General features: G+C 43.1%; 1 protein-coding gene across 1 annotated transcript; it reads left to right on the forward strand.

The window, feature by feature from the left end:
- The first annotated feature begins 11,923 nt into the window (after nucleotides 1-11,923).
- BUB1B (BUB1 mitotic checkpoint serine/threonine kinase B) lies at nucleotides 11,924-52,365 on the forward strand. The gene is given in 24 exon segments (XM_065403723.1): nucleotides 11,924-12,063; nucleotides 13,135-13,194; nucleotides 13,464-13,608; nucleotides 15,731-15,927; nucleotides 16,030-16,202; nucleotides 16,356-16,555; nucleotides 19,553-19,647; nucleotides 22,029-22,255; nucleotides 24,475-24,587; nucleotides 25,760-25,905; nucleotides 26,268-26,320; nucleotides 26,773-26,832; nucleotides 26,835-26,873; nucleotides 27,153-27,237; nucleotides 27,698-27,800; nucleotides 31,141-31,427; nucleotides 31,976-32,163; nucleotides 35,766-35,909; nucleotides 38,273-38,385; nucleotides 38,661-38,822; nucleotides 40,140-40,282; nucleotides 46,314-46,485; nucleotides 47,060-47,166; nucleotides 52,176-52,365. Coding segments are annotated over 24 exon segments (3,342 nt in total).
- Nucleotides 52,366-72,089: the final 19,724 nt, after the last annotated feature.

The following is a 72,089-nucleotide window of genomic DNA, read 5'->3' on the forward strand; positions in this document are numbered from 1 at the left end:
AAGCACATCATGCTAAATAGCAGGATTTGTTTGGCATGAAGATACTGCCGCTGAGGTACAGAGTTCAGGTCACCAATACAACTGCCGTCAAGTCAGCCAAAAACTGACCAGTGATCTATGTAGTAGAACCCAAAACAGTATCCCCAGCTGCTTACTGATGTAAGTGAGGTCAAAATCAGGCCCTCCTATGTTTGAGACATAACTCTATTGGTCTCTTCTCAACTCATTAGAATCTCTTTTCTTTTTTACTCTTTCCTTTCCTCTTCCAGCCTTCTCTAGTCAGATGACGTGGCTCTGGGAAACTTTCCCACTGTGTAGATAGTTACTCCATTACCTCTGTTACCGTACATTTGTTTAATTAATTGCTCATTTTGTTCCTGAGCTGTCGTGATGGCCCAGTGCGTCTAAGGTATGCATGAGTGCCTAAAAGGTGACGAGCCTCCGAAGGATGACTCTGTCCCTTTCATTTATTTATAGGACTTGGGCACATGATCCCCTATTAATTGCAGGCACTGTTAGTTTAGCCTGACTTGAGATATTGTAGTGCTGGCTCCAGGCACCTTTGGCTGATGCTGCAACAAGTTATGAAGTAAGTAATACCACAGAAATATTGATCAACCCATTTCAGAAAGAGAAATATTAAAGTTTATGTGATATGAAGTCTGGACATGAAGCTGTACAGAAGCTTCTGCCAATGAGACCCCCTCTTCAAATCCTTTGACCACTCTTCAAGGGAATACTAAGGGTATACGCCAAGGGTTTTATTATTTCTTATGAGGCTTAAATACATTGGGGTCTGCCACTGCACTAGCATGGAAGAGCTTAAAATGAATCTGAACCATGAAAATGGTGGGACCCTGTCTGGCAAGTGACCCCTTCCTTGTCCAACAAGAAGACCAGGTTAAGGAAGCTGCAATAGGAGATGAAACAAACAGGCATCCCAATGCACATCAGTATCTGGAAGCCCTGGAACAAGATCCTCAGCCCACTGACAGCTCCTTTGCGCCCATCCAGTGACACAAAGCAGTCTTGGAGTTAGCTTAAGCAGGCAGTTGGAGATTTCCCTGGCTCTAGGCCGCCACCACCCTCACAGTTGCTGGTCTAGAGGATGCATGGGGAGTGCTCTCCTCTCTGGTGATTCACAGCTGCCACAACAACCCCTTGGGGGCTGTTACACATGGCCATCAGAGTAACATTGAGGCATCTCTAACTTACGTGGGGGGCCAAACTGGTCCCTGTGGCAACCTTGGGGATTGAGGAAGTGCCAAGATAGCATAAAACCACCTTGCCTTCTCCCCTCAGGGCCTGTACTGACAACAGCTCATCCAAGCCCAAGGACTGGGGTCCTGGCTCTGCTACTGACTAGTTAAGGACTTTGGGAAGTCATTTCACCCGTAGTTCAGTTACTCCATCTGTTCAATAGGGATGATATTTACCTACCTGCCTGTAGGGGGTGCACAGCCACAGACAGTGCTGCCTAGTGATCATGCAGGGGTTGGTAGGTCATCTCCCTATGGAAACACAGTCCTGTCCTTCAGTGCCTCACCTAAAGGGTTTCCAGTCCTCCCCTTTAGCACAGGTATTTGGGGGACTGGGCTCTCGAACAGTTAGTCTTTTCTGGCTGGCCTCTCACCCTAGGTAAAGGCTCTTTGTCACCGTAACGTCCTCTTGGCGTGGGTAGGGGAGCCTGGACTACCCTCTCCACTGGCCTACAGTCCAGGGCCCAATGGGTGGGTGGCTCCAATCAGCACACTGGAGTGCTAAGCAGCCGCTCCCCTGGACCACTTCCTCTTTTAGCTTCCCAGAGTAAATCACTTCAGTCTAGTCTCTGATCTGCATACTCAGTCCCCGGCCTCTCCTTTGTAAGTTGGTACAGGTCTGTGGTGTCAAGTCTCAGGCAATCAGCTCCTGGGAGCACTTTCCCCTTAGAGAAGCTGTCTGCTCCATTCCACCCCCCACCCCCTTTGAGCTTTTCTCCCCCTTTTAAAGCCCTGCCTCCAGCTTGTGCAGGCTTGACAGATGTGTCTGAGAGGGGCTGCCCGAGCCCAGAGCTGTTTCTTAACCCCTTGCTCTCCAATGTGGGATTTGTATACCCCATCACATACCCACCCCCTCAAAACAGGACATGGCATCTTGTTCTCCGGCCCTGCATCCCCACCCTTGTGGGAAAATAAATCTGTATTTTGGTGGGTCCTCCCAGCATGGTGAAGTACCTGAAAACTATACAGTTGTAATGAAAGGTACTATTGCATAATCCAGAGGTTGATGTCCTTCATGTTGTTCAGCCAACACTAATGAGAAGCGGTTTCCCACTAAATAATATCTATAGCCCATTTCACAGCCAAAGCTTCTTTTTCCATGACCGAATAGGCCATCTCCCAGGGGAACAGTTTCCTGCATATATAGAGGACAAGTTGCTCCTCTCCCTCAACTTCCTGGGAAGGGATTGCTCCAAGTCCTCCTGCAGAGGCATCAGTTTGCAACAAACTTTTTTTCAAAGTCTGGGTGAAAAAGTACCAGGTCCTGACACACATGGTTCTTTAGAGTCCTGAATGCCCTGTTGCATTCTTCCAACCAAATGATCTTTTTGGGACTAGTACCTTCACAAGATCTGTGTGGGGCACTGCGATAGTGTCAGAATCTGCTATGAATCATCTATAATAGCGCACTAGACCCAAAAAACTCCATACCTGTTTTCTGGTTGTCAGGATGGGGAAAGTTATAAGGCCTGAACTTTGCCAATTAGTGCTCGTAATCTGCCCCACCTCACGGTGTAGCCAAGGTATGTGACTTCCCAGTTCGCCATTCTACACTTGATCAAGTTCACCATGAGTCCTGCACTCTCAAGGGCTTGTAGGGTGGACATGACATGTCACACATGGTCATCCCAATTACGACTGTAAATCACTATGTCATCTATGTATGTTGCCACATATTGGCCATGTGGCTGCAGCACTTGGTCCATGACTTTCGGGAAAGTGGCTGCTGCCCATAGAGGCTGAATGGCATAGTTCAGAATTGGCACCGACCTAATGGGGTGGAGAAGACAGTCTTCTCCTGAGACTCTGACATCAGAGGATCTGCCAATATCCCTTTGTGAGGTCTAGGGTGGAGATATACTTGGCTGCTCCCAGTCTTTCTGGCAACTTGTCAACCCCAAGGGTTTCCAGTCCCCCGCATAGCGCAGGAATTTGGGGGACTGGGCCCTTGAACAGTCAGTCTTTTCCAGCTGGCCTCTCAGCCTAGGTGAAGGCTCTTTGTTGTTGTAATGTCTTGGAATGGGTAGGGGAGCCCAGGCTACCCTCTCCACTAGGTTCTGGTCCAGGGCCCAATGTGTGGGTGTCTCCAATTGGCACACTGGGGTGCTAATCAGCCACCCCCCAGACCACTTCCTGTCCCAGCCTCCTTTAGCTTCCAGAGTAAATCACTTCAGTCTAGTCTCTGACCTGCACACTCAGTCCTGGGCCTCTCATATGTAGGTTGGTACAGGTCTGTGGTGTCAAGTCTCAGGCGATGAGCTCTGGGCAGCACTTTCACTTCAGAGCAGCCATCTGCTCCCTTCCACCCACATACCCCAACTTTGAGCTTTTCTCCCCTTTTTAAAGCCCTGCCTTCTGCTTATGCAGGTTTGGCAGGTGCGTCTGGGCGGGGCTTCCCAAGCCCAGAGCTGTTCCTTAACCCCTTGCTCGCCAGTGTGGAATTTGTATACCTCATCACACTGTCCCACAAGGGTTCTGTAAAGATTAATTAGTATTTGCACAGAGCTTTGAACATGCTGAGCCCTATATAAATGCTATTATTGTTATTAATGAATTATTATTATATTAGCATTAGAACTCTTGCACATAAAACAGTGTTCCTTTTCTGCATACAGGATATGCCCTCCACCATCTGGCCAGCTGCAGGGGTGGGTCTAGGTGAATCACAAAGTACCCATTTGGATTTCCTTTTTCTTTAAACCCTAACTTTTATTTCAACACAGAAAGAAGATTCCAAGGAAGGTTGTTGACTTTGTGTAATTTCTGTGAGGCGCTCAGATACCATGCTGCTGTGCATGCTATTGATAGATGAGATTAGATAAAGGAGAAGGAGTGAGATCAAATAGCAGTTTTCTGTTACTAGCTCCCAGACAGCTGAGATGGAGCTCAGATACTACTGGGATGGGCATCCTAGAAACACCTAAGATAGACATGTCACTGAGAAGCAATTAAATAAACCATCCTCTCCCCCCACAACTATGAACTTTATAGATGCTACCTCCAGCCCCATTAGATTCTTCTCCATTCCAAAGAGGCAACAGCTTTGGTCTTTTAGTTGCAACATTTCCAGCTGCTTTGATCTCTGCCTGTGAGGGTTCTTGAGGTTACCTCACACCAGTCTAACCCTTTCTTTGATATATATTTGGGTAAATTAATGGGTCCATCCTACTGAGTAGAGACAACTGATACAGTAAAAAATACCTGAGCTAAAAAAACCCTAGAAGAGCTCTCCCACATTTGAGGTGAGACTTTTCTTCCCACTGATTACAGGTCCTGCTGCCTGTGTAATTAACAGTACATTATTCAGTAGTTTGAAAAATATTACAAGCTGTTGGCTACACTCATATGGGGTTTATCATGGGAACTGTTCTCTGAGAGGTGCTTGACAGAATATTAATGGGGATGGTCAAATCTACTCCATCCACAGAAAACCACAATAAGTAGGTTCTCCCATGGGGGAACATAGGGCAGCTGGGGAGAAGAATTTTACCATCCTAATTCAGATCCAGTGAGTGGGTCCTTGTTACCCTGCCCCACCTCCCTCAGCTATACTGGAGTAGCATCCATAACAATCCTTCTACACCAATCCCATGGAGTGTTGGGGCCAATGGATCCATGTAAACATAGATCACACTGGCCCTCCCATGGCCTGCTTGTGCCTCCTCCCCTTCCAGCCTTCTACCCCAGAGGATGTGGAGGCTTTTTCTATTGCATATAAGGGTCTGGAGAGCTTTGTGCTGGGTCCCTATATCATGGGGGAGGGGGGTAAATTTCAGCAAAGGTGTATAAAGGGGTCATGCAGAGGGTGTAAGAAGCAAGCAGCCTGGTGCCCCAGTGTCTGTGCGAAGCATAGCTTGGCCAGACCTGAGGATCTGGGCTAATACTACTACTCACACAAGTAAGCATTTGCAGAATAGGGCCCAATGTTTGGGTATGGCGTACAGTATTATGTGACCTCGCAGTTTACTTCTTGGTGGATTAGCACAGCCAGGGCTAGATTTAGGGGCAGGCGACTTAGGCAACCGCTTGGGGTGCCAGGCTTGGGGAGTGCTGGACTTGGGGTGCTATTTATGTTGTTAGCGACAAAAGGGAAAATAGAATGTTTGAAGTAACATGGTTCAGGCATTCTGTATTTGTTTAGAGGGATAGCTCAGTGGTTTGATCATTAGTCTACTAAACCCAGGGTTGTAAGCTCAATCCTTAAGGGGGGCCACTTAGGGATCTGGGGCAAAATCAGTACCTGGTCCTGCTAGTGAAGGCAGGGGGCTAGACTCAACCTTTCAGGGTCCCTTCCAGTTCTATGAGATAGGTATATCTCCATATTATATATGGCATGAATAAATACAGATTTACAAATCCTAGCATGCTAATTTATCGTCTTATATGATAGGGATAAATCATGCATCAAAGTTGTGAAATAGGTTACAAATGCAATAAAAAATAAGGTATTCAAAAGTTTTAACAAATGGGGGTTGGGGCGCCATTTGGACTAGGGCTGGCCCTCAGCACAGCCAGACTGGTAGAAGAAAGTACAGTCAAATTTTAAGCAGAAGAGAAAACATGGGACAGGAAGTAAAAGGAGAACATACCGAAAAAGTCAAGAGGGAATGGAGGAAAAAATAAATGACATACAGCAACTTCATCAGAGCAGAGCATGTGGGATTGGTGGGATATGGGTAGGTCTGGCTGGGGCTTGGGTGCCAACCTGTCACAAAGGGGAGGATCCAATCAGACAAGGTTGGAGACCACTGTGTTAGTCTGAGCTGCCTGTTATGCTAAGAATAGAGACTAAGGTCAGCGAACCAAATCAAGGGAACCATCTTTGTGTTGTAAACTTCTCCAGAATTAAATTTAATGGCCTTCCTAATAATCCTAATGTATTCACATCACAAGCAAACTGTCTTGCCATTGCTCCTTTGTCTCATGAATATAAAGGGAACATGTGACTTTGATTTTCATTCCCCCCCAACAATTACTGTCCAGAGGAATGGCAATGGAGATACTTAGTTCAGGATAACGTAAGGAAGCCCAATGTACATGTTTTTAATTGCACCCCATGATGTACAGTATGGATGGTGGGGACAGGAGGTTAGATAGAATGATTGCCAAGCGTGCTTTGCTGGGTCTGATGGGCAAAACAGTAAAATGGCAGTAAAATTTGGGAAATAATGAAAAGTAGAGATACTGGGCTATGTGAATGCAAAAGCAGGAGAAACTGGGACAGATTCCTAGCTGGTGGAAACACATGTACCTCCATTGAAAGCACCAGTGTGAAGTGCTCTGTGTGTGGCATAATGCTTAATTAGCAGGCAGCCCCACTATACACTAGCCCCATATAGAGTGCATTAAAATAAATTAAATTTGGGTGACAAAGGTCTGGATAATTGTAGCAAGGTTCCACCTCTGTCAAAAGAAGCTGCACTCTTTATGCCAGCTGGAGCAAAGGGCCCTTGGCACCAACTGCTAGTTAGGAACCCAGAAGAACCCAATATCTAATAAGGCATACAAAGGTCAAATTAATTATCCAAATGGACGTCACATTCGCAGCATAAGAGGTGCTGATACAGGGCCTGATTCTCCACTATATTACTCCAGTTTTATGTTGGGTTACACCAGTGCAAAAATGGATTAACATAGTGATGAATCAGGCCCATAATTGCAAGCTCTTCAGTTTGCTTCTCTCAATTCCCAACGTTATCTGATTTAATATGACCGCTTATTTTTATAGGCAGCGCAGGTAGCGATACCTCTAGTTTAGATTGCCCAACTGTTTCCACGATAAGAACTTGCTTTCAGCTGCTTACAACTTTGCCAAACTTAAAATGTTTGGGCTGACATTCTACATGCCAGGTGTCTGCCTAAGCCTGAATTTTTTTGGAAAGTTTCAGCTACAAATGATACAGCCATTGCCAAGAATGAGGTTAGAGAAAAATACAGTGTTTGCCCATGTTAAAATATTCTTACTACTGCTTTGGTGAGAAGCTTTAGTGACTCCAGGATTTGGATCAGGGACTTGAAATTTGGCAGGGCAGTTGATGTCAGGTACATGCCTTTTGCTACCCCAGTGAAAATTCACCTATATTTGGCCAAGTCATAAGCCTCAAAAACAAACAAACAAACAAACAAACAAACAAAAAAAAACCCCTCAATTTGCATGTATGAAGTAGAGACTTCTTAGAGTTTGGCAGCTACATTCTCCACAGATTCCATCTGCACTGAGAGTGCTCCATCCCCTTACAGTGCCCTGTGCTGATCAGCCTATGCATGTGCCTACCTCCCCACAGTGTGACTGCGCATACTCCACCACAAGGCTGCAGGTACTGATGAGAACTTTCCTTTTGTTCCTCCCAGCTACTGTGGACTCGAACTTAGAGCAGGGTGACTCTCTCTCTGGTGCTCAGTGCTCCTCCTGCTGGCGCACAGGCAGTATGGAGAAGGATGAAGCTGACTGTCTTGAATGTTAGAAGCATGGGACTGCAAGGGGCCTTGAGAGGTCTTCTAGTCCAGTCCCCTGCACTCATGGCGGGACTCAAGTATTATCTAGACCATCCCTGACAGGTGTTTGTCTAACTGGCTCTTAAAAACCTCCAATGATGGATATTCCACAACCTCCCTAGGCAATTTATTCTAGTGCTTAACCACCCTGACAGTTAGGAAGTTTTTCCTAATGTCCAGCCTAAACCGCCCTTGCTGCAGTTAAGACCATTGCTTCTTGTCCTATCTTCAGAGGCTAACGAGAACAAATTTTCTGCCTCCTCCTTGTAACGTTTTTATATACTTGAAAACTATTATCCTGTCCCCTCTCAGTCTTCTCTTCTCCAGACTAAACAAACCCAATTCTTTCAATTTTCCCTCATAGGTCATGTTATCTACACCTTTAATCATTTTTGTTGTCTCCTCTGGACTTTCTCCAATTTGTCCACATCTTTCCTGAAATGTGGCACCCAGAACTGGACACAATACTCCAGTTGAGGCCTAATCAGCGCGGAGTAGAGTGGAAGAATTACTTCTTGTGTCTTGCTTACAACATTTCTAATATATCTCAGAATGATGTTTGTTTTTTTGCAACAGTGTTACACTGTTGACTCATATTTAGCTTGTGATTCACTATGACCCCCAGATCCCGTTCTGCAGTACTTCCTAGACAGTCATTTCCCATTTTGTATGTGTGCAACTGATTGTTCCTTCCTAAGTGGAGTACTTTGCATTTGTCCTTGTTGAATTTCATCCTATTTACTTCACACCATTTCTCCAGTTTGTCCAGATCATTTTGAATTTTAATCCTATCCTCCAAAGCACTTGAAACCTGTGTTCCCTCTAAGCTGCGTGCCTGCGCAGCCACACAAGAAGTCATCAAGGGCCGTGCAGCTGATTAGTACAGCCGTGCAGGCGTGCACATAGGGGTGTAGCCACAGGTGGGCCTGGAGAATGTCTAGGTAGGTAGATCAGTGGGGTGAGGCGGGGGTAATAAGTGGTAGGTGGGGGCAGTGGGGTGACGTGGGGGGTAGCAATGGGGAAGCTTGGGGCGTGCAGGGCTGTGGCATGGAGAGACACCTCTACCCCAGCCCCGGGGCTGCGGTGGGGAGAGACGCCTCTCCTCAGCCCCGGGGCTGTGGCAGCGAGAGAGGGCTGTCCCCCAACTTGGGTTGTGGCAGGGAGAGAGGACTCCCCTCAGCCCGGGGCTGTGATGGGGACAGATGCCTCTCTCCCAGTTCTGGGGCTGCGGTGGGGAGAGAGGACTCCCCCCAGCCCTGGGCCAGTGGTGTCTCACTCCCCAGCTGAGGGACCCGGTTCTCTTGGGCTTAGCCAAGCAGTTTGTTTCCCCTGCAGTCCAATCAGTACTCATCAACTGGTGATGACTGGCCTGCTCTGATGCAGCAGCACCCCAGGTGGCTTTTTTTGATCTGATACTTTTTAATGCAACAAGGTGAAAATCTCAACCACGTGAGATCCCTCTAAATTTCCCTTTCACCCTTATTTAAAAAAATCCGACAATATTCTACTCAGTAGTTACCCCGCACACTGTAGTGGCACTGTTGCGAGATGCAGCACTGTTGGAGGAATAGCCTGGCACTTTTGCATAAGGATAGCTTAATGGTTCTAACTAGGGTGACCAGACAGCAAGTGTGAAAAATCAGGACGGGGTTGGGGGGTAATAGGAGCCTATATAAGAAAAAGACCCAAAAATCGGGACTGTCCCTATAAAATTGGGACATCTGGTCACCCTAGTTCTAACTGTCATGGTGGGAGGGATTTGAACGCAACTCTCAGAAGTTAACTGTGAGCATGAATGAAGGGAACTGGTTACTCAGTCAGACTCTGAGGATCAACCGAACACTAGGTGGTATGGTTGTCCCCTAGACCTACCCCTTCCTCTTTTCCTCCAAGATTTGCCACTGCAGGTAAGAAGAGCAAAGGTATGGTTGGAGGATGTAGGTCCATCTTGAGACATCCTTTGGATGGGGTAACCTTAGCCAAGCTTTTCTGAATGTCCAAATATTGTTTTTGTGTTGAAGGCTGGATAAACGTTCCTGTGCATGTGGATTATTTGGCATCCCTTGTAACTGAATGCTTAATTATTTGCTCCATTATCTTTCTGAGTACTGAAATTAAGCTGATTGGTCTGTAATTCCCTGGGTTGTCCTTATTTCCCTTTTTATAGCTGGGCACTATATTTGTCCCTTTTCCAGTCCTCTGGAATTTCTCCCATTTGCCCTTCTGGGAGCCGCTCAAGGTAACCACCCCCCCAGCCACCTCACCCCCTCTCGCAGCCCAACCCCCTGCCCCAGCCCCCTCCCAGAGCCCATACCCCCTGCTGAACCCCAACCCCCTGCCCCAGCCTGGTGAAAGTGAGTGAGGGTGGAAGAGAGCATACAGGGGCAGAAGTGGACTAGAGTGAGCGGGGGCGGGGCCTCAGAGAAGGGGCGGGGCAAGGGGTGTCTGTGTGATTAGCAACACTAATGCTGACCCTGCGGGCTGAGGGCCAGCGCGCGACCAGCGATTTTGTGGGGCTTGAGCTAAATTAAGGGCCGAGGTCAGCCTGAGCCCTGTGATGCTGGGGCCAGCAGCACCTATCACGAACCCATACTCGGATTCCCACTGCACAGGACCGGGACCCCGACCCCACGCTCTGCCGTAGGAAATGGGCGCAGCGGAAACTACCCTTCTGCACACGGAGCTTCCGGCGGGCCGCGCGACCAATCACATGTGTCCGTGGTACTAGGAACCGGCCAATGGGGCCGAGGCTGGTGGCGGTTGAAGTTTAAACTCTCGAACGGAGCGAGCGAGCTGGCTGGCTGCTGTTGGGACTTAGCTACGGAGGCGCTGAGCCGGCGTCCGTGGCCCGCGGACCTGTGGTTGCCGCGCCGGGTAGGTGAGCGCGGCTCGAGGGGAGGAGGCCCTGGGTGGGCTCTGCGGGGCGCTGGGGGCGGCCCGGGGAGCGCTGAAGGCAGGACGGCTCCGGGGTGGCTCAGCCATTGCTGGGTCGGCGGGGTGTCCCGGGAGGGGCTGGGCCTTCGGACGTGCCCCAGCGATCTCAGAACCTCGGTCTTCTCCTTCACTGGGGGGTGTCTACAAACCCCCTTGTGGCAGATGCACCAGCGCAGACACGGCCCCGCCCGCTGCGGAGCGCCCCCCCCCCCGCCCCCCCGCTTGGCAGGATGAGATTGTTATTGGTAAATGTCAGCAAGTCTGGATTTCACCCTGCACCGCCAAACCCACCGAAACATATTTCTCTCGATCGTTACTGCCCCTTACGGATAGGCAAAGGACGAAAAAACACAGCCCGAGAGCTTCTGATTTAAGGATGTTTAGTTTGTATAGTTTTGTTCTGTGATGTTGAGAGATTGTGTTTTAATGGTTATAAAGCTTTACCTTTTTGAACCTCCACCTCTGCTGTCATTCAGTACTTATTGCCTGACCTCCCCTCCCCCCCCCATCATTTCCTGTAGGGTGACCAGATGTCCCAATTTTATAGGGACAGTCCTGATTTGGGGGTCTTTTTCTTATATAGGCTCCTATTACCCCCCACCCCCTGTCCTGATTTTTCACACTTGCTGTCTGGTCACCCTAATTTCCGGAACTGTGAAAATGTAAATTGATAAAAATGAAACGAAATGCTTAAAACCCATAATTTAATGCAACTGTGAACATGTAAATAGGAAAAATGCTTAAAATAAGCATCTATTTATCTGTCAAAATTATAAAACATAGAATTCTGTCAAGTCTATGGAAGAGCCACAGTGGCTGTGTTGTTTCAGCCAACACTTAAAGTTGGTGGTTCATTTAGTTAATACCCCATCAAGGGCCTCTCTCTCATCCTCACTCTTCTCAAGTTGTAGCTTTAATAGGAGTATAACAGGAGTCCATGGTATTCTATCTGTCTGGCCCACCCCCTTTTACTGTAGCATCTAATTGCCTCACAATCTTTAATGCAGTTATCCTCATGACACCTCTGCAACACAGGAAAGTGCTGTTATCCCCGTTTTACACATGGGGAACTGAGGCAGAGAGAGAGAACTAAGTGACTTGCCTGAGGTTGTGAGAAGTCTGTGGCAGAGCAGAGAATTGGGTGTGTCAAGTAAGTCCCAGGCTAGCACCTGAAGCCCTGGACCACCCTTTCTCTATTGTTTACTTTCTTGTGCAGTGTTTCAGGGGAGGTCACCATGTCACAGGAGTGGAATGAGTGGGAGCTGAGTAAAGAGAATGTGCAACCCCTGAGACAGGGGCGAATCATGTCTACCCTGCAGGAGGTCTTGTCTCAGCAGGAGACTTCCAGCCACACAGCTATTCAGCAGCAAAAACAGTGAGTAAAATATTGACCTATTTTCATCAGTGTTTCTGTACCTTCTGTTGAGTTTCCACCATTAGTCTCCTGGCTATAAGAAGAGTGTAGGGAGCAGAAGTACAGTCTGAAATTTTACTAATGCTGCTGTGTATGGTTGTAGCACACTAAAGCTGTCAAAGGAATTTGCCTTTTATGCAATATATAGATGAAGGGCTGGTGCCAAAGGGAATTCCTTTTATGGTTCAATAGTGGAACATTTAAACTGCAAGCACTAAGGCAGGGGTTCTCAAACTCTGGGGGTTGGGACCCCTCAGGGGTTGCGAGGTTATTACGTGGGGGGTTGTGAGCTGTTCACGTCTACCACAACACTGCTTTGCTTCCAGCATTTATAATGGTGTTTAAATATATAAAAAAGTGTTGTTGTTTTTTTTAAAATTTATAAGGGAGGGTCGCACTCAGAGGCTTGCTACGTGAAAGGGGTCACCAATAAAAAAGTTTGAGAACACTGCATTAAGGAGAAACTCTTGTGTCTGAATAGTCTTCTAAAGAGGAATATACAAATATTACAGGAGGATGTCCCTCCTTTTCCCCCCTCTGCTTTATAGTAATCTTCCAAATGAAAGTACTGAACAGGGAAGGCACAACTCCTACCATAATAATCTAGTGAGGACGGCTACTTGTCAGGGAAAAATACCTCTCCGCGATAATAATCCTTCAAAATGGGCTACCTGTCAGTTGATTATCTTTCCCTCCCAGGGTACAAGAATTCTCTTGGATGGGACCATATGACTCTCAGGATAGTAACTTTTGGAAATGCGCATTGAAAGGCTATTCCAATGCCTCCTTGTTGTAAAATGTCAGAGTACTAGAAAACTTTTTGTGTCCAAGGATGGTTTAAGAGCCTAATTTGGTTCCTTTGACACCAGTGGGAGCAGGATTTGGTCCTGCTGCAGGAGAAATAAACAAGTTTGTCTCCGAAGAAATATTCACCGTGATATGAATAGGAGTGAAGATCTTGTTTTCTGCCATGTTAACTATATCTTTGTAGTACTGAGTTACTGTTTACGTATCATGTTGTATCTTTTCTAGGGAATTTGAATCTGAAATCCGCTTTTACTCTGGAGATGATCCATTGGATGTTTGGGACAGGTAGGCATCTTTATTTTGCTAGAATGGGACAGTAAAATCTCTAATAGTTGGAAATTCTAGAGAGTTTCATGTAGGACTATTACAAGAAGTGAATAAAGTGCTTTCATTTTTTAACAGAAACCCCCGCATCAATAGGTTAAGGTGTACAAAGAGAAATGTCTTTTGTTGTAATAATCTATGGTCTATCTTTTCTCAGTACTATAAACCTAATTTTTCTTTTCTCATAATATATAAAAATTAAGATGCCTCTATTTTTATACCATCTACAGGTACATCAAATGGACAGAGCAAACATTCCCTCAAGGTGGAAAAGAGAGCAACCTCTCAGCAGTGCTGGAGAGAGCTGTAAAAGCACTGAATGAGCAGCAGAGATACTACAAAGACCCTCGCTATCTCAGTCTCTGGCTCAAGTTTGTAAGTATCCTTTTGATGTTCTCTTAGGTACTTTCTTAAGCATTTTCTGAAGCTTTCGGATGTCACTCAACTGCTTTTCTTTGTACAGTGCATTCTGTGACTGCTAGCAGTGTAAATTTAGGATTAGTTCTCTACACTTCTGTCCGGCACGTGACAGCTGTTCACAATATAGGATTCATATACCAATCTATCATTTAAAGACTGCTCTTCCAATGGAATCTTCAGTAGTCTTCTGGTGTCATTCAGCCTGGACAGAAATTGTACCTGGCTTTCTTCAGAAGTATTCATTTGAAAAACTACATATTTCTTTAGACTGATGCAGCTTGATTCTCTGCTCAGTTAAACAGAGCAGAAGAAGCTTAAAGGAATGCAGCTGACTTGAAATCTAGTCAGTTAGAAGAAGAAAAAAAAACCAGTGAGGGGTAAATGAAATGTCAGCTACTATATTTGCCCCTAAGCCTCAGAACAGCTCATGGTTTTTTATCCTTTGATGTTTTTCTTCTCTTCCCTGTTGCTGCATGGAAGGCACACACAAACAGAGGAAACTGACAGTGAAACTGAATACACAGAATAAATGGAAAGAAGAAAAATTTTTCCTTTAATCTTTTTCTAGTTGTCTTAAATGTCATAACAATAGCAGGCAAAAACATTTCAAAAATATTGTCTTTTTTTTTTTTTTTTAAAGGCACAGGTGCATCATATGCAATAGCAGTTCACAGGTTTCTCTAGGTGGCTCATTTTCCATTGCATATGCCCTGTGTGTTGCTAAGAAGCAGCACATCCTTTTGAAGTGCTTGTTGCTTCCCAGAACTGGGTTCCTTCTGCCTAGTACCCTCTCTCCTGCATCACCCCGGTAGGGGGAGAGTAAGTCTTCTGTTAGGCAAGATCCTTACTCCTGGAAGACACATAATGTCCTCTAGCTACTATCACACATGGACACTTCATAAAGTTCATATCCTTTTCCTTGTCCCTCGGAGTGATTTAATTGGTCCCTTCAAGTAGGAAAATGAGTGATCCTGAACTGTCCAACATCTATAGTTAAGCTGAAGTGAGAATACTGCTGCTACTCACCTGCCTTACAATGAAAAGTAGCTAATTTCAAAACTAATGTAACAGTCAAAAGAATAAAGTAAAATTGGAAGATCTTTATGGCAGGGACTGTTGTTGTTGTTCTGTAACTACAGTGCACAACACGGTGGGGGCTTGGTCCATAACTAGGTCTTCTAGGTATTACAGTAATACTAACATCTCTGCTTTCCTTCCAGTGAAGATCAGACTAGTGTAAAGCTTTGCTTGTTTGAGGCAGAAAGAAGGGTTCTAGTTCTAGTGTAACTTCTCTAACCCAAGTTACAAAATATGAGACCTGAAATAATTTAACAAAATAAATGTTGATTAGCACTGTTCTGCTGGTTTCACAAGGTGCATTTGTTGGAGGGACTGGATCTGGACAGCTTGAGGTTAGTAATGGTGGCTTGTAGGTCACCGTTCTAAATCTAGCCTGATTCGGGAGTGATTTTAAAGTTAATGCTATAGGATGCCCATTCAATTCCACATCAAAACTACCATTCACTTGCATCTTAGTTGGTACCAAATGAATTCCCTAAATCCTAAGTTCCCTTTTGGATGCTAGAGGTAGTCTTTCTTCTTGCTTCTCTTCCCATTCCCCAAATGTCAGGTTGTTGACAGGGTAGTGTGTCCCTGTTCTGAGGATTAACATGACTTTTGCCTCCAGGGCCATTAGTCTGGCACCTTACACAATTCTTAATTACTATTATAAAGAAAAATTAAAGAGAGAAAATGCCCATATGTAAGTTTATGGGCTGGAATTAAGTGAACAGTTCTACCACCCATTAAGTATATGCATAGAGTCATAGGTAACAATAGCAGTCTTGCTTAGTAGCACTATATTTGAATCTTCTAGCAATTGCTTTCCTCATCTTGTGAACTTTTGATATTTCTCTTAAATGCAAAGAGTTATGTCTAACCTTGGGTCTGCTTCTGTGGAACTTGAATTGAAAACAATGGAAGCCTTGCAGGTGCATCAAAGGGCAGCAATTGACCCAGTCTTTATTTTTTTATTTTATTGGTGCAGTAAATCACTGAAACTTCTGGGCTATTGCAGGGAAACTACTGTAGTGAACCGTTGGACCTCTACAGTTATCTACACAGCCAGGAAATTGGCACATCGCTGGCGTTATTCTACATCACATGGGCAGAGGCGCTTGAGGCGAGAGGTAGTTATAAGAAAGCAGATTTAATATTCCAGGAAGGGCTTCAGCGCAGGGCTGAGCCTCAAGACAAACTACAGTCTCATCACAGGTAAAACTTGCCCGTGGAATGAGTAAAAATGGATTTGTTTTGTATGGCTCTGAATAGGCAACCTGCATAGTGAAATTCACACTGACTTTTGCATTTTTTCAGGCAGTTTCAAGCCCGTGTCTCTCGACAGACCCTGCTGGGACTTGAGCAAGATGAGGAGGAGTTGGATCTTTCTGTTATAACTGAAACCCAAAGGAGCTCACTGGCAGAACTGAAAGGCAAGGGGAAGAAAAATGTGAGAGCCCCAATCAGTCGAGTAGGCGATGCTCTTAAAGGTAAGTTTGGCTGGTCAATCCTTATGCTTATTGAAAAACAGTAATCTTGTGATGTCAAAAATACACTTGAGTATAGTATGCAAATAGCTGACATTGGTAGTTGAGTGTTCCTAACATTATTCATATACAACTTGTCTCCTTTTCTACATCTAGCTGCAAACCGAGGCCAAAGCTTCCAGAATTCAACATCTCAACAGGTGTCAAATGGCCCAAATTTTGCTGTATTTGATGAAAACACAGCCTCAATCTCCAGAGCTGAGCTTCCTATACTTACACCACAGCCATGGGCAGCACCCCCAACAGGAAGGGCCAAAGAGAACGAACTGAAGGCAGGACCTTGGAACTCAGGCAGGGTAAGGAATGGCAAGGCTGGTTGCCTAAAAAAGGAGGGAGGTTATAAGAGTAGGTGACTTTTCCCAGTCTCTTTCAAATTAAGTCTACGCATGCTATATATGAAGTCAAACTTATCTCCCTCCTTTAGGATTTAGCTTTATTGTAACTCGCATAACAATAACAAAAGCCTCAACCTAAGATTTCTTCCTAAGCCAGGCTATTTCTATAACTTCCTACAAAATCTCTACATCTCTGCTTCCAGCCCCTTAGCTCCACTGATTTATAAGAAAGCTCCCCTTGCACTGTGAAATCAACAGATACGTCTGCTGAGTCTAATTCTTGCTAACGAGAAGGTGCAACAGAAGAGACCTCGTACCCTTTTATGGAGCTAGGGTGGGGTGGAAAGGAGAGAAGCTGGCCAAGGGTGGAGTAGGAAAAGGGACAGGAGGGAAGGTGTGTACACACACCCACACACACATTTTGGTTAGTCCAGTGAGATGAGATGAGAGCAAAGCAGAAGATTAATTAGCTGCAGCTAAATTGGCTTAGTGCAGCACAACCTGTGGAACAGCTTGAGGATGTGGTTATGCAGCCTTATATGCATGGGAAGGGGGTCAGTAACATTCCACAGGTCTGGTGGCCAGAGAACTGAGACTTAGAGTGGGACAGTTAAGGTGATACATCAAAAGCATCAAGAAGGTGCTGAGGAGAAGTTGCATCGAGGCAGTACTCTAGCAATGTAGAGTGGCTTGCAGACAGACAGGGAAAGGCTGGGGGAGAAGGGATTGTGCTTCAGGCTGCTCCTCTTTGAAAAGAAGCAGTTTAGTCTCAAATGTTAGCTGAGAGCAGCTGAAATTAAGTCAACAGTTTGTTTAAATAGGTACTTCTTGCCTCCATCACTCCAATACCTGAGTGACTTAGTCAGAGCAGATGGAGAGAATAGATGTGGAAGAGTCAAAGGGCAGTAGAAAATATGACCACCTGAGTATCATGAGAGTGAAAATGGTAGAAATCAAACAACTGAGAAGGAAGAGTAGGAAAGAGCAAAGGACTCAAATTATGAAAACCCTGAGAAAAGAATTGCCGCTAGTTAAAGGGCAATTTTGATTGAGAATGAAACGTGCTTGCATAGCTAGCATGTTGGTCCAAGTGAATGGAGTGTGGTTCACAGTATCTGAAGTTTTTAATTAGGGCTGTTGATTAATCGCAGTTAACTCATGCGATTAACTAAAAAAAAATGTATCACGATTAACCACACTGTTTAATAAATTTCAATTGGTCTTCTATTGTTTAATATTTTTGGATGTTTTTCTACATTTTTCAAATAGAAATAAATATATTACAACACAGAATACAAAGTGTACAGTGCTCACTTTATATTATTTTTTATTACAAATATTTGCATTGTAAAAATGATAAACAAAAGATAGTATTTTTCAATTCACCTCATACAAATACTGTAGTGCAATCTCTTTATCCTGAAAGTGTAACTTACAAATGTAGATTTTTGTTGTTGTTGTTACATAACTGCACTCAAAACAAAAACAATGTAAAACTTTAGAGCCTACAAGTCCACTCAGTCCTACTTCTTGTTCAGCCAATCACTAAGACAAGCAAGTTTGTTTACATTTATGGGAGATACTGCTGCCTGCTTCTTTTTTACAATGTTACCTGAAAGTGAGAACAGGCTTTCGCATGTCACTTTTGCAGACAGCGTTGCAAGATATTTACATGCCAGATATGCTAAACTTTCATATGTCCCTTCATGCTTTAGCCACCATTCCAATGTAAGATTTCTAAAGATAGCTACCGCACTCGACCCAAGGTTTAAGAATCTGAAGTGCCTTCCAAAATCTGAGAGGGATGAGGTGTGGAGCATGCTTTCAGAAGTCTTAAAAGAGCAACACTCCGATGCGGAAACAGCAGAAATCGAACCACCAAAAAAGAAAATCGACCTTCTGCTGGTGGCATCGGACTCCGGTGATGAAATGAACATGCGTCCATCCGCTCTGCTTTGGATCGTTATTGAGCAGAACCCATCATCAGCGTGGACTCATGTCCTCTGGAATGGTGGTTGACGCATGAAGGGACACATGAATCTTTAGCGCACTTGGCACATAAATATCTTGCGACGCCGGCTATAACAGTGCCATGTGAACGCCTGTTCTCACTTTCAGGTGACATTGTAAACAAGAAGCGGGACTGAGTGGACTTATAGGTGCTAAAGTTTTATGTTTTACTTTTGAATGCAGTTATTTTTTTGTACATTTGTAAGTTCAACTTTCATGATAAAGAGCTTGCACTACAGTACTTGTATGAGGTGAATTGAAAAATACTATTTCTTTTGTTTTTTACAGTGCAAATATTTGTAATAAAAAGTGGGTACTGTACACTGTATTGTAATAGAAATTAATATATTTGAAAATGTAGAAAACCTCCGAAAGTATTTAAATAAATGGTATTCTATTGTTTAACAGCACGACTAATAGCGATTAATATTTTTAATCGCTTGACAGCCCTATTTTTAATTAAGTCAAGGGGAATGAGAAGGAACAAGGGTTGCCAACTTGATGTTTCCTTTGACTTCCTGGTCATAATCTGCAAGGGAGGAAAATGGGGAAGTCAGGAAGCACTCAGCTGAGAGTAGAGATTATGCTGCTGAAGTATTGGGGCAATCTTAAGCGAAAAGTGGGTGGAAGAGGAAAAAATAAGATATTGACTGGGTAGTGAGGATTATCAACATCTCTGGAAATGAGATAGGAGTCTAAAAGAAAGGTATGTGTCACTGTTTTTCGGGGTGTTGGCCATTTCGAAATTTTGTAACTTGACTGCATAGCAGAAGGAAACTGAAGTGCTGGAGAAATATGGGTTTTTATGGAGGCAGGATTTTTAAGGACTTAATGAGTTGTCATTGCGGACATCAAAAAGTCTGGGCAGAGAAGGAGAACAAATCAGCCTATTGGGTGTGTTTAAGAATGAATCTTTAAGCTGCTAACATTGGGTTTCTGCTCCCTCAGCGTCCTCGCGGTAACATGAACTCTGGTGTAGAGGTGCCCTGTGTGCTGCCCAGCTTTACCCCATATGTGGAAGAGTCTGCACAGCAACAAGTCATGTGAGTTTCCATCTCCTCAGAAGGCTTGTCGTGGGAACTGGCAGGGTTGGGGAGGACACAGCTGCCCTGAATTCTCAAAAGTCTACTTCATAAGTCTATGGCCTTGTCTGTGTGGTGGTAGGGAGCAGCCAAGTCTGATCCAGGTTTGTAGCTATGTTTCGTAGTGTCTTTTGGAACTTTAGAGTTAGTTTAAAAAGGGGTTTTCTTTTGAGAAAGCTTTCAAAAAGTTTCCATGACAAGTATGGAGGAGTATGTTACTTGGCTTGAACCTAGCTTCCTGCTTGTGCATTGCTCACTAAAATGCCTGTAAATTCCTCTGATGTTTTTATCGCTTCATACATCAGGAAAAAAAGTTGAGGTTGTTTACCCCTTTCTGAAGAAGGTGACTGGTGGTAGTTATTCTTGCCACAGCTATCTTGCAGTAGGGAAAGTGAGTGGAACATTGCTTCTTTTTTGACTGTGTATAAAATACAAAAGCAAGAGCATCAAGGGCTTGGTTGCAGCACAGATTTTCCCTAATTCAAAGGGCTTGTCTACACAGTGTGAACAGTGCTGCATTAATGCTCTCTAGGGAACTTTTAGTGTCCTCCATCAGAGTCTACACGGGCCAGTTAGATTCCGTGCACAAAATGTTGATGCACGTTAGAATTCACACCCCACTGTTGTGCATTACTGCACTGTGTAGCTAAGCCCATAGTTTTGTATATTGTGCATGGAATCTAAGCCATGTCCTGGAACCATGCTACCTAGCTGTATCCAAAAGTGTATCATAATCCAGGAACATGTTTATAACAAGGCACGGTCCTGTCTATGCTAAAGACATAAACATATCTCACCTGTTATGGGAGTCGCCTCATGCTATATAGTTGGGTCCCCTGACATGGTTGTTTCCTATAGTATAGGTTGAACCTTTGCTGTTTGCACAGTGTGGTCCTGTCTACACTTATATTTAAAGGGAATTGAGAAACATTTTAAATATGGTTCCACCTAAATTAGCTTTCTAAGTGGTCTGGCCAGTCAGTTTTGGATGAGGCTATACCTTATGGGAACAGTTTAGAAAAATCTGTCCTGTTCTGTCCATGCTATGAGCATTGACCTGCCCCAAACTATGCTTGAAAGAGTTTAACTGGAACCATGTTTACAGAGTGAAAAACAGAATGTGAAAGCTTGGGGTAGAAGGGTCCTAAATAGATTTAGCTGACTCTCTAGCAAATTTCCCAAACCCAACTGTGAGGCCTATATCTTGCATGCTTCAAAATCTTCATGCTGGCCTCAGGGTTCTCTCAGCCCGCTGGCCGAGACCCTGAGAGCCCAGGGCTACGAGGTCCAGATACGCGCCGGGCTCATGGGACCCCCACAACGAGCCGGTTCTAAGAGCATGCAGAGTCGGTCAACGCTACGCCCGGCTCATGAGACAGCTCATGGTGTCCGACACCATCAGGTGGTCCAGAGACATTTATATGGAACACATCACAGGACACCGCCAATACCCCACTGAGTAACTGAGACCGTCAACCAGGGAAATAACCTACTTCCTTCCCTGACGGACCAAGGGACACACCCCACCCATGTACTTATCCGCTACACCGATACTGACTTGGACTCCTTATTCATTCCATGGGTGGCGTACCTGAGCCCACTTATCCACTGACACTTTAAAAACCCTTGCACCCCAATCTAGGTCTATGCAGGTTATGCGATATGTATGCAACTTTTCATCCTTGCAAACGATACCTGTACCCCCCATAACCGAAGCCTGACCCCAGATGTACAGTACCTTCTCTTAACTTGTGTCTATTTAATTTTAAACATTCACTTTTCTTAATGTGAAAACTTAAGTTTTAACTTTCTGCATTAGGATTTTTTCCACAGAACTCTTCACTAGAATTTCAATAAGCATCATCTTGCACAGAGTTAAACAGATTTCACAAATTCAGTTGTTCACAAGTCTGCATTGACTGGGAGTGGTGACGGTTGGAACTGTTGTCTTAAGGCTTACTTTTCTTGCTTAGATAACAAAATGAGCCAGGGGGGAGGTGATTGGTGACAAGAAGCTGCAGATGGCAAATTAATCCATAAGGGTCTCTGGGGCTAAAGGCAAAAAACTCCCACTCTAGAACATACGTGTTGTATAGCAGGTGTATACTATTTGACTAGACCTTATTGGTGCTTGTGTTTATTACCACTTACCCATAGGTGTCTACTTATAAATTTTCTGCTGTTCCATTCCTTTCTGTTGCCTTTCCTGTTTCATGAGCTGACTTATGTTGCCCATAGGCTGTCCTGAACTTAACTGGATCTTTTGAGATATCCATACTTCCATCCATGCTCCCATCTCTGGGGACTGTGTGCTGAATGTTAATTATCTTTTGTTCTCTTAGTACTCCCTGCAAAATTGAGCCCAGCATAAATCATGTTTTAAGTGCTCGGAAGCCTGGGAAGGAAGAAGATCCACTACAACGGGTGCAAAACCATCAACAGGACAGTCAGGAGAAGAAAGAGATTGCAATGTATTGTAAAGAGAGAGTTTATGCTGGAGTAGAGGAGTTCTCCTTGGAGGAGATTCGAGCTGAAATATATAGAAAGAAAGCAAAAAAGAGAAGGGAAGGTATGCATCAAAATGGGATGACCTGAAGTTTCTTCAGATTGATCAGAAAACTACATTTGCAGTTTCCATTAGGTGTGGCAGCCTTCATTATTGCTACTGATGAAGGCAAAGCATCAGGTAGGACTGTTGCTTAGCACCTGTTGATACTAAGAGTAGAAAACCAGCAACAGAGGACTGAGAAGACTTATGTGGAGGTCTATAATGGGATGGGGAGGGGGAAAAGAGGTTCACTGGCTCATCAGTGTTAACAGGTGAACCATTGTGGATGACAGCACTCCTCAAGCTGTTCCTAGGAAGGAATGTGTGCTGTCTGCCTCAACTATAGGGGTGTATCCAGGAACAGCAGAGATTAAACTGGATCTGTTTGGCAAATGGGCCTTTTTACCTACCTATCCTCTTTGGTTCTGTTAATAGTAGGGCTGTCAATTAATCACAGTTAACTCATGTGATTAACTCAAAAAAATTAATCGTGATTAAAAAAATTAATTGCAGTTTTATTCGCACTGTTAAACAATAGAATAGCAATTGAAATTTATTAAATATTTTGGATATTTTTCTACATTTTCATATATATTCTGTGTTGTAATTGAATTTGAAGTGTATATTTTTGATTACAAATATTTGCACTGTAAAAATGATAAACAAAAGAAATAGTATTTTTCAATTCACCTCATACAAGTACTGTAGTGCAATCTCTTCGTCATGAAAGTGCAACTTACAAATGTAGATTTTTGTTTTTGTTACGTAACTGCACTCAAAAACAAAACAATGTAAAATTTTAGAGCCTGCAAGTCCACTCAGTCCTACTTCTTGTTCAGCCAATCGCTAAGACAAACAAGCTTGTTTACATTTACAGGAGATAATGCTGCCCTCTTCTCATTTACAATGGCCCCAGCAAGTGAGAACAGGCATTTGCATGGCATTTTTGTAGCTGGCATTGCAAGGTATTTACATGCCAGATATGCTAAACATTCATATGCCCCTTCATGCTTCAGCCACCGTTCCAGAGGACATGCTTTCATGCTGATGTCTCTTGTTTTTTTTAAAAAAAAGTGTTAATTAAATTTGTTACAATTCTCCCCCAAGGAGTTCAGTATGTCCCCTGCTCTGTTTTACCCGCATTCTGCCATATATTTCATGTTATAGCAGTCTCAGATGTTGACCCAGCACATGTGGTTCATTTTAAGAACACTTTCACTGCAGATTTGACAAAACGGGAAGAAGGTACCAATGTGAGATTTCTAAAGATAGCTACCGCACTCGACCCAAGGTTTAAGAATCTGAAGTGCCTTCCAAAATCTGAAAGGGATGAGGTGTGGAGCATGCTTTCAGAAGTCTTAAAAGAGCAACACTCCAATGCGGAAACTACAGAATCTGAACCACCAGAAAAGAAAATCAACTTTATGCTGGTGGCATCCGAATCAGATAATGAAAATGAACATGCGTCGGTTCGCACTGCTTTGGGTTGTTATCGAGCAGAACCCATCATCAGCTTGGATGCATGTCCTCTGGAATGGTGGTTGAAGCATGAAGGGACATATGAATCTTTAGCGCATCTGGAACGTAAACATGTTGCAATGCTTGCTACAACAGTGTCATGTGAACGCCTGTTCTCACTTTCAGGTGACATGGTAAACAAGAAGTGGGCAGCATGATCTCCTGCAAATGTAAACAAGCTTGTTTGTCTGAGCGATTGGCTGAACAAGAAGTAGGACTGAGTGGAGTTGCAGGCTCTAAAATTTTACATGGTTTTATTTTTGAGTGCAGTTTTTTTTGTACATAACTCTACATTTGTAAGCTCAACTTTCACAATCGAGATTGTACTACCGTACTTGTATTAGGTAAATTGAAAAATACTATTTTTTTACAGTGCAAATATTTGTAATAAAATAAATATAAAGTGAGCACTGAACACTTCGTATTCTGTGTTGTAATTGAAATCAATATATTTGAAAATGTAGAAAACACCCAAAAATATTTAAATAAATGGTATTCTATTACTGTTTAACAGTGCAATTAATCACGGTTAATTTTTTTAATTGCTTGACAGCCCTAGTTAATAGCTTAAATAAATACCACTCACCAGGAAGGAGGTGGGGAAACTTTTTTCTTTATAAGAGGATCTTGTGTCTGTTACTGGGGATGTGCATAGTTTGGGCTTGGCTACAGGGTTACTCATAAGGAATACATAATACTTTAATTAGGCTTTCCTTCTTTAGAGGAGTTTCATGCCATAGCACAGCAGACAGCAGAGATGCAGAGGAGGATTGAAGAGCTGGAGAAGAAGCTAAAGGAGAAAGATGATGACCAGCAGCAGAGACCATCTGAGCAGGTATCTTCTTCCCTGTTCATTTGTGCTAATGGCCTACCTGTATGAAGGCAGATGAAACTTCTAATGGAACAGTGACTCCTGTTTTTATCTGGCTTGTACAGTTTCCTCCCTCTTACTCTGAAGGGATATTTAAATTTTTGGTATAAATAACTCATACGGCCACCACCCTAATAACTGAAAGATGAGAGAAATATTGTTTTCTATAGTTTTTTCTTTTCCAGTTTATTTTAAGTATGATGGATAAAAATTAATGGCTTTAAAAAAATCTGACTTATTTAAATCTGATTTTTTTTATTTTAATTTTTTTCTTTTAAAACTAAATTTGACAACCTATGTTAAGCCCTGAGCTTCTATTGAAATTGTGTAAATAAAAATATACTAAATGTAAGAGCCCACCTCAAACTTATTTACTTAAAGGCTGCTTTTTACATATTGAATTGGAAGAAAACATTTTTCACTTCTGATGTCAACCTTTATAAATGTGGCACAGTCTGTCATATGCTGCACTACATTTCTATATAATTTTCAATCCTAAAAGTGAAGTGAATGTTGGTGTTTTACTTTTTTCCAAATGTTAGTAATTTGCTGGAAAGTTTAGCAGAAATACTTTTTTCTTATGTATCCAATGCATAACTAGAAATAAAAATGCTGTTTAAAAATGCCCAAACAGAATTCTAACGTCCATCCAAATACAGCTAGACACAAATTATGAATAAACAGTTAATTATCTAGTAAATGCACTTTCTAACCATGCACTTTCTTACATTTATTCACACTCTTAATTTCTATATTAAGCTATGTAATTGCTCAAATAAATGTGTGTAGTTATGCTGTATCCTCCTGGCTAATGAAGTAACAAATGTAGTGTAAAAACTATATTTAATTGTAAATAATAAAATCAGCACATCATTATTATACCAACCAATGAGAATCTTTCTGTAGAAAAATAAAGTGCATACAGGAAGCATGATTTAAATTGTTTTAAATAAGTTATCTGCTTTCTGATTTTAAATCATTAAAATTGGTGATTTAAATAACCATCAATCTACCTTGACTTTAACTACACACGGAGTGCTATCGCATACAGTTTTGGAAGTTGGTAGTATGGCTTGCAATTCGCTCACTGAGTGCTGTCTCTCTCACCTCTGCCACTCCCCCTTTCATGGTCACAGCCAACAGAAGAGAGGGAGCCTGCAAGAATGGAATCGGTTTTGGTGGGCACTTCAGAGCCTCTTGAAGCACAAGGAGAAGTTGCTTTCTCCAGTGCAGAAGCACTCACTGCAGCATCTCTTGTGAAGAAACTGACTGGATTGCAAAGGTAGTGCAGGATTTGCTTTGGGAGCAGGAGGTGGAGAGGCTCTGCCTCAATGTGGTTTTGTTTGCTTTTTTTAGTATGGATCACTTTCTGGGAAGCCTGTGGTTTTTTGTTTTTGTTTTTTTGTTTGTTTGGTTTTTTTTGTTTGTTTGTTTGTTTAAATTTTTCCTCGTCAAAATATACCCTGATCTCTGTATTGGCCTCTGAACAGAATCAGGTATCTGTCTTCAGAGGATTTTAATAATTTGTCTGAGAAGAGTAATGTTTAGTGTGTTATACCATAGCGGAGTTCAGCTTACTTGTCTACTAAGTCTAGTTAGGGGCTGCATGCATGTATTAAAAACTTGCCTATATTTTGTTCACAGTGAGTCCCAGCTGGCAGAAAATGCTCAGCAGCACGAACAGCCGTGCTCCAAGGGTAAGTTCTGTTTGCACTGATACCATTTTGAGAGAAGGCGGTGCTGATGGGAAGTAGTCATTCAAATGAATAGCAGAACTGTGTGGATTAGAATAGTGAAAAGAACATGCTTAATTGGCATTGGTCTTGTTCAGGGGTCTCAGATGCTCAGTGTTCTGTTGATTAAGAGGTGTGATTATTTAGAGAGACCTGCAAATCTAATAATTTTAATAGCTGAGGATCCTTCCTCCTTTTCCTGAGTACAGTTCTAGAGTTTCATACTCTCTCTCTTTGAGACTGATATCAGTTTAGCGTGCCTTCTGGAGGAGCTGGTAGTATTCTACAGTTGGACTGCTGTAGCTGAGAATGCCTTTTCTCAGACCTTGTGTACTCTACTCGTTCCTGAAAGGGTGTAGGCTGACGAAATTATCTTCTTGATGGCCAGACATGAGATTCTGTCAATAAGGAATAGTAAATAACCCAGCCTCTAGCTGTGCGCTCAGAAATCCGGAGAGACAATGTGTTTTTGGATGACCAGATGAGCAGAAAATTGAGACCACACTTAAGAAAAAAGGTACAAGCTATAAAGAAAATTCCAGACACAGCACACTGGCTCATTTTTTAAGAACTATCCTTTTACTCTCTGAGTTTCTTTAACATGGCAAAACCAAATGATCTTAACACTATGAGCTACTATTGTGATTTAAATGGGGTGCTTTTAAGCATGAGTCCAAATACTTCCTGCTAGGACAGGCACTTTGAGCTGTCTTATATGGGTCTGAAGCACCATTGTGTGCATTGTGCTGTGCAGGAGCATCTATCTATATTACCCAGTCTCTGTTTTTAATTCCAGATGCAGATCTCCCTCCTTCACTGGATCCTACTATGTTTTTCTCCATATTTGATGAATCGTCTGCTTCAGAAAACCAGAATGTCAGGTTATAGAATCACTGAAACGTATACATAATAAATTGCCTAGACTACCCCCATACCACTCCCTCTACAGCACAATTATTCATGACAGTATTCCTTTTTTTGCATTGTCTAGTTTTGTCTCATTGCTCTTGGGAGACTCCACAGCCTCATGGTCAGGAAAAAAATTCCCCGATATTCATCCTAAATCTTTCCTTTATTAATTTCACATAATTATTCTCTTCTCGCAGTGCATCTTCTCCTCTCTTCCCCCTTCCCCTTCCTGCCCCCCCCCCCCCCCCACACACACACACATACTACCTTAACAAGATTGTCTTCGTTCTTGGTAAGTAGTTTATTGTATTGGTTTGTAGTTCTGACCTAAAAAGGAGGCAAAGTGGTCTTGAAGTGTTGAGTGAATTAAGTCTCTATAGGAGAGCAAAAGTTATTTTTGTAAATATTTAATGCAATGTCACTTTTATTTAGTCATCCTGCAGGCCACCCACAGAAAAGTGCCCGACGTCCCCTTGCTATTCGTAAACCTTCAGATAGTATCACCGCCAAGGAAAACATATCACCAGAAGTCTGCGTAAGGAGAAATTTCCTCTATCAGCTCTTGGAGGAGAGGAGGATGAGGTGTAGAATGTGCTATTGCTGAACTTGATGATGGTGTGATAGAAGGACTAATGAGTCCTTGATGGAAACTAGCAGTACCATACTTTCAGAAAGGGATCCCTGGCTTTTCTCTTTGGTTTGCGAGCCATTGGAGTGACCTTCAGATCACACTGCAAGACTTGTTTGTTTTTAGCTTTCTCTTGAGACGTGGCTGATCAGGACATGAGTGCAGCTTTTTTGGGGTGAAGGGATGCTTTAAAAAAACACTAAAGCATAATGTAGTTATGGCATGTTAATGACCATTTCTTATATGACTTGAACAGACCTAGTCCTTTCTTCAGAGTTTACAGTGTAATTGGACAAACATGGAATGTAGACAAAAAGAAAGAATTGAAGTGAACAAAAATCGCTTGTATAACAAGCAAATCATAAAAGTTCTGATGATTTTAAAGTAGGGAGTGATATGGGGGGAGGAGGACACTGCACAGAAATGGAAGTTGGTGACAGAAAACAAGGCTATAAAAGTGGGCAGAGAGAAGACAACTGATGCGTGGTTAGAAACAGAATGGAAAAGGCATTAAGGTGAGAGGGCAAGACGGGAAACAGTAAAAAAGCAAGAAGAGACAAGGTACAAAGTGGGGAGTGAGGGATAACAAGGCAGGGGGCAGAGTTGAGCAGAGTCTTAGCAGTCATGATGAGTTTGAACTTTATGCGGAAGTAGGTAATGAGCAAGTGAAGGGATTTGAGAGAGGAAGATACAATTAGGATGGCCAGAGATATGATTAAGGCTGAATGCTGGATAGATTGAAGAGGAGAAAAGTGAATATCCGTGAAAACTGAATAGATAAGATTGCAGTAGTTCATGTGATACATAACCATGATGTGAACCATGGCTTGGTTGAAGAGAGGATGAAGTAGGGGCATTTTTGTTTTTTTTTTGGCAGTGTGATAGAGGAAGAAGCATTTAGATTTGGTGAGAGCCAAGATGTTGAGGAAAGGGAAGAGTAAAAGAGACCCTCAAAATTGCAACTTTGAGCGATAGGAATGAGACTGGATTTGTCACCAATGATGGAGAAAGTAGGCAGGGCACAGTTTCAAAAGGAAGATGAGAAGTTCAGTTTTTGCCATGTGTAAGTGGTGAGACATCTCTGAGGAGGTATGGGATCCTGTACAGAATGGGGGGTAGAAGGGTAAAAATAACAATGGTTGTACATGTAGGCAACCAGAAGGCTAATGGAAAGGAGAAAAGACTGGCCTTTAGGGCAGTGTTTCCCACATCATGGGTTGTGTGTGTCCCCTTCTGCTCCCGCTTACCCTGAGCATCAGGCAGTGACAAGGGCAGCAGGATCCAGATGGCGGCAGCAGCACAGAGGAAGCAGCCAGAGCCAGTGAGCAGTCAGTCAGCAGCCTTTCTTTGCCCTGCGCATTGCCTGGAGGCCGCTTCCTTCGTGGTGCTGCTGCTGCCTGGATCCTGTTCTCACTTCCCTTAGGCAGCAGAGTGGGGAGCAGGATCTGGGAAGCAGCAACAGTACAGAGGAAGCAGCTGGAGCTAGCAAGCAGACAACACTGGTGGGGACAGTGGCCTGCCCATGGGGAGAGACGGGGGGTCCAGCTAGGGGCTGCAGGAGGGGGTAGGGTTGGGAGAGTAAGGGTTTGTGGGGGGAGCAGGGGCTGGACAGCTGTGAAGGAAGGTGGAGGAGGGGAGATGAGGAAGTAGGAGCAATGGGGGCCCTCAAAAGACAAAAATGCATTTGGTGGGGTCACCTTTATTAAAAAGTTTAGGAACCACTGCCTTATGGCATGTCCAAAAGGGAAGACTGAGGAAATCTTTCTCCTGAGGCAATTCTAATTCTGAAGGCTTGGTTAGCAAGGTAGGAGAACTAAGAATTGGACAGTCCTGAAGTCCGAAGAAACTGAGGGTCTCAAGGAGAAATGTGGAGAGTGGTTGTGTCAAAGGTTCAGGGTGTTGCAGGTGAATGATTATTGAGAAGAGATCTTTAGGACTTTGGAATTCAGAAGTCATTAGTGGCTTTGAAGGCTGTCTGTTTTGAGTTGGGAAGGATTTTAATGCTTGATATACTTTTGATTTTTAACTTTTTATAATGTGCCTACTGAACATACACAGATGGAAATAAATTTTATTCGGTGATCACTTTACTAGTCACTGAAATTCACCCACTTCTGAGGTGAATGGTAGTAAGCTTTAAACAGTTCTCAGCAACACTATGTTAAACAATAGCTCAGGACAGAAAGAAAATGATATAACTCTAGGTAGGCAGAACTCACTCACCCAACTGAAACTAACAGTATGATATAGGAGGAGCATATGAAGCCTGTACCAGAGATACCTTTCATCCAAGATGAGAAGAGCCAGAAGGGAAGAGAAATACAAATGTTGATGATTGGGGGGTGATCAGATGACTGGACTGGCTATGGGAATAGTATGAACTGGAAAAGGAGTGAGAAAGGGGACAGAGCATTGGAGGAGGTGACATGGGTTTAAAAATTAAAAAGTGAAGACCAATTTTAGTTGTATATTTTGCATATACAGTAGAACCTCAGTTACGAACACCTCGGGAATGGAGATTGTTTGTAACTCAAATGTTCGTAACTGAACAAAACATGGTGGTTCTTTCAAAACTTTGAAACTTTACTATGCAGAAGAAAAATGCTGCTTTCCCTTTTATTTTTTTTAATAGTTAACACAGTACTGTACTGTATTTGCTTTTTTTAGTCGCTGCTGCTGTCTGATTTTTCGTACTACACCTCTACCTCGATATAACGCTGTCCTCGGGAACCAAAAAATCTTACCGCGTTCTAGGTGAAACCGCGTTATATCAAACTTGCTTTGATCCAACAGAGTGCGCACCCCCCCCCCCCCCCCCCCGGAGCACTGCTTTACCGCGTTCTATCCGAATTCATGTTATATCGGGTCGCGTTATATCGGGGTAGAGAAGTACTTGTTCTAAATGAGGTGCGTGGTTGACTGGTCAGTTTGTAACTCTGGTGTTCGTGACTCTGAGATTCTACTGTAAACTGTCAGAAAGCAGAATTATGTACAACTTACATCGTTAATCAGCATAAATAACAAGGACATCCAGTAGTCTGCCATCTGGAAGTTTTCAGGAAGGAAGCTAAAAATGAGTAACAAGTTGTTGCTTTTTGTGTTGGAGAGTAGGGGGAGGTAGATATCCTCAGAGGCTTTTTATATGACAGGCTTTTTAATAGAAACTGTTCAAGACCAAAAATAAAATAAAATCAAGAGGCTGGGTGGTAGCTGTCACCTAATTTGTTCTGCTTTCTACTTGTTTCAGGATGAGCTCCATGGAATTGAACCCTTAGCTGAAGATGCAATTTTGACTGGCTCCTATAAGAACAAAACCCTTTGCCCCAGCCCAGAAGATACGTGTGACTTTGTTAGGGCAGCCCACTTGGCATCAACTCCCTTCCATGGTGTAGTGGCACAGAGAATCCAACCTCCTACCAATCCAGAGAGTACCCTGAAGGAAGAGTGTCCAGAGCCTAAGAGCACATCTGTGAGCCAGCAAATCCCTATTTGTGAGGGTATCTACAATGAAACTCTTTGCATTAAGAAGCTGAGGTAATTCTCTGTGGATCACATCTCCATCAAGAGCAAAATACCTTATGCCCTTTTTTCCTGTTTGAGTCTTTGGTTGCTGGGAGTCTCTCTCCCAAGATTAGATGTAACGAATATTCTTAGTAGAGCCGGGTGTACTTAACACATCATTTTTCCAGCTCAGTCCAGGATTTGGGTTGCATTTTGCCATTCTTTGAGATTTTACACCAATAAAATAGAATTCATTGTTCAGCCAACAGTCACAGCTTTGCTGTAATGTTTAACTTCATGCTCTGTGTATCTAAAGATTAAAGCTGAGTAAAAATTTTTGCCAAAAAGTTAGACAGAATAACCAATTCCGGTTATATTTCAGGGTTTCCTACTTTCTTATTAATATATTAATGGTTTGGCTCATGAGGGCTTGTCCAGTCTCCATTTCAGGATGAAAAGGGGATTGTGAATTCATTCAGTGTTTACTGGGGATGTCTGGCATATTTTTGTAGCTAAGGGATTGGCATCCAGGCACCACAGCAGCTGGAAGATTGAGTAGCTGATAGTCTTCTCATTTACAGCCCAATTATGGAAGCAAGTCAGGAAGACACCCGCTCCTCTGGTTCATCTGTTTCCTCAGCCTCCTCTCTTTCCTCTGTTACACACATCTCCACTATTAAATATCTGCATATCCCTGAGAAACTGGAATTGGCTCAGAGCCTGCCTGTTGAAATGGCTAGCGACACTAGAGGCAGTGAAGACACTACTAGTAAGTACCAAGTCTCAATTTCAGTTGAGACCACGTGTCTTAGATTTGAGCTCAGCTACAGTCTCTTCAGTATGTATATCCTGTATTCTGCTGTATTTTGTGTAAACATCTCATTGGCTTTATGGTTTTATAAGTGTAAGTCTATGCAGTGGGCTGTGATATCCTGTCTTATAACTAGGCTAAGTAACAGTGTGGGGAATATAAATAAAACAAATTTGAAGGATGTTAATATTAAATGGGGAGAGGGATCATTTAAGGTAATATAATGCAATATAATTAAGAGTAATGGGATGAAATTAAGAAATGGAAAAATAAGGGCTTTTCTACACATGAAAACTAATCCAGAATAAGGTAGGGTCTGAATTTTAAAGCACATTAACTATTCCTGATTAACTCCTTGTATGGACATTTTTATTCTGGAATAACTCTCTCTGTAGACAACCCTTAGCTTGAATGGCAGGGAAAGCTTCCTTACAGGAAGATCTTTTAGGCTCTAGAACAGTCTTCGCAGGAAAGTAGTCAAAGTGCCATAGTTTGGGATATTGAAAAGGCCATCATCCAACTCTAAATCTAAACATATTTTAGAAATGCCTTAAACTTGCCCTTTAAGTTCCGCTTCAACTTCTTTTTTTTGCTTTTACAATCGCAACTTCCTGTTTTCTGAATGTCTTTCCTCCCTTGTTGGTATGGAAAACACAAACTATGAGGACTGATTCTATAGAGTCCCTTCGATTGTTTTCCTCTTCTAGTCAAAATGGCTGCTGTAATTGAAAGAAATTTTTCTTCTAGAGAGACAAGGTGGATAAGGTAATATCTTTTAGTGGCCCAACTTCTGTTGTCTCTCACCAAGCTTTCGAGCCACACAGAACTCTTCTTCAGGTACCTTTTCCAGACCTGAAGAAGAGCTCTCTGTGGCTCAGTCTTCTCTCTTCCCCCCACCCCCCAACAGAAGTTGGGCCTCTAAAATCTTACCTCATCCACCTTGTGTCTCGTATATCCTGAGACTGACATGTCTACAACTACACTTTTTTCTTCTAGAGTCAGCGTAATTTCATATGTTGTAATAAGCCCAAACTTGCGAAATTGTGGGTGTGTATAGCTAGGTACCTAAATCCATATTAAGTGGCTATATTTTCAAAGGTGTTGAGCATTCATATCTCCCATTTGATTACAGGAAGAAGCATGTAAGTTGACTGTTACTCTTCAGTTAGTGGATAGTAAATTTACTAGCATACTATTGGGGAACAATCCTTCATTAGCATAGATCATTTAGGGTATGTTTGGTGGGGTCTCGGAGCCAGTGTTCCAGCCCAAGCCCGAACATCTATGCCTCAATTAAACAGCTCCTTAGCCTAAGTCAGTTGGCACAGGCCAGTTGCAGGTTTTTAATTGCAGCGTAGACATACCTAAAATCTGTTTCCAATAAGCCTTTTGTGATAACTGTCTATTTCTAGAATTAGGCATCACTGTTTAAAAGGCATCCCCAGGATGTGAGATGAAAGTGTGGATCGGAAAAGAATCTTGTCAAGATGAGATATTTTTGAAATGTTTCAAATGGATCCATGAAATACCAATCTTTTTGTAAGGAAAACCTTTATACTTGAACAGGAATGCGAAGGTTGCAAGGCTTGCTTGGGAACTTAAAGCTGTATACTGTTTTAAGCCACAGTCATGCAAATTAGATTCACACAAGCAGTTCTTTCCGCTTGTGTGGAATCCCTGGTAAAGTTGTGGGTTCTGAATTGGCACAGGGGCTCATCCATGCACATTCAGTATGCAGAATCAGAGCCTAAATCTTTATATCTTTCACTGGAAAAACTGCCTTATTATGAAGGTACAAAAAGTGAATTTCACTCCAAATGACTGAGATGTGGTAGCTCCTGAATTATACTAATTATTGAATAGTTATTGAGCAAAAACCCAATCATTCGCATAGAAGTTTAATACTCCTATAATTGTGCCTCAATAGTTTTCTTTGACACTCTGATCACTCTGAAATTAAAGATAGTTTGTTTGTTTTTTGGAAGCATAAATTAGAATTGGTGCCAGTGAGCTCAGTAGAGCACGGGAAAATATTGAATGCCCTTCTGAAGTATAATATTTCAGAGGCCATTGGATCTGTATGGCTATGCATGTTTATCAGGAGAGACAACTATATTCAAAACCATCTAGTTCTGTCTAGTTCTTCTGTTGTATAGAACTACACCTCTACCCCGATATAACGCTGTTCTTGGGAGCCAAAAAATCTTACCGCATTATAGGTGAAACCGTGTTATATCGAACTTGCTTTGATCCGCCGGAGTGCGCAGCCCTCCCCCTCCCCCCCCCCGGAGTGCTGCTTTACCGCATTATATTCGAATTCATGTTATATCTGGTTGCGTTATATCGGGGTAGAGGTGTATTCCTAATCACAGAAGGTCAATTTTTCTCCATCATTCTCTCAAACGGTTTCAAAACTATTTCTCTTTCAGTTGAATAGAACTATTGAATAAGACTAGAGGGGGTTTTTTTTGTTTGTTTTTCTCTTCAGAATTTACTCTTTATATTTCAGTAAGCAGGGGTGGGTGGAGGAATCTCAGCTCATATCTTTGCATTTCTCCTGTATACTTGCTCTGTAGAATGAAAAATGTCAAGATTCATGACTAAGACTCAGGCAGCCTCTGTGCCAGGTGCACCGGCAGTCTCAGGCCACCGTGCCCCCCTCTCCCCCTACTGGCCCTGCCAACCTCCCACCCCTCCCAGCACCCAGCGGGGGTCCCAGGCAGCGCGCTGCTGCCCTGATGCGCGCGCGCACACACACACACACACACACACACACACACACACACACACACACACACACACACACACACACAAATCCGGGCTGCCCTCCCCCAGCACCCGCAAGGCCCCTGGGCAGCTCCCACCCCAAGTTTTTATTCACTAGTATTTTTAGTAAAAGTCATGGACGGGTGACCTGTCCATGACTTTTACTAAAAATACCCGTGACTAAAACGTAGCCTTGTTCGTGACCATTCAAAGTGGTTTAGTGGCCCCAACTTTACTGTAAACAGATTAACGCTGTTATGGATAAATGTGGCTGGATGAGTTCATCTGTAACCTTTTAATTTTGTCATGGCCTGGAAGAGAGGGGTTACATTCCCAGTAAGTCTTTTAGTAAAAAAAAAAAACTCACAAATTTGATCTACTCTAGAAATGGGTCAAAACTAGAACATGTCCTGACTGGATTTTGTGGTGTTCAGATAAATGCACCTAAACCCAAATACCCACTAGTTTTAAATCTTGGTTTTTAAGAAGTACAAAAGTTGACTAAGCCTTGGTTTAAATGATCTGCACTTATTCAGTACCTTTCATCCCAGAATCTCAAAGTATCTTCAAAGGTGAGTAAATGTTACTCTGTACACTTAGCAAAAGAAGAAACCATAAGTAAGAGGTTAATGGACTTGCCCAAAGTGATACTGCAGAAGATCAGTAGCAGAATGGGAATACAAGCAAGGTCTTATGATATCCACATGCTAATCTAATCACACATGGTGGCTTCACAGACAGAATCCACATCTGAATCCTGCCTATCTGTAACTCTATTACTTTTTTGTTTCTAGATGACCCACCTCAAGTGTTGTGGAGTGCAGAGCAGCGCAGAAGGCTGTTGGACCCTCTGCCAGATTCATTGAGTAATTCTCCAGGTTTTTGTTCAGAGAATGGGCCCATGCCCGTGATGGAGCTGGAAAAAGAAATAGAGCTGGGTAAGCAGTAAGAGACCCTAGTGTGCTGGCATTCTATTCAAACTGGCTTAGGTTTTTCCCTTCAGAATGGATTCCAAACTGTACATTTTGAAAAATAACTTGGGAGTTAGATATTGCAGTTAATGTGGTAGCATGTTGCCTCTAGAGATCTTAATTTGGACATGCCATGGATCCAAAGGGCAAGCTTGCCTCTGTCCTTTGTGCAGTCTCTCTGGAAGTGTACCCTGTTAGCACTAGCCCCTACACCCCCACTTTTTTGCGAGAGAGAGACCCACAGCTCAGCTTCAGCACCTCTTTCTCACCGTTGCTCCTCCAGCAGGTCTAAATGAGTTTAGACTCCTATCAGAGACTTATCCCTGTTCATAGAATATCAGGGTTGGAAGAGACCTCAGGAGGTCATGTAGTCCAACCCCCTGCTCAAAGCAGGACCAATCCCCAACTAAATCATCCCAGCCAGGGCTTCGTCAAGCCTGACCTTAAAAACCTCCAAGGATGGAGATTCCACCACCTCCCTAGGTAACCCATTCCAGTGCTTCACCACCCTCCTAGTGAAAAAGTTTTTCCTAATATCCAACCTAAACCTCCCCCACTGCAACTTGAGACCATTACTTCTTGTTCTGTCATCTGGTACCACTGAGAACCGTCTAGATCAGGGTCGGCAACCTTTCAGAAGTGGTGTGCCAAGTCTTCGTTTATTCGTGGTAATTTAAGGTTTTGTGTGCAGTAATACATTTTACATTTACAGGGGCCGGCAGATGGAACCTCCGACTGGCAGTGGGCTGAGCAGGGCCGGCAGCCGGGACCCCAGGCCGGCAGCGGTGTGAGCCGCTCAGCCCACTGCCGGTCTGGGGTTCCGGCCGCTGGCCCCTGCCAGCCTGGTTCCCGGCCGCCGGCCTGGCTCAGCTTGCTGCCGGCCTGGGATTCCGTCCATCCAGGCCGGCAGCGGGCTGAGCGGGGCCAATGGCTGGGACCCCAGGCTGGCAGCAGCGTGCCACACTAAATCAGCTCGCCTGCCGCCTTTGGCACGCATGCCATAGGTTGCCGACCACTGGTCTAGATCCATCCTCTTTGGAACCCCCTTTCAGGTAGTTGAAAGCAGCTATCAAATCCCCCTTCATTCTTCTCTTCTGCAGATTAAACAAGCCCAATTCCCTCAGCCTCTCCTCATAAGTCATGTGCTCCAGCCCCCTAATAATTTCTGTTGCCCTCTGCTGGACTCTTTTTCCAATTTTTCCACATCCTTCTTGTAGTGTGGGGCCCAAAACTGGACATAGTACTCCAGATGAGGCCTCACCAATGCCGAATTGAGGGGAATGATCACGTCCCTCAATCTGCTGGCAATGCCCCTACTTATACAGCCCAAAATGCCGTTTGCCTTCTTGGCAACAAGGGCACACTGTTGACTCATATCCAGCTTCTCGTCCACTGTAATCCCTAGGTCCTTTTCTGCAGAACTGCTGCCTAGCCATTCAGTCCCTAGTCTGTAGCCGTGCATGGGATTCTTCCATCCTAAGTGCAGGACTCTGCACTTGTCCTTGTTGAACCTCATCAGGTTTCTTTTGGCCCAATCCTCTAATTTGTCTAGGTCCCTCTGTATCCTATCCCTACCCTCCAGCGTATCGACCACTCCTCCCAGTTTAGTGTCATCTGCAAACTTGCTGAGGACGCAGTCCACGCCATCTTCCAGATCATTAATGAAGATATTGAACAAAACCGGCCCCAGGACCTATCCTTGGGACACTCCACTTGATACCAGCTGCCAACTAGACATGGAGCCATTGATCACTACCCGTTGAGCCCAATGAACCAGCCAGCTTTCTATCCACCTTATATGCAACCAGCAGATATTTTCAGCAATGCAGGGCACTTCTCAAAATAAGCCTGTATTTATTAGTCAACTGCAATACAGTATTTAGGGTCCTTAGTTTAGAATGAAAAAGCAAAACGTATGTGCATGTCTTTGCTGGCAGTCCAAACCGCCTTTCTTGCCCAAGCATCTAGGATTCAAATCTTTCCCACTTCACTGGGTAGCAGAATCCTGAATACAATTTAGACACCCCAGATCATCATAATTAGAGCTTGAAACAGTGTCTTCAAATATTCTTCCTCCTTTGGTTAATGTCCTGTCATTGGTCTTCCATTGTAACTCCCATTCATATGTTCACAATTCTTTCACACCAACCCAGATATGCCTACATGGCCAACACCAGTCTCTGGCCAATGTCTTCAGTCCTAGTAGGTCAAAACTCAAAAGTGAGTGGGGGGAAAAATGTATATTTTTCATAAAGATAATACAGAAATTTGCCACATTTTCCATACATGTACTTCCTGTGATCTCTTCTAAACTTAAACTTTCACAATAGGGAATGAGATTTACTGCATCAAACGGGAATACTGGACCAATGAAGACTACAAGATGTTCTTTGGTGTTCTGTCCAGCTTTGCCGAGCTGGATGCAAAGGGGTTTGCAATAAAGGTAGGACCTGTCACCATATGCACACCTGAACCATAAAGAGTTAAAACTATCAGCTCAGCAGGGTAAAATCTGGTCATGGCAGCTGAATGAATTTGGAGTATAGAATTATTTAACATCTTGCACCTTGCTCTTGAAATAGAATAGCAGTTCTGGCCCTGTGTAGTCTGACTTCTCAGTGAAATGAGAAGAGCTTCCTGAGCTGTATGTGAGGATGAGCATTTAGGTTTACTCCAACAGTAACTCATATCTTTTTTTTTTAATGTATCTTTTTATAGGTGTTTTCGCAGCCCGTGCCTTGGGATTTCTATATCACACTCCAGTTGCAAGAGCGTCTGAGTACTGACTTTGACCAAAGCTTCAGTGAGAACTGCAGCTGTTTCTTATACCTGGATGGCAGTGCTATTCTGCATAGGGAGATAAATCGCTTTACCCTCTGGGTCAGTGCAAACAATCTATGTATGATATAGGAAGACTTGAACTGTAGCATAGATACTAGCACAGGGATCGGCAACCTTTGGCACACGGCTCGCCAGGGTAAGGCGCGGGCCAAGGGATGTGCTGGCCGCCACTTCCCGCAGTCCCCATTGGCCTGGAGTGGCGAACTGCGGCCAGTGGGAGCCATGATCGGCCGAACCTGCGGACGTGGCAGGTAAACAAACTGGCCCGGCTGGCCAGGGGGCTTATCCTGGCAGGCCACGTGCCAAAGGTTGCCAATCCCTGTACTAGCAGTTATAAATGTTGGTTCTTGCTGGATGTGACCTGGAATGTTAGATTAAACATAGGGCCCTATCTAAACACAATTTTGAAGTATGTTAGCAAGAAGCATGTTTGCTATAAAGGTTCTTAATTTATAAAGATGGTATCTAAGCAGCGTTCTCACTCCTGGGTTTTGTGCTTCCCAGTATGAGACAAGGAGTTCCCCAACTTCAAAGGGCTTGTCTACATAGGGACACTCAGGAAAGTAAAGGCCAGGTCAACTGAAGGTGTGAAGCTAATGTGCATAAATTGAAGTGTGTGTTAAACCCTCATGTGGATGCTCTCATTCAGAAGTAAAGTGGCCAGGGGGGTTTGCTGTAGCTTAACCCTGCAAAGGCCACTTTGCTCCTGAATGAAAGCACCTACACAAAGGTTTATCACATATTAATTTATGCACATTAACTTCACAACTTTTAGTTGACCTTGCCTTAACTTTCCTGAATGTCCCTGTGTAGATGTGGCCTAAAACTTTTTGGTCCCTAGAGGCATCAGGCATGAATCACACCACCCCATCCCCCAGAACTAGTGTTCATGTGTCATCCAGGTCTTAACTGCAGCCCCGAGAAAACTCTAATCTAGATTTCCAGTCTGCTCTGGCCACAGGGGAATAGTATTAGCATCTTGCCAGAAGGACTCGTGTTTAAATACGGTTTTGACTACACAGTTTGAACTTTAGCATATACAGGGCTTAAAAAATAAAAGCCAACTTCAGCCTTCAATTAAACTTTTTTTCCACCCAGATTTTTCAGCTATTTATCAGCAGGGTCTGCTAAGAACTTGCAGTCACTTGAATTCTGCTGGGTTTGTTGGCTGGGTGGAAAACTGATCATGTAGGTGTCTGAACAAGGAGGGCTGAATTGGAGAAGCTTCTTGGCTTCTCCTTAGAGCTGTCTAGAAAAAGTGAAAGCTTGTATCGTAGGATTGTTCCTGTCTGCTGCTCTATCTCTTGGCAGAAGAATGGTTCCACATTGGTTTATATTTGTTCTCTCTGTCTTCAGGATATCATCCAGTGCTGTAAAGCCATCCCTGAGGAAGTGATTATGCTGGTTGTTTACAATATCCTGGATGTGGTGCAGAAGCTACACAAAGCGGAGATTGTCCATGGAAACTTGTGTCCAGAGGCTCTCTTCCTGGGAGACAGGTTGGTAGCCTCTTTTCAGAGACCTGGAAAAATGCATTCTATTCAAGCTCTGTCCTGAGCCTTGTGCAGGTTAATAGTGATATGGTTCACTATTTCAGGAGTAAGAGGGCAGCAGGCTAGGAAAGTTGATGTGGAAATCTATAAACGGCATATATGAAGGAAAGGGGGGTGGGGGGGGTATTCCTGAAGAAAATACTCCATTATATAGTTACTATTTTAAAATTGGCAAGTTCACATACAAATGTATTGGAACGCTACAGCAAATCAAATATGTGGACGTAAAGTAACTTGTCATTTGAGATTAAATATCTGAAAAGAAATTTAGGAGGCTGAGGTTTAAAAAAACGGTAATCTTCTAGTCTGGAAGTAGATTAGTCAGTTCCCCTTTGCAACCAGCTTCTAAAGCCTGGCCTACACCTAAAATTAAATTAACCTAGCTACATCGCTCAGTGATGTGCAAAATTTTGCACCTAGGGAATGTAGTTAGGTTGACCTAACCGCCATGTAGATGCAGCTAGGTCAGTGGAAGAATTCTTCCGTTGACCTGGCTACCCGCCTCTGGGACAGGTGGATTTACCTGTGTCAGTGGAAAAACCCCTTCCATTGACATAGGAAGTATCTACACTACAATGCTACAGTGGCAGAGGTGTAAACTGTGCCACTGTAGTATGTAGACATGGCCTAACTTGATTCAGAGGACATCATCAGTTTTCCTCCTCAGGTTCTTGATGAAGGAAGCCTCTCTTTCCAAATGTTTAGCTCCTTCATGTTGTTGCTGAGGTTGCTTTCTTGCACATTGCTCAGCTCATCCCCCTCATTGGCCTGGCGGTCTAGATCCCACATGAAACTCAAAAGCAGGGAGCTAAGGAGCAACATCTGTACTTTTATAATGACTCATACAAGCTACTTCAGTCCTTGTCCCTTTCTCTCCTCCCCAGCTTCTTTAGGATTGTGTCCTTGCCTACACACAAGTTCACCTGTGAACTGAGTAGCCTTGTGTTTTGTGGTGGAACTTTTTTTGCAGATAATGATCTCTGCATTAGCATGAATCCTGAATAGTAACTCTGGAGCTACACTAATATAACAAAGTAACTCCATTGACTTCAGTGGAGTTATTCTGGATGTAAACTGGTATAATGGAGATCAGACTCTGGCTCAATGACTAATAATGGGACCCAATAAAAACATGTCTGTATTTACCCCATACATGCAACTTTTTTTTTTTTTTTTAAACCTCCTTAGTGGCAAAACAGATTAGGTCAAAAACAAAAAACCCCACTATTGGCAAGTCTCATGGACTTTAATGTCAGAAGGGACTATATGATCACCTAATCTGAGTTCCTGCACACGGAACATCACCCACCCACTCTTGTAATAGACCCCTAACCTCTGACTGAGTTATTGAAATCCTCAAATCATGATTTAAAGACTTCAAGTTAGAGAGAGTCCACTATTTACACTAGTTTAAACATGCAAGTGACCCATGCTGCAGAGGAAGGCAAACAAAACGCAGGGTCTCTGTCTATCTGATCTGGGGGGAAATTCTTTCCCAACACCAAGTATGGCAATCAGTTGGACCCTGAGCATGTGTACCATCTTGCCCTGGTCAGAAGCCTGACCAGTGTAAGTTTATTATCCAGTCCGTCCCTCTCTCAATGTGGAGAGGACAATGCACCACCCCCTGTTACTGAGCAGATTTCCCTTTGCACCACGCTATTTTAGTTAAATATAAAACAGATGTTGTTAACTACAGAAAAGATAGATTTTAAGTGATTATAAGTAATAAGTGTATAGATCAAAGTAGATTACCTAAGAAATAAAACAAAATCGCAATCTGAGTTCTATAAACTAGACAGGAATTGAATCAAGCGGAGTCTGACCCTGATGGTACAAACAGTTCACCAATCTTCCGTATGCAGGCTGGGATTCCTCCTTTCCAGCCTGGGACCACCTCCCCAGTCAAAGTCTTTATCCTCTAGCCATGTTTCCAGGTGTTCAGTTGTGGGGAAAGTGAAGCCGAGTGATGTCACTTCCCCCTTTATAGCTTCTGCCATGTGGCAGGAATTTCATTGTCCCAAACAAAGCCCCCAGCACAGTTAGTAGAAAAGTACAGGCACAAGATGGGGTTCAGAGTCACATGAGCTGGTCACATGTGCTTGCATGCTTTGAGTCATAGCAGGGGCCATTACTAAGACTATGAGTCTGTCATGGAAGTCATGGATTCCGTGACTTTCCGGGACCTCTGTGACTTCTGCAACAGCCAGTGCAGCTGGCCCGGGGGCCGCTTGAGCAGCTCGGGCAGCCCCCTGGCCAGCCGCACCGACTGCTGCTGAGGCAGTATTGGGCCACTTTGCACCTCCCCTCCAGCAGCAGCAGGAGTTTGGGTGTGGGAGGGGGCTCAGGGCTGAGGCAGAGGGTTGGGGTGCAGGAGGGGGTGAGGACTCTGGGCAGCACTTTTCTCAGGGGAGGGTGGGGGGGCTTCCTGGAAGCAGCAACATGTCCCTCCCTTGGCTCCTAGGTAGAGGCGTGGCCAGACAGTTGTGCATACTGCATCCGCCTGCAGTCACGGCCCCCACAGCTCCCACTGGCTGTGGTTCCTGGCCAATGGGAGCGGATGCTCAAGGATGGGGGCAGCGCGTGGAGCCCCCCGGCCACGCCTCAGAGTCCGTCTAGGTAGGGGCTGCTGGGACATGCCAGCTGCTTCCGGGAGCCATGCAGAGCTGGGTAGGGAGCCTGCCAGCCCCTCTCCCCTCCCAGCAGCAGCTCGGGTCCTGGGCCGCCCCCCGCAGTATCCCCAGGCCACCCCCTGCCCCAGAGCACCCAGGGTACCCCTGGGCCACCCTCTGGCCCAAAGCACTCAAGTTTTAGTCAAGGGTATATAGTACAAGTCATGGACAGGTCACGGGTCATGAATTTTTGTTTACTGCCCGTGATCTGTCCATGACTTTTGCTAAAAAAAATACCCATGACTGAAACGTAGCCTTAGCCATTATCAATATTCTGGCTAGAACGTCCACAGGAAAGTCCATCAGGTGGGGATAAGCTGCTTCCATGGCCCATTGTGTTAATTGATGGGCCATCAACTTGATAAGTCCATTTACAATATGCTGGCTAGACTGGATGTAAACTACCTTGTGGGAGTTACCACAGGAGCAAACACGTTTGAAATACAGGTACCTAATCAATATTCATAACTTCAGATACAAAAATGATACATGCATACAAATAGGATAATCCTATTCAGCAAACCATAACTTTTCCATTGACACCTCCATGACATATTTTATACAAGATTTGTTGCAATTTATATAACAGTGATGAATCTGGGGGTGCCAGGGTATTACTATGGAGTACAGAGTGTCACACCCTCCCCATCTAGTGTCTCATCACCAGCCATTGGAAATATTTGCCGCTAGCAGTCACAGATCATCTACATGCCATTGTAGGCAGTCTCATCATACCATCCCCTCCATAAACTTACCAAGTCGAGTCTTGAAGCCAGTTAGGTTTTTTGCCCCTACTGCTCCCTTTGGAAGGATTTTCCAGAACTTCACTCCTCTGACAGTTAGAAACCTTTACCTAATTTCAAGCCTAAACTTATTGATGGCCAACTTATATCCATTTGTTCTTGTGTCCACATTGGCGCTTAACATAAATAATCTTTCTCTCTCTCTCTCGTATTTATCCCTCTGATATATTTATACAGAGCAATCATATCTTCGCTCAGTCTTCTTTTGGTTAGGCTAAAGAAGCTCTGAGTCTCCTCTGATAAGGTAGGGTTTCCATTCCCCTGCTCACCCTTCTCTGCACCTGTTCCAGTTTGAATTCATATGTTTTAAACATGGGAGACCAGAACTGCACACAGTATTCCAGATGAGGTCCCACCAGTGCCTTGTATAATGTTACTAACACTTCCTTGTTTCTACTGGAAATACCTCGCCTGATGCATCCTAGGACTGCATTAGCCTTTTTCACAGCCACATCACACTGGTGGTTCAGTCATCCTGTGATAAATCAATATACCCAGGTCTTTCTCCTCTGTCACTTCCAACTGATAAGTCACTAGGATAAGTGGATGAGCTCATAATTATTAGTCATGTTTATTAATAGTAACATTGCTATAGGCCAATGTGGCAAAACCACAGTATATTACAATAAACTTAAAACTAAATCCAAAATTTTAAAATACACAAATACAAATTAAAAAAACCAAATCAATTAAACCATATAATCACGGTCTCTTGCCTTTTCCTTATTTTAGTGGCTAGCCATGCAAATAGGGCAATCGCTCAGGTCACAAATATGCTATCAGTTCCTAATAAATATTTTATTTTCTGAGAGGTCGTAGGAAAAAGAAATCCCAGGACAAAAACACGGAAAGTCATTTTGACGTTTAAGTGGCAATTGCAATTACAATATAACAATGGGGTAGGTCTTCCACCTTCCCCAAGCCATAGGGAAAGAGGGGGTTACAATTCTCAATGCCAGTAATATCAGCCCTCTAAGTGAGCTGTCTGTGTAGATTGAAATCAGAGCTGTAAAAGCCTTCCTTAACTTGTTATTGGACAAACTTTCTAAATATCTGGTGTACCCATGAGCCTTTTTAACAAGGGGAAACCAAATTGACATACCTATAGTTGGAACAACTGCTGTGTCTAGCTACTTATTAATGTCCTCTAATCTCAATTTGATTAGGGATTTAAATCTAATCATTTCCAATTCTGAGAAGCCTAGAGAGAATACATGGAATTTTAACCAATGAAACTTACATGAAAAAGCCCTTCTGAGCTGTTCCTCTAAGCATAGCCTTGGCAAACATTGGCATACTATAAATACAAAGTCAAAAATTGATACTACGGTATTGCACTTCGGACAGAATAGAATTCATGCAGGTCTCAGCTCTAAGAGCAGCAGCTGGAATGTTATTTGAGAGAACCAAGAAATCTTCCAAAGAAATTTTGTTTTGAATCACTTCCATTCCTGTGGGATCATTCCATTTCCATATTTCCACACCATATAGAATTTGAGCGCATACCTTAGCCTCAAACATTCTAAGGGCTGGTGCAATTAAGTTACATTTTACCTGGCTCATGAAAGCAACACAGCTTGCATTGATTTGAAGCCTTCTCTTTTGCTACCTGAATATGTTTATCTCACAACTTGTTTTAAGAGAACCAGATACCCAGGTAGAGGAAAGAACTAACTTGTTCAATATATTGCTCATAAATCCTGAATTTGTGCAACCTCAGTCTTTGACTAAAAATAGTTAAATTACTCCAAAACTAAATAACTATCGAAAGGCCCTCCTGTTGTCACTATAAACCAAACATATTTAATAAGCACTTCAATCCCACTGATGTTTGTGATATTAGAACCATATTGTCTGCATATAAGACACAGAGTAATCCATGACATTAGAGGGAAAATACTGATCCCCCTTTTAATGCTAAAACAACATCATTAATATTAAAGTTAAAAAGAAAAGGCACTCATAATTATGAAGTAGGCCCACAATGTACAAGTATTGAAAGAGAATGACTGGGGATCTTGACCTGGATTCTGTTCCTGGCACTGCTACATATTGTTACCTTGGGTATGTCACTTAATCTGTCACCTCTCTGTCTGTGTCTCTCTCTCTAACTGTAAATCAGAGGATATATCTAATGGATATACCCCATCCATGTTTGAATTGTTTTGAGATCCTTGGCGAGAATGAGATAAAGAAGTTCAAAGCATTATATTAAATTTTCCTCCTCACAGCACTTATTTCAGACCCCCTAGCTGTGATACATATATCAAGATAGGATTATCTCTGTAAAGCAACTTTCCCCGTAGCAAATCTTGGAGATGCCAATATAATCACTTAACCCATATGATATGAGGGTTAAGCCTTTTTTTTAGCAGCCATTCCTAAACTGACCATTAGAGGGAGCCATTGGCATGGCTAAGATTCTTACCTGCAGCACAAGATAATAAAAGGAAATTTTACTGCTCCTTTGTCTTTTATGTTTCCTTGGAATTCTTTCCTTAGGATCTGTGATCCATTTGCTAATAATGAGATTACCAGTGCTTTGAAGATAGTGGACTTCTCTTACAGCCTGGATGTGAGGTTGCAGCCTAAAGTGAGTTTACTCAACAGCTTCCCAATAGCTCAGACCCAGTATGGACAACAGATCCTAGCCAAGTGCTCTCTTCCTTATCAGGTAAGTACATATTAACCCAGGGTAATTGCTATGAATGCCCCTTGACAAGTGTCTTCCTTATCTGAAGAAACGAGATGGAGACTGAGAGCTAATATTCTAAGCTGAATATCGTTGGACATGTGGCCTGTTTTTATAGATCTTATCTAATTAAGCAACATCTTTCACAACAGCCATAACTCTTCAACAAAAACCCTTCAGCTGGACCCTGTGTATTCTACATTAGCTGAAGAAACTGGCATTGTTAATCTGGGGCAGTTGTGTACCTACATTCATCTGACAGCTAGAGTTCATTATAAATGGCTAGACTGTGTCTCAATCTGAAATGCCAAACAAGGATTTTTCTTCCTGTAGTAGTTCGCTTTGCTTTTGCTTAGCTTAATTTAGCTAGCTGGAAAATCCTCACAATCACCACAATACAGGGTTATTGGATACAGAAGGTGTTGTAGGACATCTCTAGTGGCACTATTACTATTAAAAATGCTTTTGTGCTGTATTGAATGGATGTGGAGGAATGGCGAAATGGCTGCAGAGATTAGCAGAAGCAGTTTTCTAATATTGATTGTTGTGGTTTCAGGTAGACTTGGTTGGTATTGCAGAAATAGTGCATTTGATGCTGTTTGGGGAGCACCTCCAGGTTTATCAAGAAGATTCCCTCTGGAAAATCAGCCAGAATTTCTCCAAGTAAGTGTTTCATCAGGAATCTCTGGGTAGGTAAAGGCAGCTTTAGCTTTCTCCCTCACCTCTGTGTTGCAGCTTTTGTCAAAGCTGGAGCATAAATTCAATGCTACTAGTTGGTAACAGTAGTGCTACATTATATTGAGGATTCGGTTTTGAATCTTTTGCTTGTTGTAATAGAATTAGATGGAGTCATTGATGCTTTCTTGGACTCCCTTACACCTATTTACACCCACTTACAGTTTAGACTCCCTCACACATTAGTAACTTATTCACCAAGGAGCTGAAAGAGTGTGTAAATTAGAGCATGGCCTAATTTGTTACATTATTTTATAACCCTTTTCTGTGCTTTTAATATGAGGTACACCATCTTAGACTCCCTCTGAGTCAGCAGGCAAATTTGGAGCTGGGGGGAGAGATTACACATTAATAAGTGGGCATGATTCTGTGTTGTAATCATTTTGTTGTTCAGCTTTTCACACTGTGCTGTGTGATATGCTGTAGCGTGGGCAGGATGAAAGAGACTGATTCAGGGGTCCTGTTGGGGCGGGAAATAATATGATGCAATTTAAAGATTGCATCATGCATACACACAAAGGCAGATTTAAGGTTGCATGGGCAGCTGCCATTTGCACACTTACCTGTTAACTTCCAGGCAGCAATAACCTGCTTTCCTCCTCACCTCCTGTAGTCAAGTGCCTTGGGAAAGGGGCAGCTTATGCTAAGGCCTTCGATTCTTCAGGAGAGTTTCCAACTTGCTGAGCCAGCCATTCAGTCTTACGGGCATTGGAGCTGGTCCCATGCTGTCACTTCCAGTCTTCTGCATCAGCTATGGTTTCCTGCCTAGGTACTGTCTTTGAGTAGAGATTTCTCAACGTTTTGAACCAAAGTCTATAATGTTTTTCTTTAGTCTTCCACCTTATCCCTCCCCAATATGTTCTTCAGTGACTTGTCCTGCTCCTCCTACTTTGGGCCTGGTTACTGTTAGACACACACAGTTTGTTTCCCGGACTGCAGACTTCTAGTTTGTCACTCTTTGGCCTCCGACCTTTAGTGGAATCCTAATCCATCTGACCCTTCAAAGAATTAGATAAATTAGTCACCATTGAGGAGATAGAGATCCTCATGCACAGTGAGTCTTCTTTATTTGGACCTCCTCATGTGTGGGGTTTGAATTTAAACTTGACCCAAAGTTGTTGGGTTTTTTTCTCTGTTTCTGTAGAGCCGCCAGTAACAGTTCAGTTACCTTTTTCTCATCTCCCTGCTGCTTTAGAAATTGTTAATGAGAATTGGGCACAGGTGGGCAGAAGACTTAATGTCCCTACTGCCACTGCTTGTAACTAAGCAGCAGCAGAACAATATTTTCTTTAACTAAAGTGGATACTTAAATTATTGCCTGATGTCTAAGTCTAACTTTTCCCCTTAGATTCTACTATCTCCTCTGCAGATCTTGCTGATAAGCAGCTATCCACTCGCCATTCTTGACTTTTTCCACTAAAATGGATCCAGAAAGGATTTTTCTGCTATACCTTGATTGTGTCCTTTTCTGGGCATCTTCAAAGGGCACTCCAAAGATGACTAGAGGTAGCCATTCATACCAGTATGCCACAATTTTTGGTGAACTAAGAGTTTCCCCCTCCTAATAGCTCATTCTCCTGGGCATTATTTTAATGACTAGTTTGGAGAAGTCACTTCTGTGGACAGACAGCTATTCCTTCATTTGCCCACTTTCTCTGTTCTGAAAGTACATCTCTGCTCATTGCATCAGTTATCTCTTGGGCTTCTGCATATGTTTACACAACTATTGCTTAGATGCAGTATTGCCATGCTAATTCATATCTAGTCTACAGGTACTGCAGTACCTGTTCACAGATTGGGAGTTGCCTCTAGCCAACTAGATTCTGTTTGTGATGCTTCTTAGTGTACATTGAAAAATCTGTCCTTTTTTCTTTGAGTTGTACAGCAGAAAAATTATTTTTCTTTACTTTGTATATAGTGATTTGTCAATATATTGATACATTTCACACACTTTTGGTTTCATATATATTGTTAGTGTGTTCACATTGTACCTCCTAAGCTATTTAATCTTCTGAGTGGCAATTTATTGCACCAGTTTTCATAGGAGACTATTACTTGGAATTCTTGTTCTCTGAAGAGAGAGGCATACTGTGGACCTATGGGTGTCACTTACCCACCCACTGCTCCTTCAGTTGGAGATGAATTCACTACTTTGGGTGTTTTAGTTTCAGAAGGAACCCAAAGAGAGTTACTGAGTGAATCATTGATGCAAGTTGACTTTTTTGCTCTCTGCTGTCAGACATTCTGGCAGTTCAGGTCTTTGAGCTAATTAAATCTGACCTGCCAAGAGAGACTTGTGGACAAGTGATCTGTTGCATTTATGTATCTTCCAAGAACAAGAATTACAGTAATATTTTTATAAACCATACTAGTATAATTATATTTTTTAACATGAGGTATTACATCAGTAGCAGCAGCATACCTTCAGGAGTGCGGCTCATAGTGTGGGAGTGAGGAATCTGCAGTGAGTCTGGATATTAGGATCTGCCAAAGAAGACAGACTCAGCTTTTAGTGTGTCCTGCTCTGGCATACAGACAGCATACATCTTTCTCTGGTTATTTGGGCCATTCAACACATTCTATGGTTGCAGACTGCTGTTGACAACACCAGTTTCCCACTGCAGGGACCCTTTGCCCTCAGAAGGTATTGCACAGATGGAGAAACTTCCATTTAGTAAGTTTCAGCAGAGGGATATTGGTTAGTCTTCAGTATGGGCCCATGTGCCCATCCAAGCGTGGGTCAGGAGCATTGTGGTAGTGATACTTGTAATTCCTGTGAGGAGAGAGCTTATGCTAGTGCTTTTAGCAGTTACATGTGGCTTTTTGAGGAAGAAGGCATTATTCATTCTGTCCTGTCTACCAAAGGTGCCATAAGTGGTTTTAGAACCTACTTGAGAGGAATAATTAGAGCATTGCTTTTCTGGAAAAGTACTCTGGGATGTAGGGGAGTAGGAAGTAAAAGGGGAAAATGACTTTCTTATACGAAAGCTTGTGGTGAATGCTGGAACCGTGGCTCTGCAAGATCTCAGTTTAGTTCCCTTTTAAAAATTCACTGCAAGAGCTGTTTTGATTAAGAGAATTCTGGGCTGAATAAATGGGTGAGTGACTGGTGGTAAAAATGTTGAGTTGATGGAGCTACTTTCTCAAAGTACAGAGATGTTTGGAATTCCAGGACCACAGGCAGAATTTAGACTTGGAGAAAAAAAGGCGAGATTTAAACATAAAGTAGAAATCTCTGAAAACTTAGACAACTTGAATTCCTAACTTGCTGACTTGATTTGGTAACAAACGTATAGGAAAAGCTGGAATCTATTCTTTTGCTAGAGAAGGAGTTATAGCCTTGAAACCATTTCTTCTCCTGTCATCTTTAAGAATCCCTTGAGTTGACTATTAACATACTAAAATCTCCTGCTCTTATGTTAAGCACAGTTGGTGCTGTTTTTATTAAAAGCCTATTTCAATTGCATTTCTAGTTCTGGAGCTGATCTTTGGGGCCCATAAATCTCACAGAATTGTGTGTACCTTGTCCTCCCACCATGGCATTCTGGGAAACTGGAAATGTCCAGGCTGATATTGGTTGTCATGTAAACCTGTTAAATGGATCATTAGGGTTGAATGTTTGCCACTGTTTTTTTTTGTTTGTTTTTCTCTAAAGATCCCAAGTTATCTAATATCCTTAGCCCTACCTCCTGGGCTCAGTCTGCCTATAGATTTTTTTTTTTGGGGGGGGGGGAATTTGGGGGTGGATTTTTTGTTTTAGAAGACCCCATATCAATTCACAGTTGTGTGGTGTAGTGCTGTTCAGACTACTGCTGCTGATATGGCTGCTGTAAACTCTGTTCTAGCCAGCTGCTTGCAGCTGACCCGTCTCCTTTGAACAGCCAATGTAATTTCTAGCTTGAAGGAAAAAATGCCTCATGTGAGGTAGCATTATCTAGTGCAGTTCTTAACCGGGGCTCTGTACGTTCCGGGGGGTTCATTCCCACCCCCCTGGCCCTTCAGGGCTAAAGTTGGGAGCCTGGACACCCCCCACCCCCCCATGGGCCCTCTCTTTCACCCTTCCCTGCCCCCCCCCAACCCCCTGGACCTTTGAATTTTTATAGCACGTTGTGGGGGCCTCATGGGGAGGGGGGAGGGAGGCATATATTTCCTCACAAGACTAAGGAGCAAAGGATTCCTTTATTTGAATTACAGCTCTGACACTGATCCTTCTTGGCCTTAGTAAAGTCACTCAGCCTTTTGTTTTTAATATTTATTTTACATATGGGGAAATTACTCCACAAGGAACTTGTGACAGCTAGTGTTTCACAGACAACTGGCTGCATAGAATGCACACACATTGTTCTGGTAGATAGGCAGAATGGAGGCTTCTAGCAGCAGCCAAGCCACTAGCTTACTTTGACAGTTGTCCCTTGCAAAGCTCTCTTTTAAATGCTGGTAATCATACAGAGACCTAGCTGGGCTCTGCTGCTCCTATAACTGAGAGCTGGGGAATATTTTAAGGTTCTTCAATATCCACATCCAGCCTGTCTCCATGAAAGAGATCTGCCAAATTTGGTGATGCGTCAAGGAATTATCTTGCTAACCTTTCCCAAAATCCTCAGGCTAGCTTTATGTAAAATGGCAAATAGGTGTTCGATATGTTGGGGTAGGTGGTGGTGTAAGTGTTTCATTGGCATGCACAGAAATGCTAAGGTTGGCTCTGTCTAGTTCCTGCACGTAAGTCCATTTGTGAAGGGTAAAGGGCCTGCATATACAAGCTTGTCAGCACCCCTCACTTTTTCTTTACACATGCTCATCGGAGAGTGGAGCTGAATATTATTTTAGACTGCCGAGCCTCCACAGGGCTTGCAGAGCTGAATTGAAGCAGGAATCGTGATGGAGCGGTCATGCGGGTGGATGCTGTTCTCATTGAAAACTGTTTTGTGTGTTTTTAGGACTGTTGACAGTGATTTGTGGAATAAATTCTTTAGGAGGATTCTGAATGCAGATGGTAAGTCCACAGTGCCCATGCTGAGGGAACTAAGAGAGGAAATGAGTGGCATGTTTAACAGCTTTGTGCAAGAATGGTTTTGTGGCGCCTTAGCGAAATTGGGAGAAACTTTCAACGTGGAGAACTTCCTCTGATCCCATGTAGAAGGGCAACCAGCTGCCCCTTTTTATCCATCCCAAGGGGAATTTGCTGTTAATACTGAATATGCAATATATCTTCAGTGCTAAACATGGAAATTGGTTGCAACTGTTTCTTCAGTACTTTATATAGAACTTGTTAAATGTTTATTATGAGTTAATGTCTAGATGTCTCTTAAACCTGGTGCATTAACTAGATATGTACAGATGATGTTTTACCCATTTTCTTTACCAAACTGTTCTATGCCAACCAGCCTCATGTATGACTGCTAAATGTATGTTTTAATACCTAAAGCACATTCATGAGTTCCTCCACCTTTGTCCTGTCTTTTTGTTCTGTCCTGTACACCTGCTGTTAATCACTGTTTAAGTAATAAACCTATGTTTTTTTTGTAAGCAACTCTGTCTCGTGAAATTTTACTGCCAAATGGCCTTCAGAACATATTTGACTTGGTTTCTGGAGTCATAGGGCTGAGTCTGAGTGACATTTCTGACTAATTGGGGGATTGTTCATGGTTTTACTAGATGCAGATGGCTATCCTTTGGGTGGCTTTCACAACCACCCAGGGCTTTTTTTAACTTGAACTGATATCCCAGTTGGAAACACTCATGGATCATTGGAGTGGAAGAAATGCCTCACATACAGTAAACATCCCACTTACCAGGTTAAAATACAGAATTAATAAATTATTATAAAGCAGCCTTACTTTCTTCTCATCATGTTTGTAGAATCCCCAGCAAAATGAGGGCTACCATAATCTAAAAGTTAATATAGTTCATGGTTAGGTTTCCTTTTCAGATATTTTGCTCTTCCCTGGACATTGCAGATATTGCTTTGGCACTTGGCTCCATTGGGTCTGTCCCCCACCCCCACCCCCTTGCAAGTATGAGGCTTGCTCAGCCTCCAAGGCACCACTGGCAAAACTGGTGCTCTCTTGCTTTGAGCCTGCCCTATTGTTGATCTGTGGTGTCTTGGTGAGGCACCTATCCCAGCACGTTCTGTCTTTCACCACCAGTAGTTAAAAATGCTATGATGACTGCCTCAAACTCCTGTGGATTAGAAGTGCTTAGGACCCATTTGATTGCCACTGAGGCCAAGGTCTCAGTAGTGTTTTGACCTTGAGTGGATCAGATAGCGGAAAATGGCTAATGTTCAAATCAAAGATTCAGGACTCTGAATTGGAGGTGGATCAGTCTGGCCACACTCAGCAAGAACAATTTTTTCCCACCTAAATACTTCAATAGTATGTGTAAACTGATGACTAATGCCATTGGCCTCCAACTAGAGTTGCAAAGTTGACTCATAACCCCAGGAAAATAGCATGCAATGTAAATCTGACACAGCCATTCCCTGTCATTCCTCGTTCTGTCCCACCCTTCTCTGTGAGGTGAAGACCTCAAAATCTAATAATTCCAACTCTGCTTAATACTATTTATCTTAATGCTAACCTAGTTAAGTAAATTAGTCTAGTCTAAAAATCTCCCGCGGAGTAGTAATGTAATGTGTTGGGTTCTCCAGCTAGAAATTGCATGCTGCACATGAAAATGAAATAGTGTTCAAAGTGATTCTGGGTCTATTTCCATTTCTACCGCTGACTGACTTGCTGTATGATCTTGACTAAGTCACTGACACTGTCACTCATTTCACCATACCTCTCTTCCTCTCTCCCTGCCACACTCAAGGCCCATATATGTGAGGTAAGGCTTAACTGATTTGAGGCTTTTGGATGAAAGGTCGCATAAGCAGAAAGCATCCATTGGATCTGGTAAATTTGTGGTAAAATTTCAGAATGTGAACACTTTTGTGTGGTCTTGCACAATAAAGTACAAGCTGATTAGAAGCAATGCTAATGTTTGAGTTTCTTGGAAAATCGATAATGTTTTTGACTCTTTAAAGGCCCTCCAAAAATATTCCTTAAAATTGGCAAAATTCCCTTGAGTTGTCTGCAAAAAAGTAAGTTGTAGTCTGCCTAAGAGTCTAGCCATTGCAATTGTCTGCTTCTTAGCTTACTTTACAATAAATATAGTAACTCCCACTTAACGTCCTGTCGCTTAACGTTTCGATGTTACGTCCCTGCTCCATTACAGAACATGCTCGTTTAAAGTTGTGCAATGTTGCTATAACGTTGTTTGGCTGCCTGCTTTGTCCACGGCTGGCAGCTCTCCTATCAACTCTCCTCCCCCAGCGCCGCTCGCCCGCCGGCGGACCCTGCAAATCAGCGCCTTTCCCCTGCCCTCGGCAATCAGCTGGTTTGCGATATTCAGGAGGCTGGGGGGAGGGGCGAGGACGTGGTGTGCAGCCTTCCCCCTCCCTCCCCTGCCTTCTGCCCACGGCAATCAGCTGGTTTGCAGCATTCAGGAGGCGAGGGAGAAGGCTGCGTGGGGGGGCTGCCAGCCTGTTTAATACCTGTATTAAATTGCTTGTTTAAAATGTATATAATGCCTTTTATCTGGCAAAAAAAAAAAAATTACCTGGAACCTAACCACCCCCCCCCCCCCCCATTTACATTAATTCTTATGGGGAAATTGGATTCGCTTAACATCATTTCGCTTAGTCACATTTTTCAGGAACATAACTACAACGTTAAAAACTAACAGATTTATTTGGGCATAAGCTTTCATGGGTAAAAACCTCACTTCTTCAGATGCATCTGAAGAAGTGAGGTTTTTTATCCACGAAAGCTTATGCCCAAATAAATCTGTTAGTCTTTAAGGTGCCACCAGACTCCTTGTTGTTTTTGTAGATACAGACTAACACGGCTACCCCCTGATACTACAACGTTAAGTGAGGAGTTACTGTATATTAAATTCTAGTTAACTAATGCATTTTTCTGTTCACCTTGCTAGCCAATGATAAAGTTACGTATTTACACATAGCTTTCTTGTTATATTTCCCTGCTTGCCTAAGTCTTTCAGCAATGTAATAAGTGTTTGACATAACAGGTTAGTGGTATGGAATTATTTGCAGTGGTGGAAAGAGAGATGACAAGTGGATTTCTCATACTGAATCCTTACTCCACATGTCTGTAGCAGTGCTGTTAATGCCAGCCCTACCTACGGAGCCCTGATTAGTTAGGGTATGTCTATACTTACCTCCGGGTTCGGTGGTAAGCAATCGATCTTCTGGGATCAATTTATTGCGTCTTGTCTAGACGCGATAAATCGATCCCGGAAGTGCTCGCCGTCGACACCGGTACTCCTGCTCCGCGAGAGGAGTACGCGGAGTTGACGGGGGAGCCTGCCTGCCGCATGTGGACCCGCGGTAAGTACCTTGTAGTTCGAACTAAGGTACTTCTACTTCAGCTACGTTATTCACGTAGCTGAAGTAGCGTATCTTTAGTTTGAACTGGGGGGTTAGTGTGGAGCAGCCCTTAGATGTTGGACAGATAGAAGCTAGGTGTCCCCTTCCATTGCGCTTGTTGGTAGGCAGAAATCCCACTCTTACTTCTCCTTTAGAGGTTGGGGATGCTACTGAAAAGACTTCAGAATCAGGGAAAGGACATGTGTTGATACTGCAGGAGTGCAGCAGGCCTAGAATCTGAACTATTGGGTTGGGAGACAGGCCCAGGGAGCAGCCTAGGTACATCTGCCTACTACAAACTTACACCATATTGCATGCAGGAATCAGCCAGACCCCCAGGGGAAGCAGAAGCCCTAATCTCTGACTAAGGAATTGATGTTAGAGGAGCATTTAGGCTGTTTGTTCTCTCATAAAGTAATTCCTGGGTGCATTCTGGCTTTTCTTTACACAGCTGCCAACTTCTCTACCCAATCTGCAAGACTTACTCTACCAGAATCAAAGACAAATTCTTCACCCAAACTTCATATCTGTACACCTGACAACCTAGAATTTGGCTAGCTGAGCACAACAGATGACGTTGTTCCACAGAAATCCAAGCGATCCTGATACAGATCAAAGTGGAAGAGATTTTTCCACCTGGGCTTCATAAGGTCTTGACCCATTGCAAGCTTCTGTCCCCAAGATTCTGGATTACGTCCTCCAGCTCTAGCTATCAGGCTTCACCATCAGTTCTATCAGTCTCTATTTAGATACCATTTCATCTTGCCACCCTCTTATTCAAACATATACAATGCGTTCTCATCTCACTGTTTTAAAATTTCTAAAAATTGATTGATGTCCCCCCCTGTTCCGGAACCTCCCCCATCCTGAAACCTTACTGTAGTTCTTCCTGGGCCTTTACGGAGTCCCTCTTTGACCTCTTCCCTAAGTGCTCTTCTGCATTTTGCAAGCAAAACTGCCTTCATGATGGTTATTGCCTCAGCCAGGAGAGTTTGTGAAATTCAAGTACTAATGGCAAACATCCACCCCCACCCCCTTCAAACTGTCTTCCACATAAGATGATGCTGAGACCCCACCCTGAATTCCTCACCAAGATGGTGTTTGTGTTTTTCCACTCAAACCAAACTCCCTCTTTTCTTTCCCAAATCACACACAAACCTGGAGAAACCCAAGCTCCTTTAGATGCCTCCAGAGCCTTCCTTTACTACTTAGGCAGGACAAGGCCATTCAGGAAATCATCCTGTTTGTCATATTAGGGAAGGCTGTGAATGGATAGGCCATCCCTTCCTAGCAGTTCTTCAAATAGATCTCAGTACATTGCAATGTGCTCCCAACTATCCTTCAATGAAAGCCAAGTCAGCTTCTGCAGCATGCTGAAGAAATATTCCTGTATCCGAGATCTGCAGGGCAGCCACTTGGAGCTCAGACCATACCCTTCTCAAGCATTATGCCCTGGATTTGGTGACTAGTTCGGAGATCAAATTTAGGAGAGCACTTTTGCAATCCATATTTAGATAATTGTAGCTCAACTCCCGTGTTAATTGGGGAACTGCTAGCTAGTCACCCTAAGTGGGATCCACATGGACAAAGACTGAAGAAAACATTTACTCCTCAGTAATCATGGTTCTCTGAGACGTTTTGTCCATGTGGATCCCATGACCCACCCTCCATCCCTGTTCCTTCAGAGTCCCTCTCTGCAGTGATTCTGAATTAATGAGGGAACTAAGTTGGAGCTATTCTACCCTTTATGTCCTTAGTGGGAGGGCACAAGGGCAAGCAGAGGCAGGCACAGCCCCAATAGACACTGCAGTTCAAAAGATTCCAATCTAGAGTGCCTGAAGCACACATGCCCCATAATTGGGATCCACACGGACAAAAAATCTCCAACTGTTATTGTGAGGCAATACCAGTTCTTCAAAACTTTCTTCTTTGGTGGATTTGAAGGAGGCTTTAAAGAGCTGGTGCCAAGTCTTTAAGAAAGAGTACAAAATGACTTCTGTGTTTAAAACCACAAGGATGGTTTTTCTTTCCTGGAACTTTGATGCTTTAGTAAGGTCCTTGAAACTACATGACTGCCACAATCTTGATACCATCTCACTAAGCTAGCTGTCTTGCAGCTGTTGCTTCCTCTTGAAACTGATTTGGACTCTGTGCTCTGAATCTGCTCAGCTATTGTTTGAGTCGGTCCTAAATATAGGCAGTTGCAACTGAGTTAAAAGGTGCTGCCTTCACCCTTTCTAGGACCTATCAAGATTATATCCTTGTATTTGCAACCAGGGGAAATGATGTTGAACAGATTAGCTTGCCAACATACAAATATTGCAGAAAATCCTAGTATGGTTTTATGTATTTATGACTTTCATCTGATAATCTCAGTATGAATGAGTAAAAACATGGGCCGTTACTAAGGAGCAGAAGAGAAAAGAGATTAAAAGGAACTGTATTAAGCCAACAGCGTGGAAGAGCTTAGAACTTGTCTAACAAAGTTTGAGTGTAAGAGTGCTGAAATGGATCTTTTCAGAGAGAGCCTGCAGCAACCCCAGAAACTAGATTAATGCTTCATATCCCAGAAGACTTCAAAAACAAACAAGTACTACTAGCTAAACAAGATTTTTGTTTCTGTTGCATGGTTTGAAAAGAAATGGTATAGTTCAAGTGTGTAATACACACACCAAAAACTCAGATTTTGATAAAGCTGCAAATTCTGACCCTCTGTCATATGCACAAACTCAGTGTTCTAAAAACACTGGTGTTTGAGACCTTCAGTAGATTTAGGAGTATAAGGCGAAGAGGTAATGAAGCAATTCATCAGCAGAAACATGCAGCTATTGATTGATATTTTGTCAGGTGTTGCTGTGCTTGATATTGTGGAATAAGTCAGATTAGTTACCAAACAAACTTTAGAAAAGGTTAGGAAAACTAGGCTCAGTGCCTATTCGTCTATTACCTAAATAGTTGCCTAGTATATAAATTCTATTGATGGATAAGGAGGCTGCATTTTGTGAGGGTTGGTGCATAAAATCCCATGTCACACATACAGTCTCTTTTATAGAATGATGCAATTGTATACACTCTTGTTTACAGCCTTGGTTATAGATTCTTGTAACTCCAGTAATCTATTCAGTAAAATTTTTTAAAATACCTTTATCTGTTGCTAACTTTAATTTAATTCAGCTGACTAAATTATAAGAATAACTTGAAGTATACAAAGGTGATCAGTAAAATCATTTCAAGCCAAGAACCAAAGAAGACTACTATGTTCATTGTTCTCTCAGGCCTCAATCCTGCAAAGATTTAAGAACCTGGGTAGCTTTACACACATTTAAGACTTAACAGGATCAGGGCCTCAAGGAGTCCCTGTTTGGATGAATCTACTAGAGGCAGCTTTCTATTGTTTTGAAAGAGACATATTCTGGATATCACAAATACTGGTACTTATTTGAGTCTGGTAAAACGGTTTTGAATTCAATAAAGAGACATTATTCCAGTTTCCTCTAAGTTATATCTCTAACTATTAATTGGTTCTTTATTTTTCCATTTCTTACCTATTGAGTTTCATTTACCAAACTGTACAATAATTGTCTTTTGTAAGAGCACAGTCTGTTCATCAGCACCACTGAATTTTTGCTATCTTAATTGCAGGATTACAGTAAAGTAATGATAAAAACCTTAAAAAAAAAAGATTAAAGCTAAAACAATTGTAAAATTTACTTTTCATCTATTACACTGTTTACATTTTGCATGTCACTCAATTTGGTCAATGAAACTAAACTGGCCCTTTTAACTGTCGTTGTTCTTTGCATGTCCTCTGCATATTTCCACTCATGGGATGTGCAGCCTACATAAGGGAGCCTTCACATAGTAGTGCTGTTAGAACACTCTCTGACACATACACCTCTTACCCCTCCATTCTGAGTGTGTGGCTGTAAAAGGGAGTGTCAGCATAGCACTCCCTGTCATCTCACTTCCTTCCAACCACAACAGTACATGGGGACAAACCTGTTTAGATCTGATCCTCTGCTTAGTAATGCCTTAGCTTAGTATGCTTCTAAGAATGGGTGGAGAGTGTATCTGAACAATCTATCAGTTTAAGATCATTGACATTTTCTAAGAAAGACACTATATATGAATGTACTAGAGTTGAGAATTGTCTGTCTAGCTTTTAAATATTTCACATTTCACATTCAGAACAAAGCAGTGCAGGTCGTCAGAGACAACATGACTGCAGTGGGTACTACCTGAACAAGCAGGGAGGAGCTCACTCATCCCAGCTGTGCAAGGAAGCAATAGCTATGGGATTAGTGTATCCACTACACTATCATCCTAATTGTCCTGCATCTAGCAGGCAAAGACAACATAGATCATTTCATCAGAGATCTCATACAATTACATGTATGGTCTCTAAAGGAGTCAGTGATATAAAACACTTTTATCCTGTGTGGGTTTCTGGACATAGAACTCTTCACAACCACACAGAATGTGTCTCTATTTTTACTCAGGAGGACAGAGACACTCAGTCCACACTGGATGCTTTTCTAAGTTGAGGAATGAGGCTATCTATCACCCTTACAGAGGGTGATTTTAAAAAAAAGATGACCATGATATACAGATATTCATTGTGCCAAGGGAGTATACAAACTTCTTCCAGTGTTACCGGACCTATTATCTGAACAGGATGGGAAAATGTATCATATGGACCCTCTTTCACTATATCTAGCTCCTTGGGCTACAGGACTTTAATGAAAAATCTTGCATTTTTCAGCTAATCAGAACCTGATGCACCTCTAAAAACAGTCATTGAGAAAATGTTATGATCTTAAGTGATCTAGGTTTGTGAAGTGGATAAGCAACAAGAGCATAGATCCAGTACAAGCACCAATCTAATGTGTTCTTGAATACTTACTTCAGTAAAAGATTTTGGGTTTCTGTATCTTCTCTGAGAGTACACCTAGCAGCAATAGTGGTGCATCAGGTGCTAATAGATATTAATTTCTTTGCACATGGTACAGTTAAGAAATGTATGAAAGCTCTGATTAATACATATCCCCCAATAAAGGCCCCAGAAGCATCATAGGACCTCAGTTTAGTTTCAACACAGCTTATGAACAGTCCTTTAGAGCCCATGCCAGATTGTTGTTTGTTTCAGTCATCTATTAAAACTGCTTTTGTAATAGCCATTACATCAGCCAGGTGAGTGAGCAAGACCCTTATGGCAGACTCACCATTCACTATGTTTCACAGAGATAAAGTCCTTTGGCCTAACCTAAATTCCCTCCCAAGGTGGCATAGGAATTTCATATTAATCAAATGATTAATTTGCTGGTTTTCTTTCCTTGACCTCATGCTTATAAAGGAGAATCAAAATTACATAGGACTAAAGAGTTTTTAAAGTCCCCTAAAAGTTTTATTTTCTATGCTGATAACCACAAAGGTCATGCTATTTCTTCACAGTCACTGTGTACGTGGGCTAGACAGTGTATTGAACAGGGGTATAGGACTGCATCTGTTCCTCTTCTTACTAGAATCAGAACATACTCAATTGATGTAAGGACAACTTCTTTGAGTGCTTGCTCATGTCTATTCCATTGTAGGTTTGGGTGTAGAAGCCGTCCTACTCCTTCCTTCTGTTGTGGGAAAGGAATCTGATGTACAATGGACGGCTCCTGCACCCAAACCTACAATGGAATGGACACAAGCAACACATCTCGAAGAATACCAGTTACAAAACACCAGTAACTGTCTTTTCTTTAGCATGCCTTAGATATGTTCCAATAGTTGAGACGTAAGGCTGCCACATGGAGTTCTAGTCATACCTTTACAACATACTGTTCCCTAGATCTGGCATCTGGATCAGATGCTCAATTTGGTAGGGCAATACTCCAATCCCTCTTCAATTAGGACTCTGAGTTCCACCATCCAGTCATGGGGTACTGCTTGCCAAACCATCTCAGGAGTAGGAATATGCAGAAGATACTTGAAGAAAAGCTGGAGATTACTTACTTGTAACCAGAGTTCTTTAAGATGAATTCTGCATATTCCCACTCCCCTGCTCACCTTCTCTTTTATTCAGCATTCTCTAAAATCTGACTGAGGAAGTGATGAAAGGAACCGATGTGTCAGGGAACATCATAGCGCCTCTTATAGCTTTGCTGTCAGGGCAGTCAGGAATAATATAATATATGGAGATATACCTATCTCATAGAGCTGGAAGGGGCCTTGAAAGGTCATCAAGTCCAGTCCCCTGCCTTCACTAGCAGGACCAATTTTTTTTTTTTTTGCCCCAGATCCCTAGGTGGCCCCCTCAAGGACTGAACTCACAACCCTGGGTTTAGCAGGTTAATGCTCAAACCACTGAGCTATCCCTATGCCAAGGGAAGGAGCAGGAGGGGTGCATGAGCACTCGAACAGGCACTGCTACAAGAATGTTCCACCGCCTAGGCTGCAGAGCCCATCTCGAAGCACTCTGGTTACAAGTAAGTAACCTCCATTCCTCATGCATTAGCACTGCTCTGTTTTGGTTCATTACACTATCACCGTGTGTTTACAATAAAACATTTTCACTGACATTTAAAAAAAACCCTACTACGAATATATTCTATTTAAAAAATTACCAAAAAAATCTAACCATAGGACCTAAATCAAATTGTTTCTTTAGTTTATAAAATTATGAAAACTTTAAAATGGGGCAGGGGCTTCACCTCCTATACAATGCTCTTCTGTCCCTGCCTGTGCAACTATCTAAAGATTCTAAACCTATCCTCAGCGCTGCAGCTGATTTCCCAAATAATAAATATGCCTAACTGGCTTTGGGCTAAACTCCAGTGTTTGGTGCGTAGCACTCTATGCTACAACATTAAGACCTGGCCTACACTATACAGTTAGGTCAACACAAGGCAGCTTACATCAACCTAGCTGTGTATGTGCCGACACTCAAATTGGTCTCCCAGTGCTGTAACCACCCCGCTATGCCCACATAGTAACGTCATGGTTAATGTACTTAGGTAGATGCAGTGTGAGTGTAGACACTGTTAGTTATGGTGCCCTAACTGTCTTCCAGCAGCTATCCCACAGTGCCCCACACTGACCACTCTGGTCACAGAACCCCACAGCCCCAGGCCATTGTATGAGCAGCGGTACCCTTAGTGCTTTATAGCATCAGCACAGAGCAGTGCTGCTCTGATTATCCCTGTTGTAACTGGGTTAAACCTGAAGGCAATTAACTTTCTATGGCTTTTCATTCTCTGTACTACCACCTTCCAAGGAATAAGCCATCCCTTCTCATTCGTTCAGTTGCAAGAGGAGATGGAACTTCCTCTTTCTGTATACTGCCATAATCTCAAATATAACTGGATCCCTGAATAATATTATGAACTGGTAATAAGCTGTCATGTTCCACTGGAAGAAATGGTGTTTGTGGTCACTGAAGGAGATTTGCAACCTTTAAAACACCATGAACCGTCTTCCATGGCTAAAAGAGACTTTCATGTTTTTCTGTGACCTTGTTTTAGCTTCCATACCCGTCCTTGAGCACTCAGTGTGTAGTTGGCTTTAAGTTTTTGATCTGAATATTGGGGTAGGTTGTAACTTGCAGTGCCTTGGCTCCACCCACCACTTCTGAGCTGATACAGAGGGGTATCGTAATCCGCTGCTGGAACAGGTTAGCAGCAAATTACTACCTTCCACTAGCCTAGAACAAAAAGGAACTGAACTCAAAGGTGTGTATCTGAGTCACAATGCTTCCTGGGGCTGCTCCTGGGGTGGTGCAGCTTATGTGCCATCCCTCACTTAGGGCTGTGCCAAAAGGAAAAAGCTAGTCCATTATTTGTATAGCATGTATCTTTTATTCTTATAATCTATTTATTATTTAGATAGCATATTGTGAATACTACTGCAGGTGCTTTCTAAACAAAGGAAGGCAAAGCCCTGCCCTAAGAGCTTACAGTTGCTTTGTGTCTAGAACATACTCAGTTTTGGCTGCTTTGTATTAGTCCAACAGTGCTTGAGATAAAGGGCCATGCTCTTTTTTTAGTAAAGGAATAAACCTGTTACCTGAAGCACGGATAGACTACTATACAACAGACAATACTAGGGTACATTCCAGACACACATCCATTGTAAGCTCTTAGGGGCAGGGATTTCTGTGGATTGAACCTATGGTATAAATGACACACATGAAATTTTAATTTGAAAAACTCAACTTTAAAAAGTAGCTAGAAGCCGCGTCATATCCTCTTCATATGATCAGGCAACAAGAGTTGGGAATATTCACCCAGAATCACCTTGATGTTTCATTGGTTGTAAGAGCTCTCATTGGATATCAGAGTTGTGGCAAGTGGAGTGTTTTGGACGAGTCCACCTAATGTCTCCAGCGCATGCAGTTGAGTTAAACTCTTATTATTGGGAGGCAACATAGTCCAATGGATAGGGCATTGGATGAAGAATTGGGAGACCTTGGTTCTTTTACCAGCTTTGACTCTGGGTGGCATTGGACAAGTCATTTAACCTCTTGGTTTTCTTAGGTGTGAAACTGGAATAATAATGCTTACCCACCTTTGTGAAGTGCTTCGACCTCTGTGGATAAAAAGCGATATGTACATGCTCATTTTCTAGTCCTCCTCTGGACGCTTGGTTTCTGCTGCTCCTAACACTACAGAACCGCTGAACAATTAGCATGTGCAGCGCATTCAGTGACATTTCACAACCAGCCATGTGTTTTGCTTGTGATGTTACTTAATATCCAGAGAAGAAATTCCAAGGTTTAACGTTCTGTCACCCTCTGTAGCACCTGTTTGTTGTGTTGGTATTGGAGCATGGCTTTTTTTGTGAATAAAGGTATCTGAATGACCTTCACGTGCTCCAATAACATCAGGCCAGGCCACCCCAGTTTCGTACACTTTATCCCAGGGCCCTGAAATTAAGTTGATTTCATTCATTTATTGGAATTTACTTCTAAAATTCATCCATTCCACGTGTATAAATGTTACATAATGGAACAAATCACTCAACAATTGGAAACTCTTAATTTAGATTGACATTTGATAGAGAGCACCTGCTCATTAGATCAAGGGCTTTTTTTCTTTGGGAGCCTGAATTGTATCCCTAAGTTGGGATGGGGCTGTCACCTCCTCCTCCTTCCCCCCACAAAGAGGTGGAGGGGTGTGTGTGTGTGTGTGAATGAAAAAGTAAGTATGATTAAATATACATATGGAAGGATTTTCTCATGTAAATTTAGATGTTCAGGATTTTGATCATTGGTATGGAGGGGTGGAGATGCAGAGAGATTCTCTAGCATTAACTTTTCTGTCTGCATGAGTTTGAATGTTACTGTTGTATTCATCATTAAGTTCCATGCAGTCTTTTCCCCCCCCCCTTTGAGACCTTAAAATCAAAGCTCCTATCTGCTTTGAGTGCATATTGTTCAAGGCTAAATTTAAGATCTTGATATCTTGGTCGGTATCCTTGCTTAGACAACGCCCAACTTTTAGGGATCCCACCATCATGTTACATATGCAGTTGGCAGGCGATTGCACTTTTGTTGTAAGCGTTAGGTATATAAATCTCAGCCCCTTGACATCCGTCTTAGCCCCTCCTTCCATTTTCCTGTTTTCAAATTATCTCTTATACCTTTCCATGCACTTCAGTGTCCTTTAGAATGAACTCCGACATGCCCCAAATGTATTACCCTCCCATCCTTTTCTCCCTGGCATCCTGGTATTTGGATCCTCTCTCTCTCTTTTTTAAATATTGTTTTAATTTGCTGTTGGTTTGTATAAATATTGGATAGCACCTCACATAAATAGGTTAGGGTGGAGAATTGCTTTATAAATGAAATGATTATAAAGATCCCGTGACGCTTTCGGATAAGAGAAGATATTTGCCCCAGTGGCCTTATCAGAAATTTCCTTTCTCTTCACTGTTGTGTAACATGCAGTGCGCTATTTAGCTGCTGCCCCTCGCACCAGAAGTGGCTACATTTTAGTGGTGCTGTATGGATCTTTCAGGTGAAAAATACTGGATAAATGTAAAATACGATCTGACCTCTATTTAGGACGTGAAAGCAGGTGTGAGCTGGGAAGCTAAATCCAGCAATGTGGAATGAATGAAGTCCGAAACCTGACAGCCTTCAGCAGTTTCAGGGACATGGAGCATTTTTTTAATGAGAAAATTCATTTCTGAGATTTGCTGACAGGAACATGTAGAATGGAACTGCTGCCTGCCCTTCCTCCTCCACTCCCGCACAGAAGGGGAAAAAAGCAGATCTTTATAAATAGCTCTGTTCCTGTCGTATTTGTAAATTCAGTGCTTTTTGTGTCACTGACATCACCCTCCTTCTCCATGGCAACTCCCTACAATGTCAAAATTTCCAGGCACTATTTGAGAAACTTAAAGCTCTAAATGAACAGGTTGATTCAGGATGTTCTAATTGAAAATAAAACAGAACAGGGGGCGGCGGGAGGGGGTGTGAATGGGAGAAAATGGGCTTCTCTCAGCTCTAATCCTCTGGAAAGCTTGCATCTGTGAGTGCATTTTAGAACTCTGCTTGCCCAGTCACTCTTCCTTTTATAACTATCCCTGTCAAAAGAAGAAGGTGGGTGGACATCTTATTTTCCTATCTCCAGCGGCCTGGAGAGAAACACTACAGGTGACTAAGCAGCAGGATCCAGACTGACTCACTCCTGAGTTATTTTCTCTTTCTCTCTCTTTTGTTGTTGTTTGTTCTTACCTTTTGGCCCGCAGCTTATATTTTTTCCCCAGGCCCCAGTGAGACAGAATTAGCAGCAAGCTTTATTGTTCCCTAATGTTCCTGAAAATATGAGCTTGTGGTTATACAGGTGAGGAAATAAAACCAAACCTTAATGTCAAGAAAATTAATCATAGTCTTTCTCTTGGCAGCAACATTTTTATTAAAATAGTTTTTGCTTTGAGTTTTGTCCAGGAAGAACTAATATGTCTGACACACCGGTGAACTGAAAGGTTTCTTTGTAAACCTACCTGTGGAAAATATGTGATTGCCCCAGTTGCAGGTCTACTGGTTTTAACTTGATTGCTAGAGTAATTGCTCTAAGTAGAAGTTGTTCTACCTGGAGCCTTGTTTATAGAATTGGCTTGTGTTGGGTTTGAACTGGGCCTTCTATAGCGGGATTGTAGTGGCTTCAACTGAAATGTGAAAGCAGATCTTCAGGTTGGTGCAAATTAATGTCTCCCCAGTTACTTCAATGGAGTTGTTCTGCTTTACATCAATGGAGAATCTGGGCCATGGTGTCTAAGACCCTGGGAAAGTATCCCTTCCTTATATTTCAGGTTTGTGGCATTCCAAGCTCCATTGCTGAAATTCAAGTTCCTGAAATGTCAACTCCATATTGTGTGTCTGATTTTAAAAATTGCTGGGGACAGATGCAGGACAGTTACACAAGAGCTGATGTCCATGATGTCTTTCCCTGGATATAAGAACCCAGGAGCATTTAGTGAAATGATAAGAAACCCACCATCTGCCCAAGGAGGGTAATGGAGCCCTATTCTCTGTTTTAGAAGAGCAAGCTACAAGTGCTCACATTCTCCACTTTTCCAATGTGCAAGGCAAAGGATTCGATAATCACATATTCTAGAAGTGTGAGGTCATGTTCCACCAATTAACCCTCCTCCACTTGGAGTGGAGCATAAGCCAGCCATCTCCTGGTTTCAAGGCTTAGCTGAACGGAGATGCATGAATAATCTTTATATCCGTGAATCTTGATTAAAATATTGTCCTTGCTTCTGATGCACAAAATGTCACTCAGCCCCTACTCCCATCCTCTCTTCTGAGATCACAGAATCAGCACATAATACAAAGGAGTCCCAGAAAATGTCTATTCATTGTAATACAAACCTTAACAGGAGCACACATCTACAATGGGATCCAATCCGTTTTAGCTGCAAGACTTTAATGGAACTTGTCACTGTGGTCTCATCCATGCTCCAATGTGTGGACTTTATAACTTCCTTATATACTTCAAACACCTCTGCTTATTGCCAGGGAGAGGGGGCGTCTGGCACTTTCATATACTCCTCCACAGCAGCTGGCATCAGGCTAGTGCCGGTGAGTAAGCAGCTGCAAGGATGATGTGTGTTTGCGTGTGTGTGAGACACTGAACCAGGATCTTTCTGAAGAAGCTTTGAGATGAAATTGCTGAGAATTTTTGCCTGAAGCGAGGGATGTTTCCCTAATCCAAGACAAGCAGCAGCCTGCAGTCAGAGAGAAGCAGTGGCCAAAGTCAGCCCAGAAGAGAGACTTCTCACAGATCTTCTCAAGGTAAGACCCCTTTGGGTGCTGCTATAGGAGGAAGTGGGCAAGAGGGTCCAGCATGAGCTTCCCCCACATATGAACACTGGGTGTGATGAGATGATTTGAAAGCTTGGGGAGGTTAGAAGATCATAATACTGAGAGAGATTTGAGCCCTTGTCTGACACTCCCTTTTCAGGCTGGAAATTTAAATCAACCAATAGGAACCATCTTCTCTGGCCTGAAGCCACAAACGGGGAAAGACTTTTAACCCTAGAGAGCCTACCTTCAGCCTGGGCAAATGGTGAACAATACTGGCTAACTACACTTCTAATTCAAATGCTAGGTACCAGGATTTAGATACTAGGGTGATGGCACTGTAGGATTCAGAGAGAAAATGAAATTCAGCAAACAGAGATCAGCTCAGAATTTTTGTTTATTAATTGTATTTTATGTTTTTTAAACACTGGCAGGGTGCTTGGTGCTCTGCAGAATGAAGATGGTCCCTGCCCTGGGAGCATATGTCTAAAAGATTTTTGTGATGCTCGTAACATAAGATTCTTAATTTGAGACTATAACGTGATGAAATGCTACTGAAACTAGAGTTTGAGAATATGTATTTGTAGAGCATGCATCTGAATTACACCTGACTTAGCATTTAGCTGTGCTGACAACTGTATGTGGAGGGGCCAGTAAACACTAGAGATCTCTCTGTCCCAGCAGCAGGGGGGCTTTTGAGGGGACAATTTGTTTTAATATCCCATATCCTCATTTCAATATGGAACAAAATAGGTTTTGAATGCACAGAGATAACTCTCAAAGAAGAACTAGTAAGTAATGGTACTTTTCCTCTAAAATACAAAACATGCTTTTAGGAAAAGTATTTCACATCCAAAAGAAAAACAACAACTTAAAGCTGAAAGCTCTCCTACAACAGAAGACAGGCTGGGAAATGTATGCTGTGGGATGTGGTTGATTGCTGCCTTTTCATAAATTATAATCCTGGATGAGACGACAAGCTCTGCTGCACTTTTTCAAGGTGCCAGGGCCATTAAGGAATACATTCGCTGAGCCTGGAAAGAGAGCGGAGTGCAGGAGCATTCTGTTTTTTCTGTCTGTGGACTTGATCCCTTTGCACACACAAATATCTGCAAACAGATCCAATTTCGCTCTTGGACACAGTAAGGAAAATGTACTCTTTTGAGCAAAAACAGTTTGGATCCAAAGAAGTTAGTATAGTTGGCAATTACAGTAGCTAGAGTTGGGATGGAAGAAACAGGCTAAAAAAGGTTTCAGAGTAGCAGCCATGTTAGTCTGTATCCGCAAAAAGAACAGGAGTACTTGTGGCACCTTAGAGACTAACAAATTTATTAGAGCATAAGCTTTCGTGGGCTACATCCGAAGAAGTGGGTTGTAGCCCACGAAAGCTTACGCTCTAATAAATTTGTTAGTCTCTAAGGCTAAAAAAGGACATCCTGAGAGACAGCTTTGTAGTCTGCTTTCTGTGGGGCAATATCAGAGTCTTTCTTCTTTTCCACTTCTCTTTCCCCAGCTTGTGTGTGGTGAGGGAGGGAATACTGCCCAGAGACAAGGTTCTGTGCACAGTCACATTGTGTATGGCAGTGTAAGGCTGTTGGGTGAGATTGCCCAGGGAAGGGATCTTGTGCCCAGCTTTCTGGTAGGGAGTCTGATGCCTGTTTGGGTACTGTTGCTTGCCAGTTTGATTCCACTGTGTGCCCATAGTTAAGACATAGTAATTACTGCCAACCTTAGAGTCAGGAAGAGTCTATTTGGGGGAGATTGAATGAATACTCTTAAGCATTAATCCAGGGCCGCTTCCAAGTATCCTGTTCACTTGAAGACTGGTTAGAAATAAACCAGGGCAGAATGATGGCATAAGGCGGCTGAGATTTCAGAAAAGCAGAGATGTTTAGGGTATCTCCTTGTTGGGTGTGCTTGGAACACCTAAAGGAATTCTGCCCTCGTAATCTTTTTATTTACTTTATAATAGAATATTTTGCAGATGGACTTGTGGCAAGAAGGCAGGGGAGTACTGACAACTGTAGGCAGTCAGAGGGACAGTATAGAAGGTAGACACCACCACTTACTCTATTACTTGACATCTTTTAAACCTACTGGAATTCTGCATAATTAATTTCCAGCACCAGCATTATGTTCCATGCGAGATTTCCCTTATTCGGCAAAATTCTCTCTACATTTTTGTTTTTGGTGCCAGCTTTTATTTTGGGCCTTTTGCAGGTCCTGAAAGAGCTAGAGTAATTAGAAGGAAAAGAATCCTATTTCTAGGGAATATAAATTGTGGTAAGCCTGGAAAAGTGTCCTTTAATTAAATACTGATCATCCTTCTCAATTAAAACTACCACTAAAAACTAGGCAGTCCAGTAGTTAAAGTAAATAGTAACAGGACATGAGGAATATCTCTCAAGTGAACATCAGAGACACAATTACACAAATGTAATAAAAGGGGTATGTGCGCAGTGGCTCAGAGGAATCGAAATGGGACAGAGCTTTTCACGGCTAGTTTCAAACATGGTTCAGGGCAAAAATGGGATTGAAATTTGTTACATGTCATGACTCTTTGGTGACCCCAGACCATTTCCTTGTAATCAGTTGTTTGGATCACTGAAACCACTGCCAGAAATGGCACCCTACTTAGCAGTCTCAGAAGAGAAGCCAAAGACTGAATGGGCCATGGGGACTGAGCTCCTCCCTTGCCCTAGCAGTTGTCCTGTTGTCCCAGAATTATGACATATTAGTGGAGCAATATGGAGAAGCTTGCACTTCCACTGTTCAATCTGTGCATGTTTTGTGGCTAAAATAAAGACGATTTCAAGCCCATGTCCTGGGTTGTGCATGGTGCAGCTTGGGATGTGTAGGGACATTAAGCCACCTCTATACTACCTTTCCCTCCTCCCTGCCACCCTGCCACCACCAGGGTGTTCCCTGGCATAAAGCAGGGCAGTTTCAGAGCTGCTCTGCCCTTCTTTAAATTCAGTCTCAAACCCACCTCAACCATGATGCCCACAAACGGATGGGTGGCAGAGGTTCATTAACATTGTGTATGTATATGTGTGTGTGTGTGTGTGTGTGTAATGTATAAACATAACCTCAAAATCTGCAAATTATTCCCACAGTTGGTTTATGCCTGTTCCCTGTGCTCTTGTTGTTACTCTTGCCTCCCCTCCTTCATCCTCTCTATTGTGTGCTACTTCCACCTGCTTACAAGACTAAACTCTTCAGAGAGGGGACTGTCTCCTATTGTATGTCTGTACAGCACCCAGCATAGTGGGGCTGGATCCTCATCAGGGCCTCTGGGTACTACAGTAATACAAATAATAAATCACCATCATCATGCCCTATTTTATGCTGGGCAATGCCAACAACTTGCATGTAGAGACACTATGCCACACCCCCTTTCTCTCAGGCACACCCTTTATGCTGGGGGCCAGAATAGGGTTGCCAACTTTCTACTCATACAAAACCCAACACCCATGCCCTGCCCCTTCGCCGAGGCCCCACCCTCGCTCACTCTATCCCCCCGCCTCTGTTGCTCGCTCTCCTCACCCTCACTCACTCGCTCATTTTCACTGGGCTGGATCAGGGGGCTGGCGTGAGAGCTACGGTTGGGGGTGTGGACTCTGGGGTGGGGCCAGAAATGAGGCGTTCAGAGTGTGGGACGGGGCTCCAGGCTGAGACAGTGGGTTGGGCTACGGGAGTAGGTGAGGGCTTCAGCTGCGGGTGCGGGCTCTGGGGTGGGGCCAGAAATGAGGGGTTTGGGATGTAGGAGGCGGCTCCGGACTGAGGTAGGGGGCTAGGGTGTGGGAGAAGGTACGGGCTCTGGGCTGGGGATGTGGGTTCCGGGGTGAGGCCAGAAATGAGGGGTTCAGGGTGCAGGAGGGGGCTCTGGGCTGGGGCATGGGTTTGGTGTGTGTTTGGAGGGGAGGTGAGGGCTCCGGCTGGGAGTATGGGCTATGGGGTGGGGCTGGGAATGAGGGGGTTGGGGTGTAGGAGGGTGCTTCAGGCTGGGAATGAGAGATTTTGCTCCGGGCTGGGACTGAGGGGTTTGGAGGGTGGCAGGGGGGATCAGGGCTGGGGCAGGGGGTTTGGGCCCAGGAGAGGATGAGGGGTGCAGGCTCTGGG

Source organism: Emys orbicularis, chromosome 4 (genome assembly GCF_028017835.1).
Source record: "Emys orbicularis isolate rEmyOrb1 chromosome 4, rEmyOrb1.hap1, whole genome shotgun sequence".
NCBI classification, from domain to species: domain Eukaryota; kingdom Metazoa; phylum Chordata; order Testudines; family Emydidae; genus Emys; species Emys orbicularis.